General features: G+C 32.4%; 4 protein-coding genes across 5 annotated transcripts; 2 read left to right on the top strand and 2 right to left on the bottom strand.

Annotated features, from left to right (window-relative positions):
* Nucleotides 1-581: 581 nt before the first annotated feature.
* LOC116406347 (ABC transporter G family member 37-like) lies at nucleotides 582-6,857 on the bottom strand. Its single transcript, XM_031890064.1, has 3 exons — nucleotides 6,243-6,857; nucleotides 4,824-4,947; nucleotides 582-671 (listed from the first exon to the last, which is right to left on the bottom strand). The coding sequence occupies exons 1-3, from the start codon at nucleotides 6,614-6,616 to the stop codon at nucleotides 582-584; spliced, it is 588 nt and encodes a 195-aa protein (XP_031745924.1). The 5' UTR covers nucleotides 6,617-6,857.
* Nucleotides 6,858-12,476: 5,619 nt separating this feature from the next.
* LOC101205256 (40S ribosomal protein S5) lies at nucleotides 12,477-14,579 on the top strand. 2 transcript variants are annotated; one of them, XM_031890078.1, is made up of 3 exons: nucleotides 12,482-12,610; nucleotides 12,863-12,925; nucleotides 13,685-14,579. In XM_031890078.1, the coding sequence occupies exon 3, from the start codon at nucleotides 13,690-13,692 to the stop codon at nucleotides 14,311-14,313; it is 624 nt and encodes a 207-aa protein (XP_031745938.1). In that variant the 5' UTR covers nucleotides 12,482-12,610; nucleotides 12,863-12,925; nucleotides 13,685-13,689; the 3' UTR covers nucleotides 14,314-14,579. The 2 variants fall into 2 exon arrangements, with proteins under 2 accessions (XP_004140419.1, XP_031745938.1); XM_004140371.3 differs by lacking the exon at nucleotides 12,863-12,925 and having other exon boundaries at nucleotides 12,477-12,610.
* Nucleotides 14,580-26,921: 12,342 nt separating this feature from the next.
* On the bottom strand, nucleotides 26,922-31,667 carry LOC101216797 (probable helicase MAGATAMA 3). Its single transcript, XM_011656818.2, has 6 exons — nucleotides 31,385-31,667; nucleotides 30,114-30,650; nucleotides 28,968-30,019; nucleotides 28,465-28,792; nucleotides 28,043-28,304; nucleotides 26,922-27,429 (listed from the first exon to the last, which is right to left on the bottom strand). The coding sequence occupies exons 3-6, from the start codon at nucleotides 29,517-29,519 to the stop codon at nucleotides 27,198-27,200; spliced, it is 1,374 nt and encodes a 457-aa protein (XP_011655120.2). The 5' UTR covers nucleotides 29,520-30,019; nucleotides 30,114-30,650; nucleotides 31,385-31,667; the 3' UTR covers nucleotides 26,922-27,197.
* Nucleotides 31,668-62,997: 31,330 nt separating this feature from the next.
* Nucleotides 62,998-64,078, top strand: LOC116406349 (calmodulin-binding protein 60 A-like). Its single transcript, XM_031890066.1, has 3 exons — nucleotides 62,998-63,241; nucleotides 63,460-63,623; nucleotides 63,703-64,078. Exons 1-3 carry the CDS (start codon nucleotides 63,019-63,021, stop codon nucleotides 63,775-63,777), a joined length of 462 nt encoding a protein of 153 aa, XP_031745926.1. The 5' UTR covers nucleotides 62,998-63,018; the 3' UTR covers nucleotides 63,778-64,078.
* Nucleotides 64,079-72,089: the final 8,011 nt, after the last annotated feature.

Consider the following 72,089-nt stretch of genomic DNA (forward strand, 5'->3'; position numbering starts at 1 on the left):
GAGTGACATTTTTCATAATTTTTCAGAAGTTTGGCTCTGAAAGGCAGTAGCTTCAATAAAATTTCCTAAATCATCGCTTACCATAATCAACACGATCACTTGTCATGGTCAACACGATCGTTTTAACATGGTCAACACAATCTTCTAGATTTGAAGTCATTTTTCCATCGTTTAAAAAGAACTACATGATAGTGTGGATATGATTTAAACGATCACTTACCATAGTCAACACAATCGTTTAGCGTGGTCAACATGATCGTTTAGATTTGAAACATTTTTCCTTCGTTAAAAAAAACTACAATGTTGTGTTGATACTACCTACACGATTGTGTATTATTTACTACAAGATTACGTATCACGATCGTTTAGAAAAAGAATTACACGCGTATGCGTGACCGATTAATCACGTATTGACGGAGACATTTTTGGTATTTTTTATTGTGGGTCTGTGAGCTATTTTCGTTTTCAAAGTTGTTCTTTATCCAATGCAAATATTTTATCGGTTCGTTATATTTTTTAAAAATCCTTTAAATATATTCTAATAATTAAAATAAATAACAAAGAAAATAAAATAAGAGAGCTTACCTTCCTGGCTTTATGACACCACTCACATCTTCCACTATGTTAGTTTTAGCTTCGTGGGACTTCGAACCACATAATTTCATGATGTCCTAAACAAAATAAAGCAAGTGTAACACTATTTGACAATGTTCTAAACAAAATAAACAAGTCCAAAAATTGAAATTTAGTAAACAATCACAAAATTTGACATTTTCTTGAACCAAATAAAACAAGTGCAAATATTGTAATTTTGTAATATTATAGACTTACAATCGCAATTTTAAAACTTTCAAATATAAGAGTTTAGTGGGATAAATAACACAAATTACTGACAATGAAAGATATTATTAAGTCGAAACGAACATAATTTAATCAACACAATATTTGTATACTATTATCCTCAAAGTTAGAAGGTTGATTCTTCTGCCTCACAGGTTGTACTCACAAAAAAATAGATATTTATAAACTAATTTTTGGGATGTTGGAATAATTTTAGTGTATAGGAAGAATATCATAAAAAGAAATCGAAAAATAAGAAACCTGGTACATTGAAATGAAGCTGAGCCCAACAAATTCACATTGTCTCCATACGATTTTACTCACTCTAATGCTTAAGTTTCATGAGTAAATGTTTTCTACGATATAACATATTAACTTTCTCAGGGAGTAGCACCTCGTCCACAAGATCCAATAAACTATTCTTTGTGGAAATAAATCGAACTTCAACAAAGTTTACAAAAGGAAAAAAATGTCTATGAGAGAGAAAACCATTGTGAAAAAATTTGTGAGACCTACTTCTAATTTGAGTATAAAGAAGTAAAATCTGACTAAGTGTTTTGAAATTTGCGTTTTGAATAAGAGGAGACATTTTTAAATTAGACTTTGTGATAAGAAGAGTTAGCGTTTGAATCAATCCGCGGAAAGATTAAGTGATAAATCTTGATTTTACAAGTGTAAAGTTTTAATTAAGAATTGACAATTGGACAAGGATTTGAAGATGACTAACCCATTTTAAGGAATAGTATAAAGTAAAGGACTTTTGTCACTAAGTAAGGGAGATTTCTGGAAATTTTGAAGTGTTCAAGTTCTGTCATTTTGTTTTCGTGAGAAGGCTATGCGAGAAAGAAGAAGAATAGATTTTTGGTTTTAAGGCTAAGTATTTGTGAGCGATTTTCTTTAAAATGTTTTATATTGATTTCATGTTTTCTCTGCTAAGCTCTGATGATTTAACGAGGATTTCAAATATGAAAAGCTTATATGTTTACTGCATGTTTTATAATGTTTAAAACATGATTTTGATTATTGAGATTTAAATGATTATAAAATGGTTTTCAAACCATTAGTTGCTTATGTTGAGTGAGCTAACTGTTATGTGCACATAAGGGTAAAGACAACCATATAGAAAAGGTCTGCATGGTGGAGTGAAGTCAGCTAATGTAGAAAATGATTGCATTGTGTTAGGCAACGTGAACAACACGGACGAATCTGTATGTTCTCGGCTGTTGTTGATACAATAGTCTAAACGCGAGGTAATGAGATCAAGTGTAGAGAACGATTCGGGATCCTTGGTGAAAGAAATGATTGTGACTAATGTGTGTTTATGCGAAATGTTATGTTTACAAGATTTGATATGTTTCTACTTAAAACGAATGTTATTGTTTTGCGAAATGATTTATGGAAAGATGTTGCGAAAAGGGTTTCATAAAACCTCACCAAGTCTTTTAGACTTGCATTTTAAAATTTTATCTTCTAGTATTTGGCGTTAAGATCAAATAAGAGGAGGGGGAAGGAAAAGGCCTACCACGCGAAAAGCTACTAGGAGTTTTAAGTTGTATTGTGTACTACGTACGAAACACCCGTTATTAATAAAGTTGAAGTTTTAGTTATATTGACTGTGTTAAGCTTTATCGCCTAAAGCATGTTATTTAAAGTATTTGACATTTAAACCAGGTAAATGATCTAAAGATGAATGTTTTTGGCGTTTAGACATTAATTTTGGTTAAGGTGTTGTAATTGTATGTTCATGTACTAAACGTCTGTTATTGAATAAAAGTTTAAGTTAAACTTCCCACTACAAGAAATGGGGGCTCTCCCGACGCATAAAACCGTCGAGAGATATATGAAAAGCATCAGAAAAGGCTTTTTCGACGCATAAATATACGTCGGGACACAAGTCGAAAAAAATGTGTCAGGAGATCAGGAACGTCGTTGTATGAACGTCAAAGATGCTGTCAATATAGCGTCGGAAAATGTCTAGGAACTCCCGACACAAGTTCATTGAAAGTTCATCTATTTTTTTTTAAAAAAATACATTTCATTAATTCCTAAATTCAAATTGAAATTCAAATTAAAATTTTGAAATTCAAACTCAACTTCAACTTCAACACTTTAACCTCAACTTCAACACTTCAATCTCAACATTCAACACTTCAATCTCAACTTCAACACTTCAAATTCAAATTCCTAAACCCTACAACTAATTCAAAATCTAAATACTAAAACTAATTTGAAATCTAAAATCTAAAACTAATTAACTAAAACAAAACAATAACTAAACTAAACTACTTACCGACGACGACGGCAACGTGGACGACAACGGGAACAACAATGCCCTCTTCTTCTCGATCTCCCTCTCAGTCTCCCTCTCCCTCTCTCAGTTTTCTTTCTCTTTTATGTTTCCATTCTATAAAGAATGGAGTTCAAAAAGATGGAGAATTCCTGACGCATAACGAAAGCGTCAGGAATAGCACCCTATTCCAGACGCGATTACTGACACGTCGAGAATCCCTAAACCTATTCCCCATGTTGTTGACACCACGACGGAGGAAGGCGTAACGTACAATTAATAATTTTGCCCTTCCTCCGATGCAACACTATAGATGTCGGGAATAGGTACCCATTTTTCGACGCACCTGACACCACGTCAGAGGAAGGCCAATTAATTGTCTGCCTCTTTCGAGCTACACTTTCCACGTTGGGAATATGGGTTCATTTCCCAATGGACCTGGCACCATGTCGGAGGAACCCTAAACCATTCCAGCTAGTTCTGACGCTAATGTGTCTACGTCGGGGGAAACCAAGATGCGTCGAGAAACACCGACTTTTACTAACGTCATATTTTTCGACGATTTTTCCTGCGTCGGAAAACTCCCGGTTTCTTGTAGTGTCCGTTGCGTTATGTTTATCTCTATCGCTTGGTAGTTTAAAGGAGTTAAGTTTGAGCTAGGCGATAAGACCAGTTTCAAGTTTTAAGCTAAATCGCATCCTATCTGCACTACTTTCCGTGTTCTGGTTTTTTTGTGGATTTCGGTGTGACAAAAATTCTCAAAAGCAATTTGAAGAAGAGTCGTATTTGTAGACTATTCGTGACCATTCGAATAGTCACGTTCTTCTTGAAATAAGAATTACATAGTTAATATATATAAATGAGGATTCTTAAGTCATTTTTTTAGTTTGAGAGTTATGAGGCGGGAGATCCAATATCCTCAACCTTTGATATAGATATAAAGATGAAGATTTTAATATAAATTATAAGTGATAAGTTTTTTTTGGTTCAACAATGGGTTTAGGGTAGGAGCTAGAAGCTGTCTTTGGTGCTGATGGTTGTTAGGAATGGCCAAATGTGTTTTGCCTTCTATCACCTATGAGTTCAGGGGGTTTAGGAATTTTTTTAGTCTATTCTTCGACCCTAATTCACATGATCGACTAGAGATATTAGAAGTTCGTCAATCTCCTACTCACCTTTCATTGTATGGTGGATTGGATTCTTCTTGTTGGTTAAACAAATAGTATGAAACACATTTGAATATTTTTTTAAAAAAATAGCTTTCAATTGTTGAATCTCTCACCAAACATATATGAAAACATAAAAGAAAAAACCCTATTTTGATTGAATCCCTATTTAAATTCTTAAATAAATTAATTAATAACTAAGATGAAAAGAATTTTAGTACTTCGCTAACGTGGAACTTTCTTTATAACTTTATTCATCGCTTGCAACAATATAGAAGCATTTAAGAATTATGTGTAAAAAATAGTAATCAATTAATAAATTATTTAGTGACGTGCCACGTAAAAAACAGAAGAAGTTAATACTACCCACTAAACATCATCTAGGGTATATAGGTTAAAAGGTTAACCATTGGAAAAAACATTTTTTCTAAATAAAAGAAAGTTTTAAAGGTCATATAATATTAAATGAAATAGATTATAAAATTAAATATTTTTATATAGAAAAAAGAAAGAGAAAAAAATAGACTTACAAAAAGGTTGGATTGAAATGAATTCCAAAGTGTTGGAAGGGCTTTTCCACGAACGATCTCATATTCTGCCTCAATGTGCACATTTTTGTATTTCACTTCCACCGTTGGAAATTTCACTCCAACCCTATACCAAATTTACCATTTTATGTTTCAATATTAACTTTATGAAGATTTTTCTATTTTAATACAATTCATCAACTTGCAATTGATTTGATTCAACTTTGGTTGGTTTGAGATTAAACTCTTTTACATTTAGTTCATTCAATTTGTTTCATCCTTAACTGCTAACAAATCACCTTTTTCTGCTTCTCATCTCTCTTCCTTCACTCCCTCACATTCTTTGTAGTCATTATTCATCTTCCTTTACGCAATGACATATATCTATATAGGTTTGCTTTCAACATTTTCTCAAGTTATCACTAAATTAAACTTACTCTTAATTCATGTTTATAATCTCTTTTTTTTTCTTAATTAACTATCTACTTTACTCAACAGAGGTTGATTCTAATTTTATCAAAACTTAATGTTCTGACTTTAATTTTTGCTTCCATTTCAACCCAACATTAAAGAATATTTACTAAGTAGTTTAGTTAGGTTTTATTAGATTGGGCCTACACCTAAAACTTTATCTAATTTGGTTTATCGAGGGAGTTTCTTCAATAGTAGTTTAATGAAAAACATAATTATTTAATTAAGTTCACATATATATAAACAAGTAAATTAAAATAACTATATAAGAGTAAATTTGTAACGATTTCATTGTGGTTTTGTTATCCAATATATGGTTTATCAAAATTTATTTGGAGCAATCACAATCAAACAATAGTTGAAAATATGAGAATTAAGAGGCCTTCAATGTTTTTAATTTATTTTATTTCTCAACTCTACATTTGTTGGCTCTACCCTCTTAGGCATCATAATTCAAAGTCAACCAAATTGAATACAATTATTAAAAGTTAAGTTGTTTAGTTCATACTATTTGAAAATTAAGAAAAATGTTAGAATTTATTCCAAATTTTATCTCCATAATTTGATAACACTTATATATGAATAATTCATAGGGTAATGATTATTTTATGAGAGTTTCATTGAAGATTATTATTTATAAAGGTTTTTTCAACCAAGTTTAATCTATTAAAACCATACATATTGAAATTTTAACTTTCTTTACCAATTTTAAGAAAGATGTTTTGCTTTTACTTAAAATGAAGAAGGTGGCTTTTTCATACTTATAAATGTAGTCAAATGTGACAAAAACAAAATTCTATCTTCTCATTTGATAATATTTTCATGATTTTTTTTTTAATTTAAAATAACTTTTATATAAGTTTTGATTATTTAAAATAAACTCTCTAAATTGAATAAAGAAATGTATAAGAAGATTAAGCATGGAAGGAGAGAGAGAAAGTAATGACTTACTTGTGGATTCTCTCTTTAATTTTTGTCAACAGCTTGAGATTATCATTTTCAATGTGTTTGATGAGTCGTTGTATAAAAAGATGGCGTTCCACATCTCCAAGCTTAGTAACATCAACAACTCTTCTTCCACCATTCTCATCAACTTCTACTTCTCTTTTGTCTTCAAACAACGACGATCTCAACCGTTCGAACGTCGGTAATCTCTCGACTGTTGCCCAAAGCGATGCATCTATAGTATCCCTCTCATGCTCCTCCTCTAGCGATGCAGTCGAGTTGCTTCGGAAACTCGATGCTTGTCGACGGAATGATGAACTAAGGCTTCTTATTCTTCTGATCTCCGGCACCTCAATTCTTACCGGCTCTCTCTCGTCCATTTGGAGCCAATTTTGGAGAACTGTTGATCAACAGCTCAAGAAGATCGTCAAGTATGAGAGACAAAATGAAGAGTTGAACTTCATTTATTTATATGTAAAAGGGTTGGACTTCAATTTGAGAAGGGTACGTATGAACTTAAAGATTACATTTATCTAGAACTTTGTGTTTAATTAAAATATTTGTGTGGATGATATTGTTGGTCATTGGTCGAGAGAAGAAGTCAATACGAGTGTTTTTTTAGTAAATTAAATAATATAATAACAAACCATTTGAATCACAAATCTGTCTATTGCTAATACTATTTATAGTTTACTTTAGTAATATACATTCAACTAGTTTTTACACTGTTTGACCCTATAGTTGTTCAAACATAACTTTGATCCAAGGTTAAATTTTGATATTTTACATGTAAGTATTAAATAAAAAAGTTATTGGAAACAACAAAATTATTGAAAATATTTATAAAATATAGTAAAATTTAGTATTGTATCGATAAACACGAATAGACGTTTATTAGCGATAAATATGAAATTTTGCTATAATTTATAAGTATTTTGGTTCATTTTACTATATTTGAAAACGTCTCATTTACGTCGTACTCACGAATGAATACCAGAAACAAAAAATGCCAAATGCAAAAGGTATTGCTAAATTAAAAGTGAAAAATCTGAAAGGGTTGAGTAATATAATAGGTTTCATTTCATTCAACTTCATCGCATAATGAACTTTCGCATTCTAATTTCATAGGTTTTTGTAGCAACTACATAAAAGTTGACTAGCAAACTCTTGCTATGCCCAAAATTAGATACGAAAAGACATGCCCATGAGTGGCAAAGTTTATCAAACCCTACAATATCTTGCTTGAACAATGTGTGTAACTAAATTATTGGAATAAGAGCTTCCTAAATACAATCTTTCTGTCAATCGAATCATTTGATAAGTTCAATTGAAACTTGTAAAATTCCATGATCCTTGTCAAAGTGAAAAAATAAAATAGATTATGTTTTCAATATTAGCTGTTACCAAAGCTAGTGGCAAGGTTGATAACTAAAGTAAGAGGAAAGAAGTTCAACCCAATAACTTTGACAACTCAATTTCGTAAAACTCATCTAAGTTACTATGGTTAGTCGACCATCTAACAGGCTTAAATTAGTCAACAAATTGAGAAGTTCAAAATGAAAATGGAAGAAGAGGAATGAATAGAATAAGATAATTAATATGGTTGCTTTAGAAGTATATATATAAATTGATGTCAGGCGTGACGTGATACATTTTACTTCGTCTTTCAAAAGTGAAAGATTGCAACAACAAGTTGCCATTTTTCTATTTTATACCTGACGCCTGTATGTGTGTATATATATTGTGATCAGATTCCGAAGAACAATTGTATATAATATGTTTAATTAATAATTATTTGAAATTAATTTTTGGTTCACTCCACCATTTTTCAATATATTTTTTTCTTTCTGGGGTGGTGTATCAGCCGCTTCACCATTTATAAAAAGATTCTCAAATAATATATATATAAAACTAAACCTTTCTTCTAACTTTGTTTGATAAGTATTTGACTTTTAAAAATTAACTCTATAAATCTCATTTTTACTTTTAAATTTCTTTATTTTCTTTATTTTTTGGCTTTTTACTAATTATTTTAAAAGTCGAGCCAAACCCAAAATTTCTTGTTTTAAAAATCAAATCAAAAGAAATGATTTTGAAAAAAAATGTAAAGAGTCCGTTTTAGTAAGGGTAAAGAATAAACTATAGACAGAAATAATAATTTTTAGAAAGAAAGAAATGGTGTGGATGTGGTCACGACTTTGACCATTTCAAACCCCACTTTCAGGTCACCATCGATGTAGCCATTGCTTTTAACTTAACTCGTGGACACAAGGAAAACCCTATCAACAAGATTGATCGATGCATTCGTTAACATAAAGAATCTTTACAACAACATTAATTTATTACACTAAACTTCCAACTATGAACGTAACTATAAAGATATAATATAGCGTTGAGTTTGGAGTCAAACTCAAGGTAATTGAGTTAAGGTGTTTTTGTAAAGATTCAAGAATTCGTGATAACTGGGGGGGGGGGGGGGGGGAGGTAAATTGTTTTTGTTATTTATGAAATTAGAACACAAGGATAGGAAAGAACTACAAACCAAGAGATACATGTGATTTTTTATACCAATTTCAACATACATGTAACCTGTAATTCTTAGATGTCGTCTCACTAAAATCGAATGGCAGTCTCAAATGATCAAGCAAAAAACTATTAAGAGAATTTATCCAACCAAGTTAAAAAAATACAGAACATAAAAACAATTGAATTTTTCTTAGTTTTCTGTTTTCGTTCACTCTTTCTTTATGATTCGATATAGTGAAGGTGGTAGACGATTAGATAGAGAAAAAAAAGGGATTAAAATAAGAAAGAAAGATGTTCTCCCACATTCAAAAGAAAGGAGATATGAAAAAGTTTTCGATCCACAAAACAAAGTGAAAACTAAAACGTCGGATAGAATACATTTGAAGTGTAAATTAATGTCACGATGTTATTATTGAATTTGATAGCAAAATTCAAATGAATACTTACTCCACTTTTATGTTGAAATTCGCTGATGACTTGCTGGTTTGCATTCGTGTGAGTTTGAAATTAAATTATACTTTCGAACCTTTCATTCAATGGGTAATCTAACCTTAGATTGTTTGGATTGTGGATAACATTCGAAATATCCCAATTCGAGTTTCATGACATAATTTATAGTGGTTGTTATGAATATGGACTGTGATCTAATAGAGTAAGATTGCAGCTAAATTAAATTGAGAACAATAATAATGATGAAGAAGAGGGAGAAGATAGAGCATAAGGATTTTATGTGCAAACTCCTAAACAGATTAGGATAAAAACCATTGACAAACATAGAAGAATTCACTATGTAAAATAGGAGTTACAAACTTTCTTTCTTATTTAGGAATACAAAGCTCTCTTATAAGAAAAACTCTATACTTTATACAAACTCTACTTGTTGGAGATTTTGGGATGGGAGTGATATTAAAGTTTTTTGTCCATAAAAGTCGAAAAATATATGTCCGAGAGTCAGTTTTTATTTTCGTCCAAAAACGTCGAAAAAAGGGTCAATGCTATAGCCTACAAAGAAAGGACCCAATCTAGAACGGTATCAAAGGTCTCGAAAACTCACATCTAACTACTGAGTGATATTCAAGTTTTTTGTCCATAAAAGCCGAAAAAAAATGCCCGAGAGTCAATTTTTATTTTCGTCCCAAAACGTCGAAAAAAGGATATAGCCTACGAAGAAAGGATCCAATCTAGAACGGTGTCAAAGGTCTCGAAAACTCACACCTAACTACTAGGTGGTCTCATTTTGAGTGATATTAAAGTTTTTTGCCCATAAAAGTAAAAAAAATATGCTCGAGAGTCAATTTTTATTTTCGTCACAAAACGTCGAAAAAATGGCCAATGTTATAGCCTACGAAGAAAGGACCCAATCTATAACGGTGTCAAAGCTCTCGAAAACTCACACCTAACTACTAGATGGTCTCGTTTTAAGTGATATTAAAGTTTTTTTCCCATAAAAGCCGAAAAAATTATGCTCGAAAGTCAGTTTTTATTTTCGTCCGAAAAAGTCAAAAAAAGGGCTAATGCTATAGCCTACCAAGAAATGACCCAACTTATAACGGTGTCAGAGGTCTCGAAAACTCACATCTAACTACTAGTGGTCTCGTTTTGAGTTATATTAAAGTTTTTTTGCCCATAAAAGCCGAAGAAAATATGCCCGAGTGTCAGTTTTTATTTTCGTCCCAAAACGTCGAAAAAAGGATCAATGTTATAGCCTACGAAGAAAGGACCCAAAAGATACTTGATCATCAAGCAAATCTAATGACTCTAATTTGTCCATGATAGATGTGTATGATCCCATGGCTCCAAATGTTCTAGATAGATGTGAAATATCCAATGACAATAAATTAATTAAGCTTGATTAAAGTGTGAGATCCTATGGTCCAAAAATTGACTTCAAAAAACATCTTGAATTATTAAGAAAATTCTTGATAACTATCGAACAGCAGCGTTTAGTTGTGTAGGGGTAGTTCACAACAAGATCTAGAGTTCTCATGAATCCTTGAACATTTGGGGAAGAGGAATACCTAAACCAAATTGGTTTTGAAAAGAAAGAGCCTAAAACAACGTAGTTTGTCTTGAGCTTTTGCTCAAAACTACATCATTGAACATTACATAAATAAAAGGGAAATTTGAATGGATAACCATTTCAGCAATAATAATTAAACGATATAGCGAAATTTTCATGAGCAGACAAAATATATCGATAATGACGATCACTTTATCTATCGCCATCTTCAGAGTTCCAACCTTCATCTTCAATTAATATCTATTGAAGAACAACTAGTAGACATTTTCTCCAAGGCACTCTCTCTTACTCGCTTCCGTTAGTTACATGGAATACTCAAGCTGGTTTCTTCTCTACCCGCTTGAGCTTGAGGGGGGAATGCTAATGTAATTTGTAAATATGATGTGTTATTTTGTTTGTTAGATGGTTGGGATTTTATTAGTCTATATTTGGATTATATGTTGTATAGATACTTTTGTACTCCACTCTCATAATTAAGAAATCAAGATTATAATCAAGTTCCATGCCTTTACATTTTTTTTTCATGAAAGTGTATTTTGAATTTTTTTACGCACAAATTAGATTTATAATTATTTGTTTAAATTTCATTTTAAACTACTCTTAGGCTCTTGAAAATACATTGATACACAAATTCAAACATATTAAAAATATGCGCATACATGTTTTGGAACTTTTTAAAAGTAATTAGAATTTTCCAAATATAAGTAATCTTTGATGTAGATTGACAACCATATAAGTCTCTAATTATCAAATCTTTAAAATAATTATAATTATAATTTATTAACGGTTACTTTACCTCCAAATAAAGATTTTTTTAGCAATCACATAGATCAATAACGTCAAATATGTACGATAACCTTGAAGTAAGAAGTTCAATTCTCCCATCCTATATAATGAAAAAAGAAAAGAAAAGAAAGATTTTTCAGTTGGAGGTTTGATTCTCTTCCTCAAAATTGTTGTACTAAGAAACTTATAATAACATTATCACACGTGCAACACACGCCAATATTTTATAGTTGTAAGAAGTAGGGAGAAAGTATAAGAATTCAACTGTTCACACAATATTTCAAGTCTTCAATCTTTCAAAAGTAGTAATCTCGAGGTTGATAAGAACTTTTATGTCTTGAGAGCTTTTAGAAGTTTGAATCTTCAATTCTCGATAGCTTTGATTTTTCCTTGAATCAAAGATCCTCTAAATGAATGACAATGTCTCTACTTATAGAAAAAATTATGGGTTTTAGGTGGGCTTAGACCCGTTTACATGTTGGGTTGGATTGTGTTTGTTGTACTTGAGTTTGAATCCATTTTCTTTTCTCATCCAATTTTTCTATGGTAATTATAATGGATAGTAATTTTTAGAATAATTATTAAGTATGTAACAATATTTATAAAAAAATTACAAATATAACAAAATTTATAAACTTTTATTGATTATGAGTGATAGACTAATATTTGCTACATGGTTTATCAATGATAAACTCCTATCATTAATAAATTTTGATCGATTTTACTATATTTGCAATTTTTTAATTCTTCATTCTTTATTACATGATCTATCAATGATAAATTCTTTAGTTCAACATCAACCGTTGATACTGATTTGTTTGGATTTTTTTTAAAAATAAGCCAATTAAAGTATTTATATTTATTTAATATAGTTTTCAAACTATATATATATACCCATAACGTTTCAGTGTGGCCTTGTTGTTTCTGTTGAAGAAGTAGAAGTCGTCTGCTTCAGAGGAGCGGTGAGAGCGTGTTTAGGAGAAAGAGGAAGACTTGTTTTTATATCGTTTCATATCAAGTCTTTATTAGTAGTGGCGCAGTGGTAAGGCTCCTGTATTCTTAGGGTTTTCCTCCCTCTATTTCAGCCGCCTTGTGTTCAAACAAACTCTTTCTTCCCATTTCTCCATTTCCTCCTCATCCTCTCGCTCTTCCTTACCCACCTGCTCCGCTAATATTTCCTTTTCTTGTTTGTGATTTTCAAATTCCTTCGGATTTAAATGCGAGATCTGTGTGTTTCTATCATTCTTCTTCCTTAACTTTTCGTTAATACGGCATCTTGTTTACTTATGTACAGAATAATGACTACTTAGGGATGTCAATTTTCCTTCGCAATATTCACTATTCAAGCCTTACTGAGGTTTGAGGAGTTTTCATTTCATAGACCCACTGATGCTATGATTTAGTTTGACCCTGTTTTTTTTTTTTTTTTTTTTTTTTAAATATTCTTTGTTTTTATTTTTGTGTCAAAATTATATTATTTGATCAATGACATGCTAATCTATTATTAGTAATAAGAAGTAAACTGTTGTTTATCTAATTTTTTTAGTTTGGATGTATTACTATTTTGTTGGAAGGCTTGAATGAATTCTAGAAATAATTTGTTTCAGGCGTGCGCCTTTTCTTCTTAATAAAGTTTTCATTAGGAATGGGTGTATTTACTTTCAGGTGAATTTGTTTCTTTTTCATTGCCTTTATAATTTCTTTATGGAAAAAATGTATTTGCCAATTTGAATCAATAGAGTCACTGATCCTTCCTATCATTTGGTTTTTTGGGATTTCTCTCTGGCTTGGTGTGATAGATGGGTGACTGAGGGAACATCCTTTATTGGAAATGCTCTTATTCTTCATAGTTTGTTTCTCATTTTCTCACCTTTACACTTTGCTGCTGCTCTCATTGACAGTCAACTCGTTTTGGAATTTGTGATATTGTGTGTATTTTGGGGTGAAAGTTGTATTTAATAAGACTAGTGACAGTTCATTATTGATTGTGGAGAAATTCATGACCATCTAATTTTAATTTGAACAAGGGAGAATGAAACTGATTGGGCAATTGGATACCCATTGCATGTTTTTATCCAACTGGTACTCATTTTTTCTTTGTTCTGATATTCTTCAGGAACAATGGCTGTTGAAGTTGATGTGGTTAACCAGGAACTGATCCAGCCTCATCACGATGTGAAGCTGTTCAACCGGTGGACCTTTGACGATGTCCAAGTGAATGACATCTCTCTGGTTGATTACGTTGGTGTTGCACCTGCCAAGCATGCCACCTATGTCCCCCACACTGCCGGGAGGTACTCTGTCAAGCGCTTTCGAAAAGCTCAGTGCCCAATTATTGAGAGGCTCACAAATTCTCTGATGATGCATGGAAGAAACAACGGGAAGAAACTCATGGCTGTCAGGATTATTAAGCATGCAATGGAGATTATTCATCTTCTGACCGATCTCAACCCAATTCAAGTCATTGTCGATGCGGTTGTTAACAGTGGACCACGTGAAGATGCCACTCGAATTGGCTCAGCTGGTGTTGTTAGGCGTCAAGCTGTGGATATATCCCCTTTGCGACGTGTTAATCAGGCAATCTATCTTCTTACAACAGGTGCTCGTGAGGCCGCTTTCAGAAACATCAAAACAATTGCAGAATGCTTGGCGGATGAACTTATTAATGCAGCAAAGGGATCATCCAACAGTTATGCAATCAAGAAAAAGGATGAGATTGAAAGAGTTGCTAAGGCAAATCGTTGAGAGGTTATTTTTCTTGTCTGTTTTACATTCTTAAAATGAACGCCATAGTCTAAATCTACCGGTTTTGAATTTCTTATTTGGACAAATCATATCTATTACTTGACTTTAAAGTTTTGATATCAGTGGAACAGCCAAATGCTTGTGTTTCTTGAAATAGTGTCAGTGTATTTATTGGTGTTTTCCCATCTAATACTTCTATTTCATCGAGTTTAGTTATCGTATATACTAAATTGATGAAACTAATAAACAGTTTGCTCATTGCCCCACTTCATGTGTGGATTCTTTCGAAATTTTTACCAACCATAAAATATTTGTAACCATAGGATTAAGTTATAAATGTTGATACTTTCAGACGTGGGATGGGACAATAGATATTGAATTATGAAGCACAAGAAAAAGATAAATAAAATACCTTTTCGATCTGGTTCTTTTCAAAGGAGAGAAGGGCTTCTTCTCCATTGTATCGAAGGAAAAGAAACTAAGAGAAACCCAAAACTTAAAACCACAAATTTGATATGGTTCCATATGAAATTTTGGAATTGGTAGAATAACCACTCTTATTCTAATTCTATGTAACTTAACCCTTTTTTTCTAAATAGATGGTCGAGCAAAAAAACAAACGATGTCAATTAGCAAAACAATCAAATCTAAAGGAAAGGTAGAAGAAAAGCAAATGAAGAATGAAAAGGAAGCGGAGGTAACAAAATAGAATGTCAATGTCAATCGCTCTATCTTTGTTTGATTGTTGTATCTTTGTCAATGTCTATCTGAAATTTCTTTTTCTATCTTTGTCAATGTCTATCTGAATATTTCTTTTTCTATATTTGTCGATCTTTGTAAATGTCTTATATCTTTTCCATCGGTCAAATACCATCCAAATGACCTAATTATGGAAGATGAATACAAAAATCTTAGAATTTGTAAATGTCTTATATCTTTTCCATCGGTCAAATACCATCCAAATGACCTAATTATGGAAGATGAATACAAAAATTTTAAAATTACTATATCCTATAATTTAAAAACATTGAATCTATTATTGTATGTGATGTTTGATTAAATTAATTATATGCATAATATATGTTGTATAGTTTAAAATCTCACCTTAGAATTATAATTATCATGCATCATTCTTAAATATAAGGGTTATATTTTAGTTGCATGATTGTTAGCATGTTCATACATCATATTTAATATAATTGTTATATTATGTGATAGCATGTATCATTAATACTTTTGTGCATCGTACTATATTTTAATATGTTGTATTGTATATAGTTTGATGGATATATGTTTATTTTTATTGGATTAATATAATTGTTGTATTGTGTGATGAAAATCGGAATGCATTGAGCATGTCATTACTTGGTAAATATAATTGTTACGTTTATTAAATGACATTAGAAATACATGTTTATAGGTTTTAATTGTTTCATTTTCTTACAAGTGTTATAAGTTTATGATTCATCTCGACCTTAATGAATAATATTTATAATTATATTAGAAATATGATTATTTTCTTTTTTCATTTTAATAGGATTAAAATGATATCAATAAAAGATTAAATTTATAAAATATTTGTCTATAAGAAACCTTTGTCTAAGGAAGGTTATGTCTAGGTTGGGATACTTAAGCTGATGGTAGCATAGCACTCCTACTTGGGAACTGACCTAAAAGGTGAATTAGTCAAATATTTTATAAGCATGCAATACATGATTATATTATCAAAGTGTTTGAAGAATAATAATCATATTTTGTTAAACTATCCAATATAAGAGTTATATTGGGCCAATTTAACAATAAACTTAGATAAATAATTAGCCGTATTTTCTAAGTTTTAAGTAAAACACGAAGTGGGAGAAAATGAGATATATGATACTTCATTTTTCTTTGCACGTTTCTCCTTAAACGTTTGCACCATGAGATTTATACTCGGCCTCAAGGCACTTTTGCTTGTGTCCATCTATGTCATAAATCAACAACAAGGTGAATGGAGATAATGTTTGTAGTGAGTGGGAGAGGACACATCTTGCTATCTCTTTCATTAATTTCTAGAAAATTATAATGCTCGGCCTCAAAGCATCTTTGCTTGTGTTTCCCTACGAAAGGTGTTTGCATGAAATTTTATTCAAACTCCAAAAAATGGATGAAATTTTTTTAGTTTTTGCTCCAATCGGTTTTTTCCTACAAATATATTGGAGTGGAACTCTACAATTTAAAATGAAAGGTTATACTTACAAGACAGTTTTAAGTAAGTTAATCATTTCTTGACTAAAATGATGACTAACTATTATAGAAATAAGAGTTATTCTAGTGCAATATTTAGTTGAGATTGTCTCAATTCAGTGAAGGGATAATTAATCACCCTGCAGAGGTTTTTGTCCTGCCTCACTGAAGTCTAGCTACTAATAAACTTAATGAGAATAGTTATGCATCTTGAAAAAATATTATGAACATTGTGCTAATCATCAATAATCTGCAATTTGTCCTAGTTAAGTCACTACTGCTACAGCAACTCGAACTCTTCGAGAAGCACATAAGCATTGGGTAAAGGCAAATGAAAAAGCTCGAGCATACATCTTGGTAAGCTTATTTGAAGTATTGGGCAAGAAACATGAATCAATGCTAACGACTTGTGAGATCATTGACTCATTGCAAGAGATGCTTGGTTAGGTCTCTTATCAGATCAAACATGATGCTTTGAAATACATTTAATTATAATGCATGTATGAACGAATTGAAGGAGCCTCAGTGCGAGAACATGTTCTCAATATGATGGTTCATTTCAACGTACATGCCAGAAATGAATGAGGTTGTCATCGATAAAGCCAGTCAGGTTAGCTTTATTTTGGAATCTCTGTCAGTGAGTTTTATGCAATTTAGAAGAAATGTTGTTATGAACAAGATTCTTATACCCTTGCCACCTTCTCAACGAGCTAGAGAATTTTGAGTCTCTAATGAAAATCAAGGGACAGAAGGGAGAGGCCGACAAATGTTGCTACTTCCACAAGAAAGTTCAATAAAGGTTCGACCTTTGGAACCATGTATATGCCTTCTTCATCTGGCACTAAGAAGTGGAAGAAGAAGAAGGGTGGTCAAGGAAATAAAGCTAACTTCGTTGCTGCTAAAACGAGCAAGAAAGCCAAGGCTGCAAATAAAATATGTTCCATTGCAACCAGGAGGTACATTGGAAGAGAAACTATCCCAAGTACTTAGCAGAAAAGAAGAAGGCCAAATAAGGTAAATATGATTTACTGGTATTGGAGACTTATTTAGTGGAAAATGATGATTCAGTCTGAATAATATATTCAGATGCCACTAAGCATGTTTGTTCTTCATTTCAGGGAATTAGTTCCTGGCGACAGTTGAAGACTTGAGAGATGACGATGCTGGTTGGAATTGGGCATGTCGTCTCCGCAGTTGTAATGGGAGGGCTTGCTCTTTGTTTACATAATTTTTTCCTTTTATTAGAAAACATATATGTTGTTCCCGATTTAAAAAGGAACTTGATTTCTGTAAAGTGCTTACTAGAACCAATCTTACAACTTTAACTTTTAATGTGAATAAAGTGTATTTGCAAAATTGGTGTTGAAAATTGCTCTGCAAAGTTAGAAAATAATCTTTATGTGTTAAGATTGCTAACATCTAAAGGCCTCCTTAATACTGAAATGTTTAAAACTGCAGTGACTCAATTTTAAAATTTCTCTAAAAGAAAATGCTCATCTTTGGCATCTAAGATTAAGGCACAATCTTAATAGGATTGAGAGATTAGTAAAGAATGGATGTCTAAGTGAGTGAGAAGAAAACTATTTACTGTATGTGAGTAATGCCTTAAAGGTAAGATGAAAAAAAGATCTTTTACTAGAAAAGGTCATAGGACCAAAAAACCTTTAGAACTTGTACATTCATATCTATATGATCCTATGAATGTTAAGGCAAGAGGAGAGTTTGAATATCTCATCACTTTTACTAATGATTATTCAAGATATAGGTATGTTTATTTAATGCAACATAAGTCTGAAGCTCTTGAAAAGTTCAAGGAATACAAGGTTGAAGTTGAAAATGCATTAAGTAAAACTATTAAAACATTTCAATCTGATCGAGGTGGAGAGTATATGGATTTGAAATTCCAAGACTATCTGATGGAATATGAAATTGTATCCCAACTCTCAGCACCTGGTACACCTCAACAGAATGGTGTATCGAAAAGGAGAAATTGAACCTTGTTGGATATGGTTTGGTTCAAGACCATCATACGCAACAATTGGAAGGATTCATAACTCTAGGTCAAGAGCAAAAGGTTTGCAAGCTTAATCGTTCCATTTATGGAATGAAAGAAGCTTATCGATCTTGGAACATAAGATTTGATACTGCAATAAAATCTTATGGCTTTGATCAAATTGTTGATGAACCTTGTGTCTATAAGAGAATCATTAACAATTTAGTAGCATTCTTAGTTCTGTACGTAGATGATATCCTACTCATTGGGAATGATATAGGTGTACTAACTTATATAAACCAATGGTTGATGGCCCAATTTCAAATGAAAGATTTGGAAGAGGCACAATTTGTTCTTGACATTCAGATCTTTAGAGATCGTAAGAGCAAAACGCTAGTTTTGTCCCAAGCATCGTATATTGACGAGATAGTTGTTAAACATTCAATGCAAAACTCCAAGAGAGGCTTAATATCTTTTAGGCACGGAGTTACTTTGTTTAAGGAAAATGAGACATATCCCTCAAGAGGCTTAATACTCTGTTGGTAACTTAATGTATGTGATGTTATATACTAGATCTGACATTGATAATGTGTATAAATACATGTTATTATAACCTATTTTCTTAGAATAATTAGGTCAGAACGCATAAGCAGATGATCAAAACGTGTAACTTACGTTGTAAATACATAAATATTTTGAAATACATCTTACACAAGTATCATATCTGTTTTATGTGATTGACATGTTTAAACGCAGAATAATGAACAAAGAAAGAATCTAGTGAATTGCAGGAGATATCTTGCGCAAGGGCTATGCGATGCGAACTCATTGGGCGATTAACATCTCCAATCAAGGAACCACATCATCATGTCATCACGCAGGGAAGGCTCACTAGAGGACAAGAATGGTAGTTGGAGTGATTTGACCTCATAGGACCAAAATTGCCGCTAACAATCTCAAAGTAATAGAAGTTTTCTGCCTAAAGTTGCCTATAAAAGCACTTCATCCCCACCAAGTAAAGGATGCATGTATTGGCCTAAAGGGAGCCTATATGGGCCAAAGCCTAGAGAGTAGGTGGCAAGGATTAGCCTCACCATCGTCTGTACAACACCCCTTCTTCTTCTCTGACCAGATTGTAACGCGAAAGCTTAAAGTTTGAGAGGAGAAGAGTCCACCCTCTGTTTCCCCATAACTAAGAATATTTTTGCATTCTTCTTTCTTTTCAATTTTACACTTCTTTGTAATATTTGTTGTCTATATTGTACAGTGGCCAAAGGCCTACATTCTTTATACATATATTACATGTTTATACCTTTTCAATCCATCAGTTCTTGGCTTCTCATCGGTCAATGTGATTTTTAGTAGTTAGGTCTGTGATAAGTTTTTGATAAGAAGTCTAGTTTATAATTATTATCGCATTAGTCAAGCTATTCCTCGCCTAGCTAGTGTCATTCGCCAACTACCTGAGAGGGCAAGTAGCAAGGATAGGGCTAATGCACACAAGGAGGATTTTGGCAACAAACTCCACCTATGTGAGATAACTTTCAACATTTGTATCCCGAAAGGTGAACAAGTGCGGACATTAGACGCTGAGAGGTTGTTGTCCTTAAACGAGAAGTTCTATAAATATTATAAGTGAACTCTTCTAGATATATCTCGCACAATCAAGCACAGTCATTTGCATCTTGAAAGGTGAGCAAGTGGGGCGTCTAAACATTTCGAGATAAGGTTACCTTAACCATGAGTTGATTATGCAAGTTACATTGCATTGAGGGTCTTGCATTGCTTAATCGCCTAATAATGCATAGACTTTCCTTAACCCTTCTCTTACATACAGGTTAGTTTGCTCAATCTTCCATCTTTTCATAATTTATTCCCCTGTGCATAAGTCTCTAGGTGTAAGTAAGTAGTTTTAGTTATTTTTATATTATTTTAACTTAATTGTCATAATGCCTAAACAATAAACCTAGGTCAACCTACTATTCGCTTGCACTTGGACGATCAGTAGAAAAACTTGTACTCAACAAGAACTTAGCTACTATGCGATGAAGAGGTACATAATGAGCATCTCGCATGCTATGATTATGACCCATGACCCATGACCCATCGCATAGAATTAATCACACAATGCATAAAGTTATGGTGAGCATTTAACATGTGGTGAACCTGCTTCATGACATATTGCAATTGCATTATACAAAGGCAAAACTACTAAGTCCTAGTTTGTCCACACACGACAACATAATCGCAAACAAACAACCAAAAATCTGTTATGCGGTGGAGATAGTTAATAGATATCAATCTAATATAGGATTATTTCACCCGACTGCCGTTAAAACTATCCTCAAGTATCTTAAGAGAACGATGGAGTACATGCTTTGTGTATGGTTCTAAGGATTTGATTCTTACAGAATATACAAACTCTGACTTTCAAACTAATAGAGATTCTAGGAAATATACTTCAGATTCAGTGTTCTCTCTTAACGAAGGAGATGTAGTTTGGAGAAGTATCAAGGAAGGATGTATTGTTGACTCCACCATGGAGGCAGAGCATATCGTAACTTGTGAAGCTATCAAAGAGGTTGTTTGGCTTATAAATTTTTAACAGATTTGGAAGTTGTTCCAAACATGTCAAAGTCAATTATTCTTTATTGTGATAACAATGGGGTTGTAGTTAATTCTAGAGATCCTAGAAGCCAGAAGCGTGGAAAACATATCGAACACAAGTATCACTTCATTCGAGAGATAGTGCATGTAGGGCATTTGAGGGCCACCTAGAGAGTCTGGGTCTACGTGACATGTCACATTTAATCTAGGGCAAGTGGGAGATTTACTGGATGTGTATTGTATGCCCTAGTTTCTTGTTTTATGTATTATTATAGTGTTTTAACTTTTATGTTGTACACCGCACTAGCTTTAGAATAAGTGGAAGATTGTTGGGGTTGATGTACTAAATCTCACGATCTTGTAGTTTGTAATTGTATATAATATACAATTATTTTATTTATCTAATAAAATAAAATGTTCTATTTTATTTGACATTTAGTCGCATTAACCCACAAAACCAATAAACTATCATCCAAGGTTACTTTCTGTAACCTAGACATGTGTGTGGAGACATACAAGTGGATCATGTTTAAGTGATAACTTCAATGGTCTATAGTAGATGGATAAGGTTGGATATACCTTATCTTGTTGACACTATAAATACAACATGCTTTGTAGTTGTTACAATTGTTTAAAATGCTACAAATGATTTTGATCCTAATCATTCATGTCCAGGTATTAGAGCGGGGGTATTCTATATAAAGAGTTTATATAAAACCGAACCATAAAATGAATAGTCTCTCTTATTAACACTGTTACTAGTTGAGACTACATTTCACCAAGATGACCATATGTGACTTGACCTAAATCTTGAGTGAGTTGTGAACTCCTACATATATAGACGGTCTTTTGATTTCCATGGATAAAAGTGACCTATGTCGTCTCAATATGCTTACTATTTTGGGGATTTGTCTTATTGGGGAGCTGGAAACACGACATAAGGAATTCACTTATTCTCTATAGATAGAGTAAGTAGAGAAATTGCTCTCTTGAGTGCTGATTCCAGAGCTTGAACAATGTAACGCCACACCCTCTCTTGGCCCAAGAGGAGTTCAGTTATAGTGAGCCTATAATTATTGTTCATTAGAGGAATTAGTGGTACTTATGAAGTTAGATGTAACTTCAGGAATAAAACGATAATTTTTGACCTATCTGTACTTACGAGCAATTTGTGAAGGGTCATTGTACTGTTGGTTGGTTATATCTAATGGACATAAAAGTATATCTACAGTAAGAAGAATGCAACTATTAGTCTTGTGGTAGTTAATGAATATAGATTAATTTAATTAAAAAGTTTAATTAATTAATCGTATATTATTGGAGCTTCAATTTATAGGTTCATAAGGTCCCCTTGTTAGCTCAGTAATGATAAAGTGAGAATCAAATTTATTTTGTTTTAATTTGAATTGTTCAAATTGATTAAAAGGAATAATTGTATATGATACAATTAATATAATGTATTTGATACATTTATAGTATAAAGTTATTATGAAAGAAGTTAATACTCGAATATGATTTCAATAATAATAATATGAATAAAATTAATAAATAAACTATAGGTTAAAATTAATATGGATTCGATTCCCATTAGAACTATAAGTCACATGAGATATTTAAACTATTGGTTATATTATATATAATATAATATAAAGTTAGATTATATGAGATATAATATAGTTTAAGTTTATATTATTTAATTAATATAATTTTAAATAATAGAATAGGTGATGGAGAGGGAGGGAGTTATTTGATAACTTCCCCTCCATCTTCTCTCTTTCTAAAAGAAAGATTGTTAAGATATTCACCAAAAAAAAATCATAGAAACCCACACTACTCTTTGTTGATTTGAACCTCAAGGGTAACAAAGAAAACTTGGTGGTGTTTGGAGATTTAAAGAATTGTTCTTGGGAGAAATTCTACAAAGGTTAGTTTTTTCTCTTTTCTTCCTTAGCATGTTTATTTTTGTTTTCTCTGCATTTTTTTTGTTTTTCAAATTGACTACCATCCACACGTTCAAAATTTAATTCTTTCAGTTAGCACTTCGAGTTGTACAACGTAGTTGATATTAATACAAAATATGTATGGTCATGCTCCATTTGTGGTCCATTGCGTTGAAAACTAGCAATTTTCACTCGTCAAGTCTACAACTAGAGAAAGTGTGAAAGTTAATGAAGTTGAGTACTTGGAACTCGTTAACTTGTTTTCATCGCATAACTAGAAATGATTGCGAGCATTGGCCATAAAGCTTATTTTGATATTATATTCTTAAATAAGTGCGTGAAGTGTTAAGTTGGACATCGTTGAGAAGTTTCAACCTTACGTAGAGTCTCATCCCATGAAGAGATGTTGGCACCTCGCCAACCGCATCCTCCCTCTTTGAATTAGTAAATTAAAAATGTTATTGGATTTTGTATTTTAAAACTTGTGATTTGTGAATGTTAAAATATTATATTAGTCAATAAAGTTTTATGTGATTGAAGTATTGTTCAATAAATTATTATTGAATAAGAAATTTAATAAAACTTAGAATCCTATAAATAAGGTTCTTTAGTACTTGAATTTTATTTAGAGATATAAATGTTAATAATGTATAGCATAAGAATAAAGTTGGATAACTTATTCTGAAATGAAATTGTATAAGAGCGGACAATAAAATAGTCACTTTAACCGTACGGAGACCAAATCAATCATAAAATATTGCTCCTTAGGGCCCATTCTTTCTGACTCACCGAAAATTTACAGAACCTTATCATGAATTTTTAAGAGAGGAATTTACAAAAATAACAAAAAAAAAAAAAAAGCATTGGCAGTTTAAGGGTCACACCTCATGGCATTGGCAGTGGAAGCTTGCGTGACCCAATTAATCATCAAATAAATTGGCTTTCCAAGTTAATAAGCCATTTTGGGATATCATACACCATAAAGGATCCAGATGGTCCATGAGAGAGTGGAGCCAAGCGTATTTCTGTTTGAGCTTCCGTGCTAATTTACTTGTAAATCCGGAAGAACAGAGGTGTGGGGTCTCGACGGCCATCCAGATGGACGCTTTAACCACTCTTCAAACCTTATCGTCTTCGTTTCAATGTGGCTTTACTGCTTTGACGTTGTGGCCATTTCATTTTGTTTTTACAAAAAAACTGGCGCATTGTTTTGACTAACCTTCCTTCAACTTCTCAAGCAGGCAAGCGGTAACTTTAATGCACAATGGAATCTCCTCAAAAACCCTATTGCCTTCATCTGGCTTTACCATCTGGTGGTAACATTGCATCAAAGTGGTGTAACACAATGCATCGGGAGTGATACCTGATTGAAGCATTTCTTCAAACAGATTAAGGGATTGTTCTAACGAACCATTCTTAGTTGCAGCAGCTATCAAAGAATTGTAAGTAATCACATTTGGACTAATACTAGCTTCTCTCATTCTATAAAGAACGGAATAAGCAGCATCCATGCACCTAATTTGACAATATCCATGAATCAAAAAATTGTAAGTTACTACATTAGGTAGAACTCCTAACCGAATGGCGTCTGTTATTACAATTTCAGCTTTCTGCATTTGCTCAGATTTACAAAGCGAGGACACACAAACATTCAACAACCTCACAGAAAATTTGCAAACCATTCTTCAAATTAACCCTGAGATTTTAAAACCTGATGGAGAGGTGAATCTGAGATGGAGGCGTCGACGGCGTAGATAGTGAGGCGGGAGAAGGGAGAGAGGCGCAACGCAACAAACAAACTAAAAGATCGGTGACTCTGAGGAACTGAGATTATTAGGTTTCGTCGGTTTAGAATGCTTATTGGACCCAAACCAATTCATCAGATACATTGGGCCTTTACAAAATTTCCCAATTTTAGGCCCATTCCAAAATAACTGAAGAAGCCCATGACCTAGCGGAAATCGATTTTAGAAAAATTTAGAGAAAAAAGAAAGACCTAATTTCACTCTATTTTACACAAATGTCTCAAATTCTCAATTAATTTCAGCAAGGATAGGCTGCATGGCTCAAATTACTTAGATCACTAACACTTTTCTTCATCCCTCCTAAAACAAACAAGTTAGGTAATTTCCCACAATCACATCATCTCATGTCATCTTGTGCAAAATCTCTAGTCTAAATAGTAGCTTTAATACACACATACACACTTACTTCATACCGTACAAATATTATATACTACTTAGATGAAAAGTAGACATTGTAACTAAAACTTGATTGAAATTTCTTGTCTTCCACTCTTGCTTACTCTGAAAACCTCTCGTTTTGCTTACATTTGAGCAAGTGAGAAGAAAACTTGGACTACATGCATATCATTAGGAAGCAACAACGTATAGATAAGACATGCACCTTTTATTACATCTTCCTATTCTAGTCGGTTGCTAAGTCGATCACTTAGAACTTAAGATAACACATCCACACGAATGATCATCGTATTGTCAAACACACACAATTAGTACCTTATGCAATATAATGTCTCATACTTGTTGTGTGTTCTAATGTGAGATGTCTTATCCACGTTGTGTGATCTGAGATAAGATACTCTGTTCTTACTGTGTGATTTAGAATAGAATGTCTCACACTTGTGTGTGTGATCTGGTTATGATGTCATTTGCTTGCTATGTAATTTTATATTGGAAGACACATTAAGTGTGATGGAATTGATGAAACTTGCTAAATGCGTTGAGACTACTTCACATAGTTTCAACTTGGCAAAAGAGTGTGGTAAACACTTGAGCTGAGGAAAGGGTACAAAAGATGTAATTAGATGAGCAAAATGACTCTGCATTGTGATCATAAGATAAATGTGTTTCTATGCGATATGAACCTTAAGTTTGATTTTTTTTAAAAATGATGTTTTCATGTAATTTGTAAACATTGATAAAGAGATGTGAACTGTGTTGACCGCCTAACACACTGAAGTGATTTACCTTAAACTCAATTTCTATTATTGAACTACAAAGTATTTATATTGCATGCTTAATTTGGCGAAATGATTGTAACTCGTTAAGGCAACAACTTTGACTTATTAAAAATATTGATAAAAAAACCCCTCACTAGACACTTATGTCTAACCTTTCAAATGTTTTGTTTCATCTTCCAGATAGCAAATGACATCTAATGTTGAACTTGCAGTCTTGAATGCCTATTGTGCCATCCGTGAACGCATCATTTTTTTGTAGTGGTCACATCAACTCGCATAGCTTGTAAATATTAGATAAGAAGGGTCTCAATGTTTTTTTTAGTTGTGTATAGTTAGTCTGAAAGAAACTTTGTATTAAGTACATGATGTACCCTGTTAAATGAAAGATCTATTAAGTCTTCCCCTTTCATTTGAATTCATATTCCACATTTAAGCTTAATAATGTCTTTAATTATGCTTACTAGGCGTTCTGCGTGTTATCTCGCGGAGAGGCTCATGTAGCTAGGATGTCTAAGTGATCACGTCTCCACCTGATCACATAAAGTAACTTATGAGACAAGGCATGGTAGTTACAAATTCTTTCACATTTTCTCATACACACAAAAGACTCCTAAACACAACTTAGTTTTTGCAAACCATTTTTTATAATGATTTTATTTATAAATTATTTACTTTGTTTCGATGTCTAATCACATCGTAGAAAAGATTAGTAACAACTCTTTTTTTTTGTTTTATTTTAAAATTAACCTATTTTAGGATGTCGAGCACGTGGTGACACATGCAAACAATTTAAATTATAAATACCTACGTAAACTTTGCAAATACTTTTAAATTGTACTACATTTATGCTATCATTTTTGGGTTAGATTTTCAAATATGTCATTGCCCCTATATATATATATATATATGTTTGCAAATGGTAAGGAAAAGTAGGAGGACCTCACAACCCGAGGTCAAAGCAAATATAAAAAACATAACCCGAACAATAAAGATCACCAACAAACTAAAAACAGAAACAGACCATGAGACTGAAACAAATACTATCAACAAACTAAATGCATGGCACTGTATATATACCATTAACAAGCTAAAAACTTAACACCCATTAACCCATAATCTTCATAAGTGTAAATAGAAATCAAACTCTTCCATAGACGTGATTACTGTTGTAAATATTATCAAGTTTGAGGATCTCCTGTTTGATATCAGACATTTGCCAAGTTTTCATCATTCTCATTTCATTTGCCAACTCTTTGTTCTCCTCAACATTAAAGAAACATCGGCGAGTCTTGGCATCATCAATAACATCTCTCCACTCTGAATTGCTCTTTCCTAAAGTTTTTGCATCTCCCACGATCCAAAGGCAGAACCTAAATAAATAATACACACATAAGAAAGCTAATGAAAAAAAGCTAACATATATATATATATATATATATATTGTTTTAAACAATCTTCACAATGTTTTTCTTTATATGGTATTGAAAGGAAAGACCATGGAAAGGAAAAAAATTAGAATTTTATTTATAAAATTTTACCCAGTAAGTCTAATAAATCTTTAAATTTGAACAACAATCTCATTTAGCTAAGTTCAATGACTCACTTTGCATGTTTGAAAGTTCATAGACTCATTAAATACATGGTTATAAGCTAAAAAACTTAAGTAATTATATTAGAATAATAAAACTAACTAAAAGTTTAGAAGTAAACTTGTATTTTAAAAAAAAAATAAAAGGGTGAATTCCAACATCTTTTATAGCATTGAAAGTATGACAATAGAGAAGCTAGACCATTCCTATTGCTAAGAGTACAACATTTAAAAAAGAAAAAACAAAACTGTTAAATTACAAGTTTAGGTCTAAAACCTTTTAAATAAAAAAGGAAATTAAATGTTTGAAATTTAAATATTCAATATGTGTTTATATATATATATATATATATATATAAGGAAGTAAATGGATATATAATAGTAGTATAGGGTACCTTGCTCTTGTGAGAGCAACATTGGTTCTTTGTTTATTTGAGAGGAATCCAATGTTGTGTCCATTGTTGGATCTAACTGTAGATATTATGATTACATCCTCTTCACCACCTTGAAAACCATCAATTGACTTTACTTTTACTCCAAATCCTTCGTTATTCTTCTTCTCATATTTTCTTCCAAGTTTTTCTTGAATTGATGAAACTTGTGCATTGTAAGGAGATATTATCCCAATGCTAATATCTTTCTTGTTTTTGCACCATGCTGTATTTCAATGAAAGCCCAAACTAGTTTAGATTTTACATAAACCCAAGTTCCAACTCGTATTATATATATATATATATATATATATATATATATATATATATATATATATATATATATAATATAATATTCAACAAAGAGTTGAAGTTGACATACATACCTTTGTAAAGCATTTGGATAATTTGGGTAACAACAGTTACCTCAACCATATTCTTCTTGCTTTGTCCATCACCATTGCTTTCTTCTTCTCCACCACAAACATTGATAAAAGAATATGGACCAAATAGAGGACTTGGAAGGTATTCTTTTTCATACTCTTTATTCATTACAATGGAAGCATCCATAATCTTATTTCCATAAAATTTTGAATTTGGGAAGTAACTCACCAATGGATGCATCCTATATTGTGTATCTAATAGGTGCTTTGAGTATCCTATTAAACTTAGCCTCTCATAAAGGCTTCTACCGAATTTAGCTCTCTCACAAACCTAGTACAAAAAAGATATATCATTAGTTTTGATATTATTTCAAATGAAGAATCCCAATTAAATGAGACTATTAGAAATTTGAAATATATGTATAAAAGATTTGAAAATATGTTTAATAGATTCATTAACATTTAATTATGTGTCTAACCCATATGGGATATAATTAACTGCATACCTTGCTCTTTACTGTTGCTGGTAATTGGAACTCATCGCCAACAAGAATAGCATGGCTTATATGTGGAAGTTGCAAAGGTATAAGGGATTCACATTCCTTCAATTGTGCAGCTTCATCAACAACAACCAAATTCAGTGAATTCTTTTTCACTGAGTTTAATTTGAAGGAATTTGATGTTGTGCTAAAAATCAATGAAGCTTTCTGAAAACAGAACTTCTCAATTGAATTCTTGCTCAATTTACTTGGAACTTCAATTTCATCAAGAGAAACCAAAAGTGTCCTCAAAACCAACAAAAAATGACACTTCAAATCAATCAAAGCTTCTCCCATCGTATCATCATCATCATAATTATAATTATTTTTACTCAAGAGTGTCCCAATGTCACAAATAAACCCAACAAGAATCTCCAATTTTTTCCAATTATGCTCCATAATCACTTGCTGAGGTATATGAGTTGTGAAAATATGAACACATTCTAAGAGTGATGAAACATTTGATTTGAACATTCTCTTCAGTTTTGATAGCTTGTTCTCTTGGAAAATCCCTATCATTGATGATATTTGAAACTTCAAACCATATTGTCCTAAACACTTGAAAAGTTTTTCAACCCTACGGTCCAAATAAATGTCTTCCAATTGATGAGAATAATCAAATTTAAGCCTATCTTTGTTCCCAAACAAGAGCAGTTCTCCCAAAGGGCAAAAGATGGCATTTCTACTTAGGGAATCATGTTTAAGTAACTTCAGAACTTGAGAGGCAAGATTTGTAATGGCAACATTTGTGGGTGCACAAGCAAGAGTCCTAATCTGGTGATTTATTGCTAAGATTTTCCAAAGTAATATACTTGTGGTTTTGGTTTTGCCTGTCCCTGGTGGACCCCATATAAGCTCTATTGAAGGTTTGTGTTGGCATTTAACCTTTCTAATGCAACTTTCTATTGCTACTCTTTGGATTCATTCAGTGATAAAGATGCTAACCTTAGTGTTGCCATATCTTCAGTTGAATCTTCTCCATCAGTTTGATTATTGCACTGTTTGCAAGTTTTATTATCCTGTGACAAAATAACCAAAAACTCTAATTAATCACTTTCAAAACTTCACATAGTTCCCAAAATAACCTTAGTGTGAAGTATATAGAAAACTCACCATTGACATAGTTCCCAAAACGTGCTTGACGATCCCGCCACTAGAAGAACATTGTAACGTCTTCCATATCCTCAAGTTGGTAGTCAGATTCATAAGAAAAACAATGAAAAGTGGTGTTGATTTAAGTTGATCCATGCTGTTGGAAATATGAAGCTTGAGATGAGTAGGGGTATTATTATCATTAACTTGTCCTAACCAAGCAAAAGCCCAATTAAGCTTTGAGCTTTTCTCCAAATAATCACTTGTAATAGTTTGAGGGTCAACGTCCAAAATGACAAAAAAATCCCCTGGAAGTGATTTGTATGGTTGTTGTCCCTTCCCACCATAAGTGTTTCTCCAAGAGCTAACATTAACATTGAACAAGATTTTGTCCTTTTTTGTGTTTGAAGTTTCAATGGAAATCACTTGTGAGAAAGGTGCTTTTTGAATTGTCTTCAAATTAGAACACAACTCAGCTCTTGTTTCTTCTAACAAAGGGAATATATACGAGCCTTTATATTGCTCCTCTGTTTCAAATGATTTTGGGATCTTTCTTACCTGTTAATTCACTTTTTTAGTCCATAATATCAATATTATATATACTAAAATCTATCCATAAATCAACATTCACAATCATTTTAATCCTTCCTTTATTCTATTTCATAAACAAATCAAAATCAAATAACAAAAAATACCACTAAACTTTATATTTTACTTCTCAACTACCCCTAACACCCAAAAGGTTTCAATATCTTTTTTTAACTTTTTTTTTTTAATGGTTTTTTTAACATACTCTTACTTTAATTAGTTTAGGGGTGAAAGTTGTTAATTTAAATTTTCAAAAGTTTCTATAATGCCACAATTCTTCTTAAACTTTCTTAGAGTCTTTAACAACATGCATACCAATCGTGGTATTTTTAGAAACAATTCTACTTTGTTTCAAAAATATTTTATTTTTTTTAAATAAGAAATAATTTTTAAGAACATTTTTAAATATATAAAAAAAGAAAAATATATATTACAAAATAAGAAAAAATTTACAAGTATAGCAAAATATAGATATAAAGAGTTTATCAATACTAAATTCTATCTCAATAGAAGTCTACTAGTGATAATAAAGATGTAATTAACAAGAAAGTTTACAAGAGATAGATTTTATTATTTTTACAATTGTTTTAAATTGTCGTCTAGTCTTAGAAATGGTACAAAAAAATAAAATAAAGGAAGAGTATAAACCAAATTAACAAAAAGAGAAAAAGAAATAATAGATAAAAGAGAGAGAGAGTGGGTACCTTGGGTTTGTAGATGTTTTGATTGAAGACATTGTTAAAGTCCCAAGAAAACAAAGCATCAATAAGGCCATTAGAATCCTTGTGATTACTACCTTTGTTGCTTAATCCTCCTTCTGCTTCCATAATATTGAATGTTGTAGAGAGTGAAAGAGTAAGTATGAATGTTTAGTACAAATATAGAGGTAAGAAAGTTGTTTATATGCGAGTGAATGAAAAATATGAGAAGCAATAACACAAATTTATAATAAGTCTTAGTAGTGATTCTGATGATCATAAAGGAAAAAAGAATGTTGAGAGATGGAGGAAAACCCTTTGAGAAGGAAGCGCGGGGAGACTCTAAATATTGACTTGGAAGTTAATAACAAATATATAAAAGGAATACAGACCTTAGTTTCCAACTTATTTCCCATTCCCTTCATTTCTTCTTCTCTTTCTTTTTCTTTTCTTCACATTGACTCCTACTTTACCTATATATTCACCAATCACTTCTTACTCTTTCTTTATCATTTCCTCACTCACTTCTATTACAATTTTCTTTTTGCAAATTTCTCTTTCTCACAATATTATATTACCATTTTTCTTTTTCTTTTTTTTTTTTTGCCTAAAAATTGAAATAACGAAGCATTTTTAGCCTTTTTTTTTGTTTTCTTTTCCTTTTCACCAAAATTTTGTTGTTTCTTTTTAGTTTTACCGATTTTGTTGCTTAAAATTTCATATACAAAGGAATCAAATTTTCTTGTTTCTTTTTCATTTTACCAATTTTGGTTGCTTAGAATTTCAAATACAGTGATATATATAAAATTTAAGTTCGGTTTGGAATTCATGTTTATATCATTGTTTTAAATAATAAAATTGTTGAAAATATTTTAAAATATAGTAAAATATAATTGTTGATACGATAGAATAGTAGTTATGAGTGGTAAAGATTAACATTTTTTATATTTTATATTTTAATTTATTTTATTATATTTGAAAATAACCCTATTAATTTTAATTTTAGAGTCTTCCAAATTAAGACATAAGTTAGTATACTACGGAATTGAGTTTTTAAAATATATATAAACTTTGAATTAATTTTAGCTCAATTATGGTTGTTTTATTTGTTTAAGTTATAAAATTAGTTATGAAGAACCCTGATTTAGTAAGCATAAAAGAAGAAAATTTAGAAAAATCACTTCATTTTTTTTTAATATTTTAGATAATTTCATTTCGGAATTTTAACTTCTAAAAACTAAAATGGTATACCATATTATATTATAAGATGGACTCGTACTTTTCAAAATTTTCAGAGAGGTTGTATATGATTAATTCTATTATGATAATATTATAATTAAAATTATTCTTCTATCATTTTTTATTTTGTGATTTTGTTCGAAAATTATTTCCTCTTAATTGTTCTTTCACTTATCATTCTCTCTCTTCGTCCATTTATTCTTTCATTTTGCATTGTTTTTCATATATTCTACATAATTTAATAATATCTTACATATACTTATTATATTTCATCAAATTTATATTGATTTTCATATAATTAAAGTTAATTTGTAAAATCTTAGTGTGACTGAAACTGATTACATTATATACCTTTGTATATTTAACATAATATTAAATAACAATGTATGAGTGCATATTTTACATTGTATTTTAATTTTGTAACAAATTTTACATTATGTGAAAGTACAAATTTATACCAATACAATTAGAAAAATGTATTGCTAATGATATTTTATATATATTGTATAATATATGATATATTATGTGCATGTCTGTTGCTTAAAGATATATTATGTGTGTAACGCTTAATGTTTAATGATTAATGATATTTAATATATATTGTAACATATATAAAATATTATGTGTTCGCTACTTAATTATATATTATGTGTCTGATGCTTAATGCTTAATGCTTAATGATATATGTTATATACTATAAACTATATGATATTTTTTGTGTTGTATGTTCGCAAAGTGCATCATTGATTCTAACAAGAAATAAATAGTCCACTACAAGAAATAAGGTCTTCCCCAACGCAGCTCCATGTCGGTAAAAGTCCCAAAACACGTCGGAAAAGGTTACTCCGACGTCTCAGTCGATGTCGGCATGTACGTCGAGGAAAGCACATCGGAGATACTTTCTCCGATGCAAATCACGTCGACGACGAGAAAACGTTCACCAGCACACATTTTCAGCACGTCGAATAAGGGTTTCCCCGACGTGACATCGTGAAATCCTTCCCCAACGTCACATCGTGGAACCCTTCATCGATGTCACGTCAAGGAAATCGATGTCATGTCAAGGAAACCCTTTACGTTATGTTTTCTTTCTTTTTTACATTCTATTTTCTTTTCTTTGTTATTCATCATCATCATCATCATCATCTTCTTTTTCTTCACCATCATCTTCTTCTTCTAGCTTGTTACGTTTTGTTTCAATTGCATACTTCTATTATTCTTGTAGTTTCTTCGTTTTTTTTTTTTAAATTTTGTGTTTCAGTGTGGATTCATAAACACATATTTTAGCTCTGGATTCTAACTTTGCTATGATTTGAAAGGGTACAGTGAAACGAAAAAGTTGAAATGGAAAAGAAAAAGAGAAGAAAATAGGACACTCCTGGTGGTAATGGCAGCAAAGGCAGACGACAATGGCAACACAACTCTTCTCCTCTCCCTCTCTCTCGATCAATTTTGGGTTTATTTTCGTTTTACATTATATTCTGTGTTGAAGGGAGAATAAATAGTGTGGACTTTTCCCGACGTCTTCGAAAACGTCAGGGAAGGTACCTATCACCGACGTACGTAGTACAAACAACGGGAAAATTTTAAATAATAAATTCATTATTTAAACTTTTTTCGACATGTCTCCTGCCACACGTCGAGGAAAGATGACCACTGTCACTTCAAAACGAACACTTTTTGAGATGTGTGGCAGGTTGCATGTCGGGAAAGTTTAAATTAAAAATCAATATTTAAACTTTTCATGACGCACACAGTTGTATGTAGCGAAAAGCCCCTTTTCGCGATGTACAGGAACAAGACGTCGCGGAAAGTCTAAAATTAAATTTAATGCGTTCACTTTTCGCGACGTTTGGTAGGGTGCATATCGGAAAAATTTAAATTAAAAACCAATATTTAAACTTTTTGCGACGCACACAATGTTACGTCGCATAAAACCTCTTTTCGCGACGTAACATTGCGTGAGTCGCGAAAAGTCTAAAATTAAATTTAATGCATTCACTTTTTGCGACGTTTGATAGGGTGACGTTGGGAAAAGTGAATGCATTAAATTTAATTTTAGATTTTTCTCGACGTATTGGACCCTTTCCGCGACGTAACATTGCATGCGTTGCAGAAAGGTGATCAATGACGACACACCTTTCACCAACGTTGTTTCTGGCGTTACAATTGTTTCGATTTCTTACCGTGGTCTAGAGTGCATAAACTAAAAAGAAATAAGTTCATTATATATGCATTTTAATTCTTCTAGCAACTTTCACCACTTTTTTGTCCACTTTCCATTGTATTTCACTCAATTTTGTCTGATTTATATCTCACCAATCAATATTTATATTTCTGGTCATCTCCTATCCAACATCATTCACTTTTTTTCGTCCAGTTATATGGTGAGTATACATTTCAGTTTATTTATCCATTCAAGTTTTCCATAAAAAAATTTTACTATGAATTTTCTGATTTAACTATTAGTTTCATGTTATTAATTTTCTTTCTTGAATTGTGAAATATAGTACACCGTGTATAATGACTTTTTTTCCCTTTCTTATTTAAATATTAGTGTGCGGTTAATGAATTTATTTTTAAAATACAATATACAAAATATAATGAACTTCTTGTTCCTTTCTTAATATATACGACTGCATTATTAAAATGATTTTATGCTGTGCTCGTTATGTACACTTTCATTTTTATAAGAATAAATTATAAGCAGGGACACATATTTATTATATACTAGTGCATATTTCAAATATTGTTATTACATGATCATTATATACTCATGCATATTTGCAATAACATGTAAGCATTGATTCATATATTTGTATTATTTCATGTCAGATATGTTCTTTTTTTAGAATCAATGTTGCACTCTACAATATATAAAATATCATATAGTTTACAGTATATATAATATATTATACAATATATATATATATATATATATATATATATATATATATATATATAATATCATTAGCAATACTTTTTCCTAATTGAATTGATATAAATTTGTACTTTCACATAATGTAAAATTTGTTACAAAATTAACATACAATGTAAAATATCCGCACATACATTGTTATCTAATATTATACTAAATATACATGGTTTTATAATGATCTATTTAAATCGAAAACAATTTCAGCCACAATAAGATTTTATAAATTAACTTCAAATATATGAAATTTAATGAAAATTTGATTAAATAATATAATAAGTATATATAAGAAATTATTAAATTACATGAAATATATGAAAAACAATGCAGAACAGAAGAAAGAATGAACGAAGAGTGTAACAACCCAACTTTTCAAACTAAGTTGAGATCATTACTTGACCTAAAGACTCTACTAAATCACCCAAAAGAAATCATCAATAACATAAAAGATTTTGCAAATCGTTTAAAGAACAATAGTCAAATGAAATTTCAACTCGAATCCTATTTAAAAAAAATAAAAATACAAAAGTACTGTTTATAAAGTCACTATCCACAAACTCATTTTAATCATAAAAACATTAAAGGCATTAAAGGCATTAAGCGAAAAAAAATTTAAAAAAGAAACTGTGTTTCCATATGGCAATCACGTGTCATTCTTGTCCCTCGTCGATCTACCTCTCGTATTACTTTTGCATGAAAGAGTGAGACCCATCACCGGTCCCATTAAGGGTAAAAATAGTTAACTTCCTATTGAGAGGAACCCTGCATCATAACAGTCTCCTGATCCCGTAGGATGCACATAATCAGTCTAGTGCTCCCAAAGGATGCACAAGTGGTGATCTCATAGGACAAGGTACACTACTCCATAGATAAAGCTAACAATTTTTCCCAACAGTTCATAATTGTCACATCAAAGTACAATTAAAACTATCGACATTTCTCCTTTTCCATACATAATCAGTAAAAAATATACACTAGTACATATCACAGATTAGTCAACCATACCAGTCATCAATCATCACATTTAAATCTACATATTAGTCAAACCATCTCACTTGAGTAAAATCCATTAAGTCAATATGTCCATCAAATCCTTTCAGTCAATACGTTTAAATTTCAATGTAGAGTCTAGTAGTAGAAATCACTTAGCTTAAATTTATCTAAGATTCTAGGTTAAACTAAAATTCAATAAGTTGCCTTAAACATAATTACACACAGTAATAAAAAACTTTCATAGACAATTTTCATAAATAATTTCATCACTCCAAATGTGTGTTCCAAACTTAACCAAGTAGTGGAGAATCGAACCCAAACCAAACCTATTGAAAATTCAAGGATTTGATCGATATCCTCAAACAGTGCCTTCAAGAATCAAATGGTAACTCAACCAATCAATACAACAAATAATGGCTATTGAAAAACAACCACCAAAAAACCTATAAACTACACCCTTACCATAAACCACAACAAGACAGCGACAACGTCTTAGATCTGAGTGTGGCTTGGAGTGGAGTGGATTGATTCATGTCTCAACTAGAACGAAACATCGAACGTCGACGTAGCTTGAAGTAGAGTAGGTGTCGACATTTCAGTTTGAGTCAAGGAGATGACGGCTCACGACACATCAGATGTGGCGATGGTGTTTCATGGCAGAGACAGATCGAAGCAGAAATGCACACTCGGCTCAGACCTGGACAACACAATGCTTCGACTTCAACGAGACGGGAACGACTTGAGCTAATGGAGATGCGACGACACGAACAAAAATAGCTTGACGTCGGCTGTGTTGGTTTTAAAACAAAGGATCTGTAAAATCTCATGCACTCTTCTTGAAGAAAACAAAGATAAATACTTTGTAGGATATATTTCCAAGAGGGAGAGAAAATTAAATGGAACTTCTTGCATTTATTCAATTTAATGGACTAATATTTATAGTCTAAAAAGGAAGTAAAATTAGTAGCCCACTAACTTATTGCTTGCTAAAATTTTGGAGATAATTAAAAAAATAAATAACCAAAACAAAAAATAGAAAAATAACTTAATTCTTCCACCTATTTAGGAAGATCATGGCAGATTAATAGCCCACACTATCCCCCTAATCCTGACATGATTCTGAATTACGAACACCAAGTAGCTCACGCATAGCAGCTAACTTTACTCCCATCAATGCTTTAGTCAGAACATCGGCTCGTTGTTCTCTAGTGTTGACAAATTCAATGATAATGTGTCCATTCTCGACACACTCTCGAATGAAATGAAAATGTGTATCTATGTGCTTGCTGCGACCATGAAATACGGGATTCTTCATGAGAGCTATCGAGGATTTGTTGTCCACAAATAATGTTACCGGCCTTGGCTCCATTCCGACTATCTCGCTAACAAGGTATCTTAACCACAATGTTTGGCAAGTTGCGGTAGTGGCTGCAATGAACTCGGCTTCGCAAGATGAGAGTGCCACCGTCTTTTGCTTTTGCGAATTCCATGAAACCAAGCTTTCGTATAAGTAGAATGTCATTCCACTTGTGTTTTTCCACCCGTCGAGATCACCGGCTAAATCACTGTCAGAGTAACCAAATATATTGAATTCTCTAGGACCTTTCGTATAAGTGAGCCCAAAATGAATTGTCCCTCTCAAATACCTAAGTATTTGCTTGACCACCTTGTAATGCATGGTTGTAGGCCTTTCTATATACCTACTCGCCATCCCAACAACATATGAAAGATCTGGCCTTGTGTTCAGTAAGTATCTAAGACAACCAACGATGCTTCTGTACTCCGTAGCATCAATTGGTGCTCCTTCCATGTCTTTGTGAAGTTGTGCCTTGGGTTCCATAGGGTACTTTGTGGCATTGCAATCAACCATTCCAAACTGGGACAAAATTCTTTTGGCATAAGTTGGTTGTTTGAGCAAGATTCGACCCTTCTGTTGTTCAACTTCAATTCCTAAGTAGTAAGAGAGAAGGCCTAAGTCGCTCATTTCAAATTCTGCCATCATTTGTTGCTTGGACTTATTGACCTTTTCAGTGCTACTTCCTGTTACAATGAGATCGTCAAGATACACTCCAACAAGAACACATTCTTCTCCTTCTCTTCTTGTGTAGACTGCTTGCTCTTGAGTGCATTTTTCAAAACCAAGATCTTTGAGACTCCTATCAAGTCGAATGTTCCAAGCTCGTGGAGCTTGCCTCAATCCGTAGAGAGCCTTTAACAATCTATACACCTTGTGTTTTTCATTTGGAACCTCAAAACCCTCCAGTTGAGTAATATATACTTCTCCTTCCAATTCTCCATTGAGAAATGTCGACTTCATATCTAGATGGTGTACCTCCCAACTTTGGTTTGCAGCGAGTGCAAGAATGACTCGAACGGTGTCAAGTCTTGCAACCGATGCAAAAACTTCTTCAAAGTCAATGCCTTGTCTTTGTACATAGCCTTTAGCAACCAATCTTGCTTTGTGGTTGACAACTTCTCCATTAGAGTCTTTCTTCAATTTGAACACTCATTTTAGACCAATGGGTTTGTGTCCTAGTGGAAGCTCAGTCAGACTCCATGTGTTATTTTTCTCAATGGATTTTAATTCGTTCTCCATTGCTTGGTACCAGTGGGCCTCTATAACAGCTTCTTGGTAACAAGTCGGTTCTTCGGACACTACCATCATCACCTCATTCTCTTGTTCATCACCACCTACAACTTCCTCTGTGTTGGCGTAGATGTCACTGAGAGATCTTAGACAGACCGGTGTGTTCGTCGATGGAGGAGATGAACTAGTCTCTCCAATCGTAGGTATCTCAGTTGCATGTGGTAAGGCATTTTCAACTCCAGTTTCGGCATCCTCCAAGTTTTTGAACTCGTCAGAATAAAATTGGTTCATCACCTGAAACTCCGTAATCTCCTTACCGTCACTAACGACTTCGTTCTAAGCCCATTCAAGATTCTCTTGAAAAGCAACATCTCCACTAATTTGTAGTTTTCCACGGCCTGGGTCATATAAGTGATGAGCTTTGCATCCTTCTTCGACGCCAAAATATACCACTGGTGAGCTTTGATCGTCGAGTTTCTTGAGGTGAGGGGTTGTGTTCTTTACATATGCCACACAACCAAAGACTCTCAAGTGTGCAAGATGTGGCTTTCTCCCCATCCAAGCTTCAAATGGTGTGCGTTCTCCAAGGGCCTTCGTTGGAAGATGGTTTAACAAATAAACCGCGTGTCTCACTGCCTCTCCCTAAAATTTTGCAGGCACGTGCATGCTTTTGAGGAGTGATCTCGTCATCCCCATTACGATGCGGTTACGACGCTCTACAATGCCATTTTGTGTTGTGAATATGGAGCAGTGAGGTGTCGTTCGATTCCTTTTTTTTTTTGCAAAATTGAGTGAACTCTGCAGATAAGAACTCAACATCTCGATCCGTCTCGAGCGTTCTGATCTTGTACTTCGTCTTGTTCTCCATTAGGAGTTTGAATTTCTTGAATGCTTCAAATGCGTCACTTTTTGCCTCTAACATATACAACCACATCCATCTCATGGAATCGTCAACGATCAACAGAAAATACTTGTTTCCAGCAAGAGTACATGGTGAAATCGATCCGCATATATCAGCATGGAGGAGTTCTAAAGGCTTCTTTGCTCTATATGTTGATTGACGGGGGAAGGGAATTTGACTTGTTTGGTAATCACGCACGCTTCACATAACTTGTTCAGTTGACTCACTAGTGGTACTCCAACTACCAATTTCTTCTCTCCCATGAGCTTCAAGCTTCAAGTCATGAAAATTTACATGGCCAAGTCTCACGTGCCATAACCATGTTGGATCTTCTAGGCTTGTCAGAAGGCAAACTTGCTTGAGTGTCTTCAAAGTTATCTTGTACAAACGATTTTGAGTTCGCTTCACCGACATCAAAAGCTTTCCACTCCTGTTAGACACTTTCATGATATCTTCTGTCATTTGCACCTTGTTTCCGTTTTCTGTCATTTGTCCGAAGCTTATGATGTTACTACATAATTTTGGAATGTAATACACCTCTTGGAGAGCCTTCTGATCACTGTTCTTGCACTCGAACATGACTGTTCATTTTTCCATGATCTGAATGGTTGATCCATCGCCAAACTTCACCCTCCCAGTGAAGCTTTCATCTAATTCTTGGAACTTCTCACGATGGCCAGTCATGTGGTTATTAGCACCGTTGTCAAGATACCAAACATCATTATTTTCTCCATTCTTGTCGTTGCAATACATCTCTAGCAACAACCGCTCTTTGTTGAGTAGTATGACATCCTCCTGATCACATCTAATGCGTGTCCCCTCCTAGGACACGACCATCATCAAAGTCGGTTCTTCTTCGGCGACACAAGTTAGATGAGCTTCGTCATCATGACCTTTTCACGACATTCCGACGCGTAATGTCTCATCTTGTTGCCCAAACATTTACTGTGACTTTTATCACGAGTGCCATTTCCAGTGTTGCTAGTGCCTCCCGCATTACTTTGACGCTCAGTGCCACGACCACGGCCACGACCACGTCCTCGCCATCTTCCTCGATCGGTACCACCAAATCTGTGCCCTTTGTTCATCGAAAAGTTGTCACCACTATGTCGTTTTTGTCTAGCTTTTCATACGACATGGGTAAGTAGGAGTTGTCCATCGGTGTTGGTATTGTTTTCTTCGGAGTCGTGTTGTTCATTCCTCGTACGCCTTCATCCGTCCAATTGCTTCTTCAAACGGCATGGTTTCAAGATCTTGGAATTGCTTGATTTCGGCGACAATGGAAAGATATTTGTCGGGGACGGAATCGAGGAGCTTCTTGACCAATGATGAATCCTCAAGTGCGACTTCGAGGGTGGTGAACTTGCTTACTAATCCGCTGATCTTTCCTATGAACTCATCGATTGTCTCGGTTTCCTTCATCCGAAGAACATTAAGCTCACTCTTCAAGGTTTGAACTCTTGCCATCTTCACCCGCTCACTACCCAAATACCTTGTCTTGTGACTATCCCATATTTCCTGTGCGGTCTTCTTCTTTGCGATTTTTAGAAGCACGTCTTTCGGGATGCATTGGAGAATGTATGCACGTGCCTTCTTGTATTTCTTCACATCCACTTCGGCTCCTCTCGCTAGCTCTATTGCATCCCAAACTCCTTGGACATCGAGGATTGCTTCTGCCTTTATCGTCCGCACCGTGTAGTTGTGTGGAGTTAACATCGGGTAGAGAATCGACATTCCACCATTCTCCTTTGTTTGCTGCGAGATGCTTGTCATCTTCGTTGGAATATTCGATGAGAAGACAACCTGCTCTGATACCAAATGTTGGTTTTAAAACAAAGGATCTGTAAAATCTCACGCACTCTTCTTGAAGAAAACAAAGAGGGACAAAAAATTAAATGAAACTTCTTGCATTTATTCAATTTAATGGACTAATATTTATAGTCTAAAAAGGAAGCAAAAATCAGTAACCCACTAACTTAGTGCTTGCTAAAATTTTGAAAGTAATTAAAAAATTAAATAACCAAAACAATAAATAGAAAAATAACTTAATTCTTCCACCTATTTTAGGAAGATCATGGCAGATTAATAGCCCACAGGCTGCAGGTGTAAGACGACGAATGACTTAAACAAAGAAAAAAATAAAGGGAAAGATGGGCGGTGGCTAGTACACGAACCAGAAGAAGAAGAGATGAAGGAGAAGATGGAGTGACACGCGAAACCCTTAAATAATAATATCAAAATAAAAATATTATCTTATTCTAAAATTATTATTTCATTTTCCTTTTTCTTTTTCTTTATAACAAAATCTATTCTTCTTTTTTTTGCCAAACTTCAACGTAACACCTAAAATTTAAAATCCTACTAACATAAGATAGTTAGATTAAGAATAATTACCTAAATTTTGGACGTTACATAGAGAGATTGGAAAGTGAGAGAGATCAGACTGAGTGAAATTTTTTTAAACATAATCGTCAAAAGAAAAATAATTAAGGAGTAATTTTGATTATAATATTACTATAATAGAAATAATCACATACCATATTTACATAGGATATATAATAAATGCAAATTTTGATCATGGTTCACTTTTCTTATTCCATTTTTCTTTTTGCTTTTAATATATTATTAATAATAAAGATGAGTAGTTTGGTATTTTAGACTTTACATTTGTATAAAATTGAAGTCCATTAGAACATTTATATAAATTTAGCAACATTAGATCAAACTTATAATAAAGCAACCCATATTTAGGCTACAGTAGTTAAAACCCTTTTATTTTTTAAAGTTGGATTAGCTCGTGGACCTACTCAATATATACGAGTCTTATTTTTATGGGTAATTGTAATTGATGGCCATTTGAGATATAATAATTAAGTATATAACAATATTTTAAAAAAAATTCAAATATAGTAAAACTATTGCTAATAAGCTTGTATCTTTGATAAACTCGTATGATCTATTAGTGATAGACCAATACTTACAACATAGTCTATTGGTGATAAATTTGTATCATTGATAGAATTTGACAAATTTTGCTATATTTGCAAAATTTTTAAAATTTTGCTTTATACTTAATTATTTTGAATCTAATTGCTAAATTTGCAATTATCCCTATTTTATCTTCTCCTCCGGTGGCCCTAAAACCTAATCTATATAACAATATTTTTTTAACTACTATATATATGAGTAGTTTAAAAAAATATTTAAAACTTCAATTTAGAACTATGGGTGGTTAACATATGAATCATTTAGAACTATTTTTCCAACCTCGAGAACTAAAGTGTCACTTTTGAAACCTCAAGAATCAAATAGATAATAATACAAAACCTCAGGGACCAAAAGTATATTTGGTCCAAATTAACTGTAAAGACTTTAACTTTTCACTTTTTTCTAGGTTAAAGTTGACTAACGAAAAAATGATGTGACACTAAAATAGTTATATCGTCTCGGTTCATTCATCTCTCTTAAACTCGAAGCGTTGTACTTGGCCAATTCAATAAATCATTAAAAAAATTGTAAAATCACTAAACATTGAATGGCCTTAAATTAAAGCTTTAAGGAGACCTATCTCAAAATACAAAATAACAAAATAATTGAACAATGGAGAAAGGAATTACAACAACATTTATGACATATTTCACTCTTATCACCAAGGAAAAACAAAAAATAAACTTCACTCTCTTCTACACTCTCAATCAATGCTCACAACAAAACTATTTTTACATTCACTCTAACATACTAAGAAAAACACCAAAACCCAACTCTTATGTTGAAATAAATCAATTTAGTGATATTTGTTCTCTCATTTGACGATTTTATTGACGGATGTGTGAGCTTCAATAGCTTAATGTTGTGATCAAATGCCAAGAAATGAGACTTTTGATTTTTTTTTTATTTTATTTGTCTCCAAGTTCTATTTTTGGGACACATTAGTTGTTAGTTTGTGTGAAATTTAACAAAATTACCTTTTGTTTAGACAAAATTTAAGTGGTAACATTGTTCTTGGATACTATGAATATTCAACCAAAATGGGTAATATCAAAATTTCTGGTTCTATTAAAGACAAACACCGATAGATTTATTAGTTTCTATCAATGTCACTTATAGACACTGATAGAATCTAAAATTTTGTTATATTTTGGTTTGTAAGTCTAGTTGTGTTTATTATTTTGTTATATTATTCTGATTCATTTTGCTATATTTGAAAATGTCTCTAAATATAAACTATTATCATACATAGTATTAGAATAATAATTATTTAATACTTATAATTAAGGGACATTTTTAAAAGTAGCAAAATAAATTAAAACGTTTACAAGCTATAACAAAATTTCGGATTCTATCAATGACAAAAATCGATAGAATTTTATCATTGTCTATCAATACCACTGATAGAAACATATTAGTGTCTATTATGTTTATTATTGATAAAATCTGAAAAATTGAAGTATTTTGACAAATTTGCTATTTTTTACAATTGCTCTATAATTATTTGAAATGGACATTTTCAAAAATAACAAAATAAACCAAAATATTTACAAAACTATAGCAAAATTTCATATTATATTAACGATAATAGACACTTATATATATCCTATTTTAATTTTGGAAATACCCCTTATATCAATGTCATTGCTAGACAGCGATAAAACTGTGTATCATTAATAAAATCTAAAATTAGTTAATTAACTTTGGTTTTGGTTGTATAACAAGCATATTTAGTTAACTCCCAAACACCTAAATATGAATTTAATCAAAATTTTGATTATTATTATAATCTTGGTATGATTAGTAATTCTACTTTAATCTCATCATTGAATAAAAAAGGTAATTATAATGGATGACCATTTGAAGAATAATAATTAAGAATATAACAATATTTTTAAAAAATTGCAAATATAGCAAAATTTGTCAAATTCATATGATCTATCGGTGATAGACCAATTTTTAAATTTAATTGCTAAATTTGCAATTATCCCTAAGATTTACTTAGAAAAACTTTACAAAAGAGGTTTGAGGTGAAGCTTGCTCATTTAGGAACTTGAAATATTTTCTAACTAGATTTTCTTAACAAGTTGGACGGGTAAGTGACAAATAAAACTGAAGTTCCCATGATTATATCGTTGAAGTCATCCTCATGGGGCAAAGAGAAATTAAAGAATTTAAACACAAAAGTTAAAGGCTCGTAACAAATAAAGTAGGACATAGGATAAATGCATGAATCACCAAGAATATAATTAGAAGAGAATTATAAATTACATAAGTGATAAAACAAACTTACATTAAACCCCCAAATTTATGGTTGGCGCTGCGTTTTGGAAGTTCCTTTACTTTCCTTTTTCTCTCAAGTGGTTGCTGGAAAATAAATAAGGAGATAAAAAAAGGAGATCGGAGGAAGTTGGTAAGAAATTTCAAGTTGGGCTGGAATTTAGAGCAAGCTCAGTCATCTCTAAATTTTAGGGAAGAACAAGTTGTAGAAGTGGAGTCAAGTTGAGATCAGTCCGGCAAGAAAGCTATTTCAATTTCTAAGAACTTTTATAAAGAATGCATGAGCTGGAAATGAAAGGAAAATGATGCAATTGTAGGTAGAAGACAGAACACTGGAAAATTTCGTGAATCTGAACAGTCTCTGTGTTTTTAATCTGTTTGAGCTAAAGAAGTGGAATTTGAAGCTGCCCATAGTCAGTTTAGAAAGCTAACTTAATTCCAAACAAAATGTTTATGAAGAGTGTTTGAACTGAGAACGATAGGAATTACGTAGAACTTGAGGGTTGTCTCGAATCCCTAATATGAAGTAAACTCTGGTTCAAGAGAACTTCCAAATGATCCAAGGGTTTTTAGGTCTTCTTGTCTTCAGGTAAGTTGCAGAGGACTTAAAATTGAAGAACTTGACATAATGCTAACTCGATTTGGTTAAGTATCGAGTGAGTTATAAATTTTTTAATTTTGGGATTAAATCTGAAAAATGCAGGGAAACATTGTTGTCTGTTGTGTGCGCACCTCCGGGTCAAGACAACTCCCAGCATGCCCTTAACCCCCACAGCACGCCCATCCTTGTCCAGACAGAGGCAGTGACGGATCTATAAATTTTATATAAGAGACACTGGATACTATATAATAAATACACTAAAAAATCTTGAAAAAAATATTTTGACGTTTCACTTATGCTTCAATAACATTCACTACATTTGTAGCAATAAAGGAAGACCGACAATTTTCACATGATTTTTTGTAATGTAAATATGTGAATTTAAAATTTGCATAAAAAATGAATAATACCTTCTTCAATATGGAATATTGTTGAGAGTGAAACTTTGGATAACCGATTTTGTTGCATTTTTTTTTTTAAATTGTTAAAAAACAAATGAGGGCTAGGAAATAAGAATGGTAGTAGACAAGATTTTAACTCAAAATCAAAATCACAACCAAAGGGTTGTGCAGGGGGCACAACCATAAGTAGAATTTAGACAAAATAAAGCTAAATTTAATATATATTGTAATCTAACACTCCAAAATCAATATTAAAATACAAAAATCGATAATGTAGAGGGGGCATATGTCCCCTCTTATAGATGAATTTAGAGATTTTTTGTTTAATGGCGAAACATGCCTGTTGAAAGTAAACTCAATACGAATAGGTATAAAGTTTTAAGATGAGTTTAAAAGGTTGGTATAAAGTTTTAAGATGAGTTTAAAAGGTTGGGTAAGGTTAAGAGTTCATGGTTAAGCCGATTTATGGAAAGTATAATTGAGTTTGAGCATTAGATGAGTTGTTTAGCCAAACAATTATTTATTAGGGACTTGAATTGCTTTTCAGGTCAGTTAAGGCTTTTTGACGTGTATAACCCAGGGGAGACAAGTTTTAAATTATGAGTGACAAAAATGAGTTTTAACCTAATTTCTAATCTTGTTTTTCTAAGTTGATATTTAAAGCATGATTTGAGATAAAGGTTTGAGCTACATTTGATTTATATGAGTGTTTTTCAAAGCATGAGTTGAGTTTGAAGTTTAGAAATGTTTGAAAAACTTAAAGCATATTGATTGAGTTTACTGATGACTTTATAAGCAAGCATGTTACAATAAGTTTCTAAAGTACTTGAGTTTAAAAACTGTTTTAGCAAAGCTGGTTTATCAAGGTATAGAGATTTCTTATGCAAAGAGTTATTTTAACATGTTGAGTTGGAGAATGAAAGACATATTATTTGAAAGCATGAGATTGTTTTAGCACGTTTAAATGTTTAAAGCATGAGATTGTTTTAGCACGTTTAGACAAATTTCATTCCATATCTAAGATATATAGTGACCCTGGGGGAAATTTTTCTTGTGCACAAAGATTCTTTGACGAGGACATTCAATAGATGCCTAGAGTTTCCATCTTTAAGACTAGGTTAGAGATGAGGACCTCTACGAATGCCTAGATTTTCTATCTCATAGTAGTTATCATGAGATAGAGCACTATCGATGCTTAGTTTTTTATCTCGTCGTATCACATCACGAGATAGAGCTCTATTGATGCCTAGATTTTCATCTTGTAGATGTACATATATTCAAGGTATAGCAAGGGAAAGGGAAATGTTTGAGAAAGCTTTTGATTTGAGAAATATATGTTTGCCTTGTTTTGCTTTAAACTTATTTACAAATTTGATAAACTCATTTACTCATTTTATTTGTAAAGCCTGATTTTGTTTAAAATATTAGTCACTCACAAGTTGTTTTTAGCCCACACTTTTCAAAATATTTTCTTACCTTTTCAGGTAGAGATCGTAGACTCGACTTGACACCTGACTACATCTGCCTGTCTGTTAGAGCATTTCCAGTTCCATACTAGTATGCCTTGTTCTTAGTTGTGCATTATGGTATATATACATGAGTTGAGTTCCAGTTCCATTATTGTGGGTCAAAATAAGACTGTTATGTGTAGTTTGTTTTAAGTTTGTATAGTTTGTTCACAATTTAGTTATGTCTAGCTATTTCAAACTTGTTGTATAGTTGGGCTACACTCTAGTTTTATACGAAGATGTTTGACTTTTTCAATGTTTATGTTAGATGTTGCATGTTTCTATTTCAAAGTTAAGGTATAGCTCTAGTTAGAGTCAACGGGTATCGTTAGATGGAAAATGATATTTGTTGGCTTCACGACAAAAAGAGAAGGTGATCTGAGAGTGGGTGCACAAAAGCTTCAACCATTTTTTGATATTGTACAGATGGTTTTAAGAAAACAATCACGCAAGCAAGGTTGAAGAAGAAGGGCTGACATCACCAAAGGTTTAGCCATTACACTATTACAACTTGACAACTCATTTAGCAGTGGGGTTTGTGCAAACTTGGTTAGGCAACTTGTTTGAAAGGTCAACTAGCTATGCATTAGGCTCAATTGTGAAGCTTGCATTCTAAAGTACAGGTGTTACACCCCTTTCCAAACTACCTATTAGCTTAGCCTGAGAGACAGCATGAAGTCACTAAACATCACTGTCTTCTAACAATATTCGTTGACTGTGCTAAACTCTTGAACCTATTAAATAGATTATTTTTATATGTGAAATACTTATCATGAACTTTTAGTATTAATTGAAGTATTAGTTGCAGTGAGAAAATGAATACAATTGAGACTTGAAGTGAAAAAAAAAAAAAAGAATTGATGTTGAAATTGAGGAAAAAATGGTATATAAAGAATTGATGGAAAATAACTGCTACAAGGTTTGAACTCACCACCTTAGGCACGTGCTTGGACAAATTTAGGTGGGACTGACGAAGAAATTCAGAAAGTTGCATAATATTTACAATAATGCCATTCAAAAAATCAATGGAAAAAATGTTTTGCAAGGGGAGATTTGAAGCAATGACCTTGGAGTACCGAGCGTGCGGTGAAAGGTGACACGCGTTAGTGTAGAGTTCAAAGATATTATGACTTTGTCGTTCAATTATCAAAAGAAAAAATTCTTTTGTGGATGGGCCGATTCGAACACGCTTGGGGTAAAAAATGCGGAAGAAATTCACGTGCAATTGAGGTTCGAACTTACGACCTTGAAGTTGTTTAAGTGTGCAAAAATTTGAAAACTTCTAATTACTTACAATTTTGCCATGGATCTTCAAATTGTTTGTTTGCCTTCGTTTGAGCTTCGTGTTAGCTAGTTTTTGTTTCATTGTTCTTGTATCGAAGCCTAGTTTCATAATCATGTTGTGGTAATGAAATTAGACATGAAACTGTCCTTTATTCTAGACCCAACAACTGTTTTGGTTATCTATTCGAACTTGATTCACTTTTATGTCTCTATATAAATTTCAATTGTTCATACTCATATAACCACGTGATTCTTTTTTTTAAAAATAAATTTAGGGCTTTTCTAATAGAGTTTTTTTTTTTTTTTTTAAAAAAAAAGAACAAACCACAAAAGTATTTACATCGTATAGAACAATTATGAAAAAGAAAAAATCTCATAAGCTCATAAAATGAAATAACAAAAATACTCCACGGTTAATCAGTCGCACACACAAAAAAAAAACTTCTAATTTAAACGATCATATAATTAATATAGTCCAAAGGATCGTTTAGATCTTGGTGTACCAAATCGAAACAATCTTGGTACACATGATCTTGTACCAAGATCGTTTAGATCTTGGTAAACGATCATTTAGATATTGGTAAACAATTGTTTAGATCTATCACTTATCACACTAGGATAGATGACTTATTGGTTAGATTTTGGTATACGATCATGTAATGAAAAGAGAATAAGAAAAAGAAGATGAGAGATGGCGGACAAGAAAGAAATTTTGGAAGAGATGATGAAGAAATCGGGACTACGAAAAAGTGGGAATATGAAGAAGGTGCACATAAATTCAATACTCGTCCAAGAAAATTCAAAACCAATAAGGACAAATATGAATTTATGAAAATACAATGGTGGTTTCTTGGACTTTTATTTTCTGTTACACGAGCCATAAAATATATAGAAATTTTTTAGCTTTCTTCTATATATGTAAATTAACCTTTCTAACCAACATGAGCTTAGCTCAACTGGCACCTCTATGTTCTGTGGACAAGAGGTCTCAGATTCAAATTCCCACCCAGCATTTATTTCAATACATTTGCAAAAAAAAAAAAAAAAAAAAAATTAAACACATTCTTAATTAACAACAAAAATGACATATTACAGCAAGATGACAGTTTTTGGATTCAACTTATAATGACACTTATTTGTTGTCATAAAAAAGGTAAAAGCATTAAATAATTTATTAAAATAAATTTTTAGAATACTCACTCAAACCCTCGCGCAAAGCCCAACGTCATGAACTCTCTCAAGACTCCAAATGTCGCCAGCCTTTTCCTACCTTTCATTTCTCCTATTCAAATTTTCTCAATAAAGTTCTTCCAATTTTCCCTCCAAATTCTTCAAATCAATCCACATAATTTTGCATCCCTTTTCTTCAATCTTCCTGTCACAGGGTTAGTCATTCATGGTAGAAATCTACAGCTATGTGGTACAATTTTATTTATTTTTTCTCAAATGTCTAGTTAAATGCTAGAAGTGAGGGATTTATAATAGTTCTTGGAATTATCAGCTTCAATTAGAAGATTCATCTTCTCTAGTGGCTGCACATTTCTTTTAGTTCTTTCTTTTAGTTCTTTCAGATCCTTTGCTTTCCCAATCTATGTGGTTCATTTGTGTGAGGAGATTGAGAAATATGTTTGTGTTGATGAATCAAATAGTTATGCTCATAAGGTCTTTGATGATATGTCTCAAGAGTTAAAAAAAACATTTTTTTTGCCTTATATTTGTTTTGCATTATATATGTATGTGTATGTGTTTTTGTTTTGTTTAGGGTATTATTGTTTAGCCATAGAAAGAATTCAATACGATGAGTATGACTTATAGGGTGTGTATAAGTTGTGTTTTGTTTTGTAATTGTAATACAAAGGTAAAAGATGAGATTGAATTTAAACTGTTTGTTGAAATGTATTTACTTTATTTCTTCGATGACCTTTCAAACAAAACTCAAATTTTGGGTCATTAAAACTCAAACTTTCTAGTAGTGTGTAGTACTATTGATATAATGTGTTAATAATAAATATGAGTATGACTTATAGGACATGCACCTTTACATGCATGGATGCACACAGTAAATTTTGCATACTTTTGATGCCATGAGAAAATATATATGTAACTGCTCTTTAATTTCTTATTGGTTAGAATGTTGGTTCCTATTTAATTTCTTATTGATTAGAATGTTGGTTCCTGTTGAAAACATATAGGTCTAACATTTGAAAGATTGGAGTAGTGATTTTTAGAAAAGAGATTTATGTATAGAGTTGAGGATGAACAAGTATAGTGATTTTTCTTTTTTTTAAGAAATTAGAAAGATAAGAGAATTGGAGAAATGAGCTTCATGCATCCATGTGGAGTTTGATATTTCTGACACTGAACTGATGTAAATTATCTTGGTTGATAATTTCTAGCCTTGAACTCACATATGAATGGAAATTTTAAATCATTTTTATTATATAAATTCAAACGTATTCGGAGAAGAAGAAATTGGGATTTTGAGAATAAAGTTGCAAAGTTTCACCAATCCAAGGTAATTCCATGGAACCAGGAGAGAGTTTAGGAGAATTTTGGGATTTAGGGTTTTCATTTATTGTTCTTTTAAGAAATGAAATGGAAAAGAAAGTGAAAAGAAAAAAGGAATATTGTTATGCAAAGAGGAACAGAGAGAGCTTCCATTAAGAAAAATGCAGCAACTTCTCTGTTTCTCTTTTCAGAATTTGTGGTTTTTGAGGAAGAAAAAGAAGAAGTAATAATAATAATGAAAGGGTTTTTGAATTCTATTTTATTGTTATCTAGTAAAAGAAATAAAAAATACTGCTTGTTGTAATGACAAACAATTAAGTACAAGAAAGAATGTGGATCTTGGTCTGCATATATGATCTTTTTTATTATTTTGCAAATTGAAATTGTATTTGTAATGGTGTAGGAAGTTGAGCCTCATGAGATTTACAATTTTGTGTTGAGAGTTTTAATCCTTCTAGTTTTACTTAATTTTGTGGCACATACTTCTTAGACTTCTTATATGACTGATTAAGAAGAGTATCTCTAGACATTATGTTGTGTTTTTTTATTCTAAAATTGATGGTTACGATTGCAGGAGGTTTTCATACAGTCATTTGGCTCCATTGAAGTTTATTTTACCTAAAGCAATTATGCTTAAGAAAGTTGTGGTCTTTGATGTGAAACTAGATCTTCATATTTCTTTCAATTTTGGCGTCCTAGTAGAAAGTAAGGAGGGTAAGTATATGTAATTAGAATTTGTGAGTTCCCATCTAATGGTTTGCCACCATTTTTCTTCTATGATTTGGAGAGATATATTTATTTGTATCTGTTAAAAAATCTTAGAATGTTGGTTCTCTCTATGGACATTGACCTGAAATGTGAAAACTTGAATGTTGGTTCTTTCTGTAGACATTGATAGTTTTCGCTCTGTTTTCAACTAGACATGAAGACTTAAAACAAACTAGGTTGATGCTTCCTATATTTTGCTTTTCTCAAATTTTATAGTTCATAATTAGGAATAAAGTTGGTGGTATAACAAATTATGATCATGGAAGTTTATTGTTATCATTTGCTTCATGGCCACTCGAGATGACTTGATTTGTCTCTTTCATTTTCGAAGTAATTTTTTTTTTTTATGAAGCTACAGATTGTGATGATTTGATGTTATCTTTTTGCAATGTAATTGAAGAGATTCTGATGATTTATTGGCAGAAGCTACAGCATGCTTGCTCGTAAAATGTGTTGGTTCCTCAACTATTGCAAGCTCAATGTTATTCCTTTTTTTCCAAAGGTGACTACAAATGCTTTCGTGGAATGGTTACAAAACTCCAACTTTCTAAAGCATTACTTGTGTGAAAGAATTTGGTGCTTTTTAACTAATTTTTGTTACTATACTTTTAAGATTCATTTTGTAAGGCAATATGGATGAATAATATTTGTTCATATTGCCCAATAAGACATCTTTTATTACTGTGAGTGCAATCTTTAAACTCTTCAACCTACTTTAGTTTAGAGCATAAAACTTCTAATGTGCTTTTATGATAGGATCTAAGTATTATCTTCTACAATTACTTACTATGTTCGAGGCCTTTACAAATAGAAATTTATTGAACCGATTAGTTTATAAAAATATCTATTTTGGACTTATAGTTTGTTGCATTGTGCTAAGACGATATTGGAAAAAAAAAGTTTGCTTACGTTGCTTACTACAACAAAAATGATCTACGACGACAATTATTTACCGTCATAGAATCGAGAGTCATGGAAAATCCTTCCATGACAATTTTTGAAAACGGTCGCAATAAGTTTTTTCGTGACATAAAATAAATATCGTTAATTAATATTTGATGACAACAAATAGCTGTCATCATTTTCAAATGAACGACAGTTAAAAAAATGTTGCAAATTTGTTTATTATGACATTTTTTAAATGTCAGGGATATGTCAACCATGACAGTTTTTATATAAAAATAAATGTCATCTTTTCGAAATTAACGACATTTTTTTGTCAAAGATAGGCAAATCGTGACAGTTTTTTTAATTAAAAAATTGTCATTGCTTTAATATTAACGACAATTAAGGAATGCCACGAATTCATATATTATAACATTTTTTCTAGTTGCAAATTCTTCAATTACTACCCCTGTTCTTCTTGTCGCTCTGCCATTACATGAACCATTTGAATGACAATAATGTTATAATACATCACACCCATATATAAACAAATATGTACTTTTGTAATATTCGTACATTTCCAATCAAGTTTGAACAATTTACAAGTATGAAATTTCAACCCTCAATCAAAACCAGTGTACATACCATCAAAATACATATAACATGATTTTTTGCACAAGTATAAACAACCAACCGGTAAGCCTTCATCGCTAAAAATATTCTTTGTTGCTTGAACCATGCTAGCCAGTGTATTTTGATGGTCCAGATAAACTTCTTTGAAAGAAAACTCATGAAGTTATCAGCTCTCGTTGAACCTACAAAGACAACATGATTATCGATCAAATATTGTTATGGTCTCCACGTCTTGAATTTGTTCCATTTTAGTTTTTAAAAACAAAGTTTTATTATAATTAACTAGAATTCAAATATATGCCAAAATCAAAACAAGGTACTACCTAATGAATTTCTTGCTTCTAGGGACCTCTATGTGATATGTCTCTCACTAAGTTATAGAGAGAGAAAATGGTGGTTTTGAAGGTTTATAAAATTGCAGTTCACCCTCACTCTCTCAACATTATATAATAATATTGTGTAGTAGTTTATTTTCTTTGGCAAATAGTCAAGAATTGAGAAAACCTCACATAATGAATATTATTGTGTGGATGTTCTACTTCCCTGTATATTTATATGAGCAAATCATATATAAATCCCCTCTAACTTAATAATATAAATCCTCAATTTGTACTATATAAATTCCCTCTAACCATGAATATATAAACTACAATAGAGAGTTTTTTAGAGTTAAAATGATCCATATGAAGCTTGAGAAACAAAAACTAGCAAAAAGAATCCAAAACCGAAACACAAAAACTTAACATATTAACATTATCATTGTGATAGACTTTGAATCTTCAAATTTATCAACATAAAATATGCTTTAAAGAAACGTACCTTGAAGTCTTTCCAACCCTATTAAAAAAAAACAGACAAGTCTAACACTTTAACAAATTTCTATTGCATATTATGCATCTCAATTGATCACAACAAAATAAGATTGAACATAACTACCCATAAGTAATACCTTTTCAATGTTGCATTTTCATAAAAATTCAACAATCATTGCCACTATCTCGAGGATTCTTCAAGCCCTAAGTATGAAAAAATGTTATTAAATCGTACTCCACTTACATGACAATTTGACAAAGTTGGGCTGATAACTCTCATAAAGCCCCTAATCCCTCCCCTCCTCCCCGCCCCCCACCCCAACTTTCAACATTATTGTTGTGGCCACGTGGATTATCTGGTTGGAAAGGAACAACAAGATCTTTCAGATTAAGAAAATAACTACTATGGAGATTTTGGATGATACTAATTCAAGCAAACGTTGATATACTACTAATATACCATACTAATTAGACTAAAACACTTTCAACGAGACTAGAATGATACAAAATATACTTTAAACAACAATAGTTGAATACGTATTTTGGTAGGGAGGTAGAAACTACTTACTTGAACAAATAATAACAACGTCCTTGAAGTACTTTATGGGTAGAGCAATTTTAGGTACTTCTTTTGCTTAATTAATTGTGATATTGACTTGATCGATCAGTATGAACAAGCATAAGAGTGAATTATTATTAGTTAAATGTTGTATGAAAACGTTATAATTGACTGCGTGCTTTGTTTTTCTTGTTTTATTATTTAACTTGAGTTAACTTTCTTTGCCCAGCTAATACACATGTTCTTGGCCTAAGTTTACCGGCCCATCAACTACTACTCAAGGTCAATTTTATCTACCTTTTCTCCTTTTGTTTTTGTTTTTGTTTCTTTTTTTCTTCTCATATATAACCCATAAAACTCTTGAAGTATCTCTTTTAAAGGATTTGTAATGGTATAACCCATCAAAGGTATGGATCATTTAATTTGTTGAGACTTGAGTTAATTGATCTTTTTGGATTATAAGTTAATTAATTTATTTTGCATGTTTATTGGTATATAGATTGACACACGAAGATCATACTTACCGATCGAGTTGGACAAGGTGCAAGTTGAGTTGGTTGACCTTTTGGTTCGTTCATGTGATTTCTATCTTTTTTGTCATTTAGAAGTAGTAAAATTAATCTCTCACATATTCTCATTTGTGAAATTTGATCTCTTGTGTGCTTTGGGGTCGGTGTCATTTGTTTATCTAACACATCAAGAAAACATACAAGGAAACTTGCACGACTATAAGCTCATAGGTTAGAACAATGCAAATAAGATAGGAAAATTCCTTTGGATATGTGCTACGTAGCTAATCTCTAGGTAAATTCCTTTTCTCAACTAAACTATAGGTTATTTTATGATGTGAATTGCCTTTAGTTTTGTTAAAAAGTATTATGTGTTGTATTTAAAGTTCTTGCATTTAGAAGGATTATATTTGTTGCTTTGGTTTGATAGAAAACTCATACAAATACTTTGAGCTAGGCTGAGAAGCAAAGAAACAAGGTTACTTTATGATGTGAATTACCTTTAGCTCTTTTAAAAGATATTATGTGTTGTATTTAAAGTTCTTTGCATCTAGAAAGGTTATATTTGTTGCCTTGGTTTGATATCAAACTCGTACAAACTCTTAAAAACTATTGTGTTTTTATTAGGTCATGAACCAATATATCCGATCGATCTACTGTAGGTATATGAGAGAAATTGTGACGAGAGGAAGCAGTCATATCCGATACAGTATGTTATATATCAAACTATTTCTTTTGTGAGTTAATTGGTTTATTTGTATAGTGTGAGTTAAATTATTTAATTTATTTTGCATGTTTATAGATTGATACACGAAGATCATACTCACAGACAGAATTAGACGAGGTGCGGGTTTAGTTAGCTGGCTTCCTAGGTTTGTACATATGATTGTGACCAATAATTTGTGATTTTGAAGTAGGAAATTTTTTGTTGTGGCGCTGCTTATAATCTGAAACTTTATGTATAGAAACTTTAGATGATAATTCTTTTGAATTGTTCATATGGAGGAAGGGGGAAGGGGTTGATTGATATACTTTTGATTAGATTTATTATAGCTAGCCTTGTTTTCTGACTTTTTAAGTTGAGTTGGATTCATGGCAATCTAATGGAATATTCATATCTATGTAAAGTCTTGAAATTTATTGTATAGAGCTTTGAAACTATATTTGATGAATATGGTTGATCATATATATATTTATGAAACTGTTGCTGAACAACTATATAGGACTATTAGATCAGCACACAATACATGAACAAAAATATATTTGAATTACAATTTTTTTTAAAGATTGAAACATGCTTGACGGTTTTAAAATATCATAAACAAGTGCATTCTTGACGGTTTTAAAATGTCATAAAAAAGTACATTCTTGACAGTTTTAAAATGTCATGAACATGTATATTTTTTACGGTTTTAAAACGTCATAAACAAGTGCATTCTTAACAGATTTAAAATGTCATAAACAAGTTCATTCTTGACGATTTTAAAATGTCATGAAAATATGTATATTTGACGTTTATGAAACATTAACATTCACTATTCTTGACGTTTTTATCAACCGTCAAGAACTTTGACTTTCTTGACACTGACTTCAACGACGTTTTTAAAACCATAAAAAATAGGGTCTCTTGACAGTTTGAAAACGTCAAGAGAGCCCGTTTTTGTAGTAGTGAGTAAGAGAAGTTTATGCTAACCCTCAATTCAATCAATTATTCAAAAATATAGTTTCATACAGTCAAAGTACTAATTTTTTAACAATTATACTTCTTATTTGATAACTATTGAAATAAGCTCAGCTAGCTAATAACAAAATAGAAAGGTTAGCTTAAGACACATAAGAGCCCAGAGGGAGAGGTAAAGGAAAAGTTGAGTCTAAATCCGACACTAAGAAAGCAAATTCACCTTCTATCTTTCTTCGTCAATTGAAATTAACTAAAAATCTTAATAGTGTAAAAACAAAGAAAAGAATTATATCCTTGAGATAGAAAACTCAAATTCTCTTTTTTATCTTCCATTCCTAGAAAGTGAAGTAGCATGAATAAAAAATGAGAATCGTTTTATATTTATTCAAGAGACATCAAATTTTGGTTTCCACAGTAAAACTGTAATAAGCAACTAAAAGAAAAAGGACTAAAGTCGTGGAGTTGCGACCATGGTTTTTTGGTTCCATCAATAATTTAATAAGATGTTGAGTTTTGGAGTGATTCACACCAAGTATGTAAAAAAGTACTTAAATATAAAAAAATTAAGTGTTCTTATAAAATTGCAAAGAAACCAGTGAGATTAGTGTGCATAGAAACAAGTTGATTCAAGAACTTCATGAATATAAGATTTGTCAGAACCGTGCAAGGTGTGAAAATTTTAACATGTAGAGAGCATGACTCACCTTTCCTATGGTTTCAAGATCACCAAAATAATCTAGATAATGCAAACCAACGGAGTTTAATTTCCATAAAAACTGTTGGAAATATTCATGTGACTTTCTTTCATTCCTACCCCCCTCCCCCTCCCCCTCCCCCACTCCTTTGACAGTTGTCTCTCTCTCACCTTAACTTATTTAGTACCTCACTTCAATGCTATAAAAACTTCCTCTAATTAGCCATAAATTATTTGAACACATTATATATATACTACTGTAGGTAACACATGCTTAGACTTATTTGAATCTAGATTATGCACCTAATGGCTCCCAACCTTTGAATCTAGATTATACACCTAATGGTTCTCAACCTTTTATTGCATTTCTTATAATTGAGTACTCTTTCTACTTGTCTTTAATAGGATAGATTTGATATTGAAAAACAAAATATATGGGTCCAATACCTATATCCACCTTTTTTTTTTCAATGAATTCCTACCTAATCTTTGGATTTTTTTTATTTGCAAAATATGAAGGCCACGATTTTTCCTCTACGTTATTCATAGTTTTAATTATTATTATTGTGCAATATATATATAACAACAACTATTAGCTGCCTCAAATAAAAAGGTGAGAGTTTTTTGGACTTTACTTTAGGTACAGTGTGTGTGTCAATATGTTATGTAATATGACGTAATTAGAAAAGAATGGAAATGATATCTATAAAAACATGCATTTATGAGTTCAAAGTTCAATCTCTAGGATTTTTATCAGTTTGAGAATCATTTAAAAAGTTTTGTAATGTAAGAAATTATCGAACCTCAAAGAGAGAGGGAGATTTTGAAACAATCGAGGATTCCTGAACTTTAAAGGTGATGTAGCAATGAAGAAAATATCACACCAATTCAATTTATGTTTCCACTTGTAACGAAAGCTTGTCCAAACCCTTCCACATCCCCTTCTCTCTGTCATAGCTTTTTCTTCTCTTCAATCGAAAGTTGGAACAATTTCTGCATTTCCATCTTCATTCTCTCCATCAATGAATTGCTCACTTCATGCATCACCAACTGTAATTAATTTCACCAATTATTTTCAGATTCTTGTTATTAATTAAACACATAGAAACAAAGAGAAAGAAGATATTATAAACCTGAAAGAATCCCAATTTTTGCAGATTCCTGTTATTAATTAAACACATAGAAACAAAGAGAGAACAAATATTATAAACTTGAAAGAATTTCAATTTTTGCAAGCAGAGTGAAGGCTCGACAATTCGAAGTCCATTTTATCATCGGAGCGAAAGTTGAAGATGCAATCACAAAGATTTGGACACGAGGACCAGTGGCGGTGATGGATCGGGCGTCCTCCGGAGATGGCCTTCTTCGCATTTTGAGATGGCTTCTTCGTGTGAGTCCTTTTTGATTTGGGAAAAATATTGATTTGAGGAAACATCTTAATTAACCTTAATATTAATTTTCATGTATCTTCTATGAAATCAAATAACTGTAAAAAAAAGTATTATCCGAAATATTTTGCATTATCCCGCCAAAAATGCGTTTTTCACCTTTTGTGACAATTTTTTTTCCTCCCTAGATTTTGCGATATAAAAAATAATTGTCGTAGTAGAGAGTTTTTCTTGTAGTGAAGTTTCATTTCGATTGATATATAGGCGTGTAGGGTTTGAGATTTATTTTAGGGTTTTATTTTTTAAAAAGAAATTAGTGAACGAATATATAACAAAAATCAAACATAAAATGCATGCACGGATATGGATCATATAATAGGATAAAACAAACCCTAGTATTTTACATGTCATAACTTAATTTTGGAATTAGGTTATAGCGAAATTTTGGGGGTTGCGTGACACACCAATATTCGCATTTCTTTACGTTCATATAGTATCATACAACCTCTCTCGCTTGGTTCTCATCGGCAAAAAAGAAACAAATTAATATATTTAACAAAAGCAATGAATTTGGAAATTACTAAAAGTTAAATCAAGCTCAAAATATAAAAACTAAAAGTGCAACGTTTTAGAACTCCTAAGAATCAAATAGAAACCATATCTTCATTTGTTTTCATAAAGTACTAGAAACCGAGCGATAAGGAATATGAGACAACGTAAATTCGTTGGACTTAGAATCATAATAATATAGTTTCTGTGTTTTTGAGATGATAATATTGCAAACAAACTCACTTGGCGTACCAGTGTATCTCAACAAGCTGGTTGACAAACATAACATAATTCCTCGCTAAAAAATTTAGTATGTGATAATTTTTTTGTAAAAAATTAAAATATACTTTTTTTATTTGGTTAAAAAAATGGGAGTTATAAGATTAGGTGCAACCTTAGTTGCCCAAAACAAAATATATCGATACAACACACTTATTCAAATTAAGATTAACTTTTTGTTTATCAATTGTAAGGTAGACAGAGAGTAAATCATTAAAATCTTCATAAAGATAATTGGTGCCTTCGAAATATTTTCGAATTAATGAAATAAATTTTATTTGTGAGATTATTAACCATTAATCACTAATTCCACCGCAATCAGACACACTTAATCTACACTAAAACAAAAATTGTGACATAACATTCCATTCTCGCATAGCATAAAAAGAGAAACAATGATGTTTTTTATTGCTCATAATCAACTACATTCAAAAGCATGAATCTACATTTACATCAAAACAAAAAAATGTGTTAAAATATGAAATAATAGGCTTTTAAGCCAATGGTTTTATTATTCGTATATGGTATGTTTATCTTGAGAAGTCAATCAGTAATAGGAGTATAATAGAAGTCAAATACAACACATTTACATAAAAAATTAAGTACTCTTTATCAAAACCAAAATCGAATTGAGGATGAAACAGTATTCATGGCGATACTATCGAAAAACGACTGACTCACGATGACACACTGCCACACTTCCCTTGATCACCTCACATTTTTTTGACTAATTTAACTTCCTCTTATGGCTTAAAATGCCTTTCACGTTAAAGCCCTACCAATGTGGAAGATCTCATTTGTAGTTTACAAAATTGCCATTACACAAATTATATCTTTGACATTTTCAACCGATTTTTTTTAGTTGTAAATATAACAAATAGAAACACATACATATATAGACCTAGACCTAGTAATAGGAGTATACATTGTCATATTTACTTTTCATAATTTTACTATACGCTTAAATCAGTAAACCTGGAAGTGATCTCTATTGTAATTGTTTATTTATTTATTTTTCGATAGAACACGATCCTTTACTTAATTTGCCGAGTTATTATTCGACACCAAGAGTTTTATTAGTATAAAACACATGGCTCAACTGACATCTGATATGTGTTAGCGATCATGACGTTTATGACTTGAATCACTGCACCTGCAACATATTCTCTCCAATTACTAATTTAATATCAAATCAATTAGTATAAAATGAGATAGTTGATGTCACAATTAGTATAAAAAGATATTATATTCGATCAAGGACTCGTGACCTTAAATAGGCTTTATATTTTGGATTAAGTTGAAAATCACCCACATTGAAAATATAATTTTGTTAAAGAAATCAACAATGAATTATCGAATTACAAAAAACGTGTGGAGAAATCGACGTACATATCTATTTGTGGTTTACTAACAGTGTCATAGCTACATCTACGAGATAGAGAAGACACATGTTTTGGAGAAAATCTTTTCTTAGTACAAATTAAATTGTGCCTCTATACTTTGTTGTTCGTAGCACCACATGTAACAAATTCAAGGCATTTTATCAATTTGTATATCTTTCAATTACTTTACTTTCACAATCCAATTGATGTATGGTAGAAAAAGCTAGCTCATGTAGTTATGATCTAATATGATGATTAAGTTAGAAATTAAGTATCCTAGCCCTTTCAACGTTTGTTATTTTATATACATTTTTCATTTTATTATAACTAATAATTTTCACTCTTTTATAAAAAAACCTCCTCCTCCATAAAAATATAAAAATAAACTTATTAAAAGTTATTTTATTAAAATAAACTTATTGAAAATTTTCCTCCCTTCCCTTCTCGTTTTATCTCCCTCTTTCTCTCCACCAAACCTTCACATCGTTTTCTCCATCTCCATCGGCCGCGGCTCACAACTCTTCATCTCTCCACCGATTGTCGACATAATCCACGACTCTCCATCTCCACGACACTCTCTCCATTTTCGGATGGCCAACCACATAGACTCTAACCCACAACACTCCATCTCTACACCAGTTGTCAACCCACAACCATGACTCTCTATCTCCACCGACCACCGACCACCGACCGTCGACCTTCAACCCCCACAACTCTCCATCTCCGTGCAATTCTCTCCATTTTGGAGTTCTTTTGCTTGTTTACTTATTTGATCAATTAGTTATTTTGTTTTTCTCATTTTGAATTCACTACAAGAAATTTATGATTCAATGGCAAAGTTTTAGTGGCGCAAGTTATTTTTGTTAGTAAAAGTTCGTTTGTAAAGAAGCAAAAAAAAATGTCACAAAAAATTATTATTAGTGTCACATTTTTAATCCACGTCACTAAAAGAATTAGTAACACACATAAATAATGTAATTAAAATCTATATAGTTTTAGAAACAAACTTAAATGTTGCTGAAAAACTTCAAACTTTCACCCTTACTTTCAATTTCCCTAAACTTTTTTTAAAGAAATTGTTAAATATATATTCTCTTTGTATCTTCCCCTTTCTCTCCTCAAGAAAACTCTTCCCAAAACCCCTACCTTTTAAAAACTTTCTTTTATAAAAATACCTTTTCTTTTTTTAATTTCTCCCTCTTTTCCCCCTTCCCTAAAATTCCCCCCACTTTTCCAATCTCCCTTTCCCCCACCCACCCCCGATTTCATCTTAACCATGCCACTTAACCATGCCATTGTTGGGAATGATAAGATAATTCGCTTGGCAAATGGGTTTGTACAGCTTAATGATTTGAGCTTTAGTGACAATTCAAGTTGGACCAAAACTAAGAAGTTTAGATTGGGAGTGAAATTTGTGGATGACGAAATCAAAACTAAGTTTCCAAGAATTGAGGGAGCTATCTCCGAACCTTTTAGAGTGATGGATCAGCGTGGTGAAGGTATGCCTTTTTTTTTTCTCAAATGCAAAGTTCTTTTTAAGTGAAAATATCATTCTCTGGAGATCCCTTTTTGAGACTTATTTTATATTTTTATATATATCTTAGTCCTTCCAATGGCCGTATTTCATTCAGATTCCCTTTAGTCCTTATATTTTTAGATCAAAGTTGGTGAATATATTCAAACCTTTTTTTGTTTTCTGTTTATTATGATGCATAAGGGTACAAGAAACACCACCCTCCAAGTAGGGGAGATAAAATCTGGCGATTAGAAGGAATTGCCAAAAATGGTGCATATCTCCAACGCTTGTCCTCCAACGAAATAAAAAATGTGGATGATTTTTTGAAGACTTATAAACAAAAGGGTTCTACTTACCTGAAACAGGTATACGTATGACAAAAGATAATAATAATTCGAAGTTGTTAATTTCACATAACCATTTTATGCAGTTTTGTATATGCAGCTACTTGGTGAGAAAGTCTCTATCGGCGAACAGAAGAAGAAGAGAGGAAAAGGAGGGTGGGCGGCGGCTGGGTAGAAAAGAAAAGAAAACTGAAAGAAGGAGCAGAGGGGGGTTTGCGCGCGGGAGGAAGAAGGAAGGAAAAAAAAAATTCTTTTCTTTTCTTTTTTCTATTTACCTTTTCTCTTATTTAATATAATAACTAATAATAATAATAATAATAAATATATAGTATTATTATTATTATAACATTTCTAATCCCCTTTCTCCCTTAACTTCTTTTCTAAAAAAAAAAAATCTTCAAATTAAAATGCAATTTAATTTAAAAGTAAGATACCTTAGAGTTCGGGGTGTTATAATAATACTAAATTATTGGTCATTTTTTGTTGTGTAACTATTGGTTGGAGAGTTTATTTTGTTGATGAATATGTTTTATTGAAATGAATGTACGTAATGAAAAAAACAGAAAATGGAACATTTTGTATATTAAATATATTAATAAATGCTATACATGATGTTAAATATATGTCAAGTATACTATCGTACTTAAATCACATATACAATTTTACTTTGACGGATAAATAGCGTCAAGTATACTATCTTACTTGACGAGTAAATAGTATCAAGTATATTATCTTACTTGACATGTAAATAGTGTCAAGCATATGATCTTACTTGACATGTAAATAATATCAAGAATACGATCCTACTTGACGTGCAAAAGTCGTCAAGTATAGGACTCTACTTGACACGTAAAAGGTGTCATGTATATAACCTCACTTGACACGAAAAGGTGTCATGTATATAACCTCACTTGACACGTAAAAGGTGTCATGTATATAACCTCACTTGACACATAATAAGCGTCAAGTGTGATAGATTACTTGACGTTAATACAATGTCAAGTAAATGTATACTTGACGATTTTCTAGTGTATAGTAATGTGACTATACTTAGCAGTCCATTACTTGACGCTTTTAAAAACGTCAAGTAAGCCAATTTTGGTAGTAGTGATTTCAAATTGAGAATATAAATTTTCAAATTGATAATAAATATAAACACTATGTGATCATGACGTGGTCGCGAGACTAACTTCAGAATTTGCAGTTTCAAGAAGTTATCTAAAGAGATACAAATTTAAGCTTTTACCTTAGTTTATTTACAATTTTCCCTAATTGTTTTCCATTTTCAAAATTCTATATATTTCTTGTCTTTTATTTACACTTAAGACCTAAATGTTTTGCTTATTGAATTTTTTTCTTTGATGGTTTTTGTGATATATTGATGGTTCTTTGTAGGAAAAACATCACCCTCGTAGTTTTACTTTTATAGGAATGGTTCCTTAGATTCTTGTCAACATGTTTATGTATGCTTCCTTGATAGTGACTTCTAGATTCTTCCTTTGTAGTTAGCTCAACATGAAGGGATTTCTTCAAAACAATTACTAGCTAGATGCAACTAGAGTGGCTAAAAGCTGAGATTCTCGAGATACTTTTAGCTACTGTAGTTGTCAATCTAGCTGGAACAAAGGATTTGGATATATTGATCTTCAAAACTAATTTCCTTCAGGTTTTTTATTGTTTATTTGTCATGAGATTATTGGTGTTCTATTTTTCAATGTTTGTCTGTTTTGTAGGTTTAATCATGATCTAAGGTCAGTTGCCAATATTATACAAACTTCACATATATGGTTCATATGTTTAATTGATCTTAAGCAAAATATTATTTTCTTTTTTCTTTATTTCTTGGTGACAGGTGTTTGCTATCATTTGTGATTGTGTATTCTACCATGGTGGTGACTCCTGAAGAATATCTTTCGTTTGACTCCATAGTAAGTAACTATAATTTTGCTGGCACATCATGCCAAATATTTTCATTCATGCATCCTATCTTCTTTATGATTTTTAGGTTGAATTATAACATTTGTATAACGTGAAACAATTTATCTTGTAGGATCTAGCTAAACATGAAAAAGTTTGGGGATATTGCATTCCGGGACAAGGATTATAAAAATGGTCATAATTGAGTACTACTCAAAGGTGCTTTCTACGCTCTTAACTTCATAGCTTTGATATATTGTTACAATATGGATAACATAACGACTAATTCTCAAAGTCGTTGAAATTCAGGATTTTGTTTTTTGTTCATGTCAATGCATGGTTAACATTATGACCATTTTTGAAACTGCATCTAATATCAATGATGTCAGTTCCTTCTGGTAACTTCAACCCAACTAGTATCACAATGTAAAATTGGGTTTTTTACCTCCCACTTGTTCTTCCTGTGAAATCATGCTCATAAAAGTTACTCATTTGTTTACTTTCTCAGGGGTATCGCTATAAAAAGAAGATTTTTCAGAAGGTAAGCACTTTGTTTGCCTTTGGGCCTGTATAATCGATGATGATGTTTTCGATTGTAGTATTGCCCATTAAAAGTCACATAGATAAAAGTCACGATTACAACTTAAAACATGGGTAGAGTTGTCAAATGAACTATAATCACTAGAAGAAAATTTGTCTACTATGACAGTTATATATCTCACAAAATGAATGGGAAAATAAAAAACTATCACAAAATAGAAAATTTCGCGTCTTTGGCGGGAAAAGACGGAATTTTTTGAAAAACACTTTTCGCGACAGTTATTTAATGTCATAGAATGTTACCATTAAAAAATTTATTATTTTATATTTAAAAAATTAAAATTACATATTTGTATTTTTAAAAAAACACAATTTCCCCTTCTAATTTTTTCCCAAAATTTTTTCCCAATTTCTTCCTCCCATCCGCGCTCGTTCTCCCCTAAATTACCCCCATTCCTTCCGTCCGCGTTTCTCCCTATTCCGGTCATCTTAAGTCCGTCACCACCACTGCCCCCTCCTGCCCGTCTGTCCAAATCTCCTCCTCCTCGCCACCACTACCCCCGTCTTCTCCAAACCTCTGCAACCAACCTAAAGCTTCAAATTGTGGACGTCGGTCGTCACCCCTTAGCCAGTAAGCTTCTCTTCCTTATCTCTTTCTCTCCCAATTTCAGTCATTAATCGTTGAATTTTCATTATATGACCTTAATTCGTTCTTGCAACTACATGAGATTATTTTGTGAGTTTGAGTTATGCCTAATTTCTGTTTTCTAATTGTTGATTTCTCTTGAATTTTAATTTCTGGCAGTGTACTGTGTTACAATCTAAAATTTGTCTAATTACTTGTACAATGTAAAACAAACTACTTATACAAACCTACCCTAATCAGCTAACTAAAGACAAACTATTGTTATAATTAATTGTCAACTAATTCCCTTCATCATTCATCATGTTTGTAAAGGAAATTGTCCTTCAATTGAGTGTAAAACTTGAAATAACAAAGGTTTTATGCTAATTGGGGGTTGTTGAACCCAGTCCAGAAGTTTCCTTCAAGATGGTTCCATCACTAAGCTGGTAATGAGACAACCTTTTAAATTAATGTAACAAATTCCATTAGTTTTCATCATGCCATTCGAGTGGTTCGTTTAATAGCGACCAAAGTCTTTAAAACTGTCAAAGTCGACAAAATCCAATAGGGGAGGTCTAAATTGACTCAAGTCTTAAGAGAATGTTTCATGGTATTTGAGTGTTAATAGGTGGATTTGTTTCTCTAAATCTTAAGTATAATGTTTCTTTCTCAATGATTGTTTACGAGGAACATTTGATTTTGGGCATTTCTTTTCATATAGCACATTTTTGTTATAAATTCAAAAGTTTGATCTTTCATTAGAAGGAGAAAAATCAGCATCATATTTAGATAAGAATTTGATGAACTCTGATATATAGATGTGAGAAATTATGGGTGGATTGAAATGCGGAACAATACCGCTCATGTATTTGGTTTTGAAATTTAGAGGATCATTGGAGTTATGAAGTATTCTTTAGTATACTTTTAAGACTAAGCTAAAATCCAGCTATTAGGACTAAGTTTGATGTTGACTACAATAATTTCTTCGTATATATAGTTACGATATTTTCTTTAGTATATATAATTTTGATGTTGATTATCTATTTTGGAAAATATACTTTTGTGTGTCTATGTGTGACGCTTTTTCCTACCACAATCGTTTCCAATACAGCTAGAAAATTCCTAAATGGTATGAAATAAATTATTAAGTACTTTGAGGATTATCTACCGTTCTGAAACTTTGAGTTTTAAAAGTTGTTGCCCATAATCTCTTTTGTAATCAGGTTTATTTCGAGGCCAACTTAGACCTCTAAACAATGGACAAGTCATGAATGACCCAAAATAGGATGTCAAGAGAATATGATTTAGGAGTCGAAAGGTTCATTAAATTTGGGTTGAGTCATGCCAAAGGTCTTAATTCAATTAGATGTTCATGTTTGAATTGCGGCAATCGTTTACTTAAGGATGTCTCAAAAGTTCGGTATCATTTGTATGCCAATAGAATTGATAAGAGTTACAAGGTATGGTTCTAGCATGGTGAAGAATTGAACTCAGATAAACGTTACCAACACGATGGAAAATACAGTGGATGAAACTGATGAAAATGACGATTTATTTATACAATTAATATGGTTCAATCTGTTCAAGAACAATCTTGTAATGCATCAAATACCTTCGACACTATGTTTGATGACGTGAAGAAACCCTTATACCCAGGATGTAAGAAATTCACAAAGTTATCAGCCCTCGTGAGATTGTATAACCTGAAGGTTAGGTATGGTTGAACTAACACTAGCTTCTCTGAATTGTTGTCCATAATAAGTGATCTATTACCTGATAACAATGAAATTCCATGTTCTTTGTACGAAGCGAAGAAAACACTTGGTGCCCTAGGACTGAGTTACCAAAAAATTGATGCATGCCCTAATGATTGTTGCTTGTACAGAAAAGAATATGAAAAGATGACCAAGTGCCCTAAGTGTGGTTTGTCAAGGTGAAATATCGCTAAGAACTCAAAAAAGGAAAAAGTGGTGTGGTTGCTAAGCAGATGTCGTACTTTCCAATAATTCCAAGATTTATAAGAATGTTCAAGAGATCTGAAAATGCTAAGAACTTGCGTTGGCATGCGATAGATAGACAAGTTGATGGTATTTTGAGACACCCGGCTGACACTCCATCATGGAGGTTGATAGACCACATGTGGCCAACCTTTGGGTTAGAACCGAGAAATCTCCGTTTGGGTTTGTTTACTGATAGAATTAACCCATTTGGAGATATGTTGACGATGTACATTTGTTGGCCCATCATCACTACAATATACAACCTTCCACCATGGTTGTGTATGAGAAGAAAACAATTGATGTTGACAATGTTAATATCAGGTCCAAAGCAACCGGGATACGATATCAATACGTACTTAGCACCTTTAATTGATGACCTACAAATGTTGTGGACAGATGGAGTTCGTTGTTTCGATGCATATAAGGAAGAATATTTCACACTGCGGGCTGTCTTATTGTGGACCATCAACGATTTTTCAGCATACGGTAATCTATGCGGTTTTAGTGTGAAAGGATATAAGGCTTGTCCAATATGTGGAGAGGAGACTACTTCAATAAGATTGCAACATGGAAAAAGAATGTCATACATGGGACACATGAAGTATTTGCCAAGACATCATCCATACAGATTACAAAAAAAAAAAAAAATTAATGGGAAGCAAGAGCATGAAATTCCTCCACAACCCTCGTCGAGGGAGGCCATGTACCTTAAGATGAAAGACATGATATTTTCATGTGGGAAGAAGTGTGGGAAGATCATGCATAATGAAGGTGACAATGACTATTGGAAAAGAAGACCTGATTTTTTTCAACTACCATATTGGAAACACTTGCATGTTCGACACTGTTTAGACATAATGCATATTGAAAAAAATGTATGCATGAACATAGTGGGCACCTTACTTGATATACCAGGAAAAAGTAAGGATGAGATGAATACTAGACTTGACTTGGTTGAAATGAAAATTAGACAAGAATTGGCACCAATGTTTACTGGTAATAGAACTTATATCCCTGCGGCATGTTATACACTGTCAAAAGAAGAGAATTATCGGTTTTGCAAGACTTTGTCAGAAATTAAAGTTCCAGAAGGTTATTCAGCAAATATTAGTAGTCGTGTCTCTTTGGATGACTTAAAACTGACCGGCCTTAAGTCGCACGACTGTCATGTTTTAATGCAACAACTGCTTCCAATTGCAATACGTTCAGTCCTACCGAAGAATGTGAGGTACACTAAAAACCCACAAACTGTCGTCTCCCCGTTGAAGTCGAAACCGACCGAACGCCCAAACTCCATCTGCAAGGTTGCCGACTGTTCATGTCGTCTGATCTCTTCTCCTCGTTCCGTACTGCCGCGAGTCATCCCGAATTGTCGTGACCCTCTGTCGTCGTTCGTCCCAATTCGTGAAGTCGCCGGATCGGTTCTACAGCTTGTGTGATTTTTTTATTCGTACACCGCTGCAACTTTTACCTTGTCGTGTGTTGCCAAAATTGTTGTTGGTAAGGATGAATTGGGGATTTAATTTTTTTCTTGGCTATTGATAAATTATATTGTTGGATCTAATTGCTTGGAGAAACACTTCATCCTTAAGGTACTAATTGAGGTTAGTGAGCGGATACTTGGGTTGTAATAGGTTGAGTTGGATTTGTCTCCCCATTTGAGGTGGTAAGTGACAACTCACTTTTGGTTGAGTTGGATAGATTATTTGAAGATGCTAACCTTCTATTTATTTATGTTTAGGATTTGATTATTGGAATTAGTTTGATCAAGGATTTTGCATAAAATCAAGGTAAGGGTTCCTACTATTGGACTCAACGATGAAATTGAGATGTATTTTCTGCATGGACCCCGCTAAACTGGGATGGACTGACTGATATGAAAATCTTATATTTAATTGCCTGTCTAGCTGTATGAAATTTTGTTGAACTGAAATGAACTGATTGATACATATACTTGGTTGGTTATGACGATTGAATTGATTAAGTTATGGTTTGTTGGTTGTTATGTTAGGGCATAGGTAATGTCCTATAATTGATGAACTAAATTGAATTGACTGAAGTAAGAAGAGCGATGCTTGGGTGTAAATTTATTCATTGAGGAATCGTTATAATAATGTTGACTAGGTGTTGGATTGCATAAATTGACTGTAAACGTGTTGAACTCAGAGAATTAAATAGTGGTAACTTGAACTGCAAGAATTTGATTGATTGATTAAAAATGTTAGATTGTGACTGAGGGGACATTGTTAACTTTATCTATAGGGTAGTGTACCTTGCAGGTGTCCTACGGGATCACCACCTGTTGTGCATTCTTCGGAAGCACTAGACTGATATGTGTTTTTTTACAGAACACTAGACTGATATGTACGTCCCTCGAGGCGTTAGACTGATTATGTGTATCCTACGGGATCACAAGACTGTGACTGTGCAAGGTACCCCGATAGGAAGTTAACAGTTTATTTTTCCCTAACGGGACCAATAGTTGGTCTCTTACTGAGTATGTTTATACTCACCCTTTTATGTTTAACTTTTCGGGCAAAGGTAACAAAGGTGGCAAACCGACGAGTGGCCGGAAGGAAGCGTGATCGCCATAGGGGACATTTTAAATTCGCTTCCGCTTGATGATTTATGTTTTTGTTTTGTTTTCGTACTTGAGACTGTGTAGAAAATTTGAGGTTTAACTGTATCCAAAAATCAGAAAATCATAAGCTTTTTTTTCTTGAAAGTTTTGGTTATTTTAAACAGGGCCCAAACACAAATTTTGTTTTCTTGAGTTTTTAAATTTAATTGAATTTGGTACTTTGTGTAAACTCAAGTCTTTGTGTTAATTTAACGACTTTGACTTAGTTAGAAAAGTTGGGTCGTTACAGTTGGTATTAGAGCCTAAGTTTTAGGTTCTATAGACTTAGAACCTAAGTCAGTGTTTTGTGTCCCTATGGCTAATGCGACTCTTCGCCTCTCGTCAGGTATGCTTTATGCTTATATGTATGGTTTATTTGCATGACTTTGCCTAAGTTAAACTAGACTGTATGATGTACCTTATGATTAAGACTATTAAAAGAGAGTTGTTGGTGGATAATAGGAATTATGCCGCCAAAGAAAGGTGTTCGTAGAGGAGGTCGTGGAGGCGGGGTAGAGGAGCAGTTCGTAATCAACCTGTTGAGGGTCAAGCTGAACAGTAAATTCCTACTGCACCAGTGACTCACACCGAGTTGGCTGCACTATTTACTCACATGGAGCCTTTTCACGGAGCTTATGACTGCTATAGCTTAGAACCAGCAGGCACCAGTAGTTCCGCCTACACCAGTAGTTCCATTTGCACCTGTGGTTCCCCCTGTACCAGCAGCTCCACCTGCACCAGCAGCCCCTCCTGCACAGGGATTGGTTGCACAACAGCCACAGATA

The sequence above is a fragment of the Cucumis sativus genome, unplaced genomic scaffold (assembly GCF_000004075.3).
Source record: "Cucumis sativus cultivar 9930 unplaced genomic scaffold, Cucumber_9930_V3 scaffold91, whole genome shotgun sequence".
NCBI lineage: Eukaryota > Viridiplantae > Streptophyta > Magnoliopsida > Cucurbitales > Cucurbitaceae > Cucumis > Cucumis sativus.

What these genes read in the sequence shown, in the direction of transcription:
- LOC116406347 (XM_031890064.1), bottom strand. Translation starts at nt 6,616, where the DNA reads ATGGACGAGAGAGAGCCGGTAAGAATTGAGGTGCCGGAGATCAGAAGA. An exon ending in ATTAAAGAGAGAATCCACAA is followed by an intron (nt 4,948 to 6,242) that starts GTAAGTCATTAC and finishes AATTTGGTATAG; the next exon opens with GGTTGGAGTGAAATTTCCAA. An exon ending in CATTTCAATCCAACCTTTTT is followed by an intron (nt 672 to 4,823) that starts GTAAGTCTATTT and finishes TATTTTGTTTAG; the next exon opens with GACATCATGAAATTATGTGG.
- LOC101205256 (XM_004140371.3), top strand. Translation starts at nt 13,690, where the DNA reads ATGGCTGTTGAAGTTGATGTGGTTAACCAGGAACTGATCCAGCCTCAT.
- LOC101216797 (XM_011656818.2), bottom strand. Translation starts at nt 29,519, where the DNA reads ATGATAGGGATTTTCCAAGAGAACAAGCTATCAAAACTGAAGAGAATG. An exon ending in TATCCAAATGCTTTACAAAG is followed by an intron (nt 28,305 to 28,464) that starts GTATGTATGTCA and finishes ATTGAAATACAG; the next exon opens with CATGGTGCAAAAACAAGAAA. An exon ending in GTTGCTCTCACAAGAGCAAG is followed by an intron (nt 27,430 to 28,042) that starts GTACCCTATACT and finishes TTATTTATTTAG; the next exon opens with GTTCTGCCTTTGGATCGTGG.
- LOC116406349 (XM_031890066.1), top strand. Translation starts at nt 63,019, where the DNA reads ATGCCACTTAACCATGCCATTGTTGGGAATGATAAGATAATTCGCTTG. An exon ending in GATGGATCAGCGTGGTGAAG is followed by an intron (nt 63,242 to 63,459) that starts GTATGCCTTTTT and finishes ATGATGCATAAG; the next exon opens with GGTACAAGAAACACCACCCT. An exon ending in GTTCTACTTACCTGAAACAG is followed by an intron (nt 63,624 to 63,702) that starts GTATACGTATGA and finishes TTGTATATGCAG; the next exon opens with CTACTTGGTGAGAAAGTCTC.